This window comes from Amphibalanus amphitrite, unplaced genomic scaffold (assembly GCF_019059575.1).
Source record: "Amphibalanus amphitrite isolate SeventyFive unplaced genomic scaffold, NRLGWU_Aamphi_draft 001194F_arrow, whole genome shotgun sequence".
NCBI lineage: Eukaryota > Metazoa > Arthropoda > Thecostraca > Balanomorpha > Balanidae > Amphibalanus > Amphibalanus amphitrite.
This window is the reverse complement of record NW_024882688.1, coordinates 1-57500: the sequence shown is the minus strand read 5'-3', so window position 1 is coordinate 57500 and position 57500 is coordinate 1. Positions and strand designations below refer to the sequence as shown.

The 57500-nt window shown below is 47.9% G+C and overlaps 4 protein-coding genes across 6 annotated transcripts in view; 1 reads left to right on the top strand and 3 right to left on the bottom strand.

Moving 5' to 3' along the window:
• LOC122371007 (protein stum homolog) overlaps positions 1–2909 on the top strand; it is a 34082-nt gene extending 31173 nt beyond the window's left edge. For both annotated transcript variants that reach the window (XM_043347040.1, XM_043347039.1), the window contains one exon: positions 390–2909. In XM_043347040.1, the coding sequence (XP_043202975.1) occupies positions 390–439 (50 nt within the window). In that variant the 3' untranslated portion in view covers positions 440–2909. The remainder of the gene's footprint in view (positions 1–389) is intronic.
• A 3730-nt stretch (positions 2910–6639) lies between these two features.
• On the bottom strand, positions 6640–29046 carry LOC122371006 (cytoplasmic dynein 2 light intermediate chain 1-like). The gene is made up of 12 exons (XM_043347038.1): positions 29008–29046; positions 20452–21305; positions 20092–20181; positions 19800–19917; positions 19303–19404; positions 17862–18026; positions 16341–16451; positions 15438–15664; positions 14739–14874; positions 12269–12364; positions 8643–10758; positions 6640–7937 (listed from the first exon to the last, which is right to left on the bottom strand). Exons 2-11 carry the CDS (start codon positions 21258–21260, stop codon positions 10699–10701), a joined length of 1914 nt encoding a protein of 637 aa, XP_043202973.1. The 5' UTR covers positions 21261–21305; positions 29008–29046; the 3' UTR covers positions 6640–7937; positions 8643–10698.
• A 409-nt stretch (positions 29047–29455) lies between these two features.
• Positions 29456–43101, bottom strand: LOC122371005 (protein enabled-like). The gene is made up of 7 exons (XM_043347036.1): positions 42943–43101; positions 39140–39308; positions 36184–36339; positions 32631–33314; positions 32167–32340; positions 31622–31892; positions 29456–30848 (listed from the first exon to the last, which is right to left on the bottom strand). Exons 1-7 carry the CDS (start codon positions 42945–42947, stop codon positions 30820–30822), a joined length of 1488 nt encoding a protein of 495 aa, XP_043202971.1. The 5' UTR covers positions 42948–43101; the 3' UTR covers positions 29456–30819.
• Positions 43102–48281: 5180 nt separating this feature from the next.
• On the bottom strand, positions 48282–56558 carry LOC122371004 (G-protein coupled receptor moody-like). 2 transcript variants are annotated; one of them, XM_043347034.1, is made up of 10 exons: positions 56186–56558; positions 55711–55809; positions 54565–54705; positions 51483–51642; positions 51059–51072; positions 50542–50669; positions 49973–50123; positions 49440–49627; positions 49076–49225; positions 48282–48756 (listed from the first exon to the last, which is right to left on the bottom strand). In XM_043347034.1, exons 2-10 carry the CDS (start codon positions 55770–55772, stop codon positions 48590–48592), a joined length of 1161 nt encoding a protein of 386 aa, XP_043202969.1. In that variant the 5' UTR covers positions 55773–55809; positions 56186–56558; the 3' UTR covers positions 48282–48589. The 2 variants fall into 2 exon arrangements, with proteins under 2 accessions (XP_043202969.1, XP_043202970.1); XM_043347035.1 differs by having other exon boundaries at positions 48282–48752.
• Between the last annotated feature and the right edge of the window lie 942 nt (positions 56559–57500).

Sequence of the window (57500 nt, the reverse complement as noted above, 5' to 3'; positions counted from 1 at the left end):
TAACTACACGGGTAGACGGTAGGTATCGATCTGCGGCCCACAGGTAGTGCCCGCTGGGTCACCTGGCCACTCCGTCTGATTAACATAGTACGGCCGACGAAGGCAATGAAGGACCGTTACACCGGCCGACCCCAGAGGGGAGGGAGGCACTGCGGTAATGTGACGCCCAGGAACATTTGTGTTGGGCGTCACAAAAGGAGACTTGTGTTGTTAATTAATTATGGAAATTGGTTGATAAGATGAAGGCGTGAGTAAGAACGCTCTTTTAGTCTACGGCTGTTTTCTTCCACCGCTCCAATAGTAATTGAGCGAGAGCGACATTAGCAGTTTCTGATGACCACTAATTGTATTTGCTAAGCGCCATTAACATCAGCTTCTGTCCATTTCAGTGTCGAAATCTATAAACAGCGAGAAGACGGCGGAGACGGGAAATGTTTGAGACGCGCTATTTCCGAACACCCAAGACGGCCAACCCATAGCGACAGAAACCCTCATCTTGTCCCACACGATCAGAAGCTGCAGCTCGCCGCTCGCACCGTGATGGAACAGCCCGGGAGTGGCTGGGTGAGCGCGTAGGCTGAGGAGTGCAACAGGAAAACGGTGTACAATTTATATATCTAGTCAAAAGGCGACGTATTGTTCGTGGAAAACGACCTGGTCTGAACAGCAGACTACAGTACGAACAATCCACAGAAGACGCATCTGATACAGGAAGTATTTTTAGAGATTCCGACTATCCAGCATTCCCACAAACTTCGAAATCGACCTCTAGATACAGTCCTAACCCATTCACGGATGCCAGCTCACATTAACCAGTTTCCACCAGTCAGCAATCTCCACCCAACCAGTGCACATTTCCCCTCCTCTCCCTATACCCCTCCAGATCGCGGCGACCCGCGTGACGGGGCCTGTCTCCCGTCCCGGCTGCCGCTCCTGTCCGCGATGCTCCGTCTGTGGCGTGTCGGCGCACCCGGGGGAGGGGGAGGTGCCCCCCTCTGTCGGTGCAGACGCGGCCACGCCCTCCCTCATGCTGTCACGCGTGGGCCGTGACCGCGTGCTGACTCGGCCTCGACGGACAGATGACAGATGGATGTCTGCCGGTCACGTGCGCATGTGACAGCTGACAGTGTGACTGGTCGGCTGGTGTGGCTGTCACGCGCTGTGGTGGAAGTGCGCGGTGATGTGGGAAGTTTCGTGGGCGGGTCACGGACCGCCCGACGGAGCCAGATCTGTCCCGGGGGCGCTCGAAGTGGGGTATGGAGCGGAGTGGTCCTTCCGGTAACTGGAAAAGGACAGAGAGTGTTGAAGGAACCGCTTATGGTCGCCCGGAGAAGAGTGTTTTCACCTGTGGAGATCGTTAGCCATATGGAAGCCGTTGTTTTTGTGTGTGTGTGCTTTGGCGCGGTTCAGACAGCCTTCTGTCTGTGACGCTGCACAAGTTTTTGGAAAGGACCGTGTGCCTTGTCGGCTGCTTTCTGTGCTTTTGTCCTAATAGTTTTGCTGAAAATGTGATGAATGATAGACATAATCGTTAACGTCAGGAAGGATGCACGTAGGATCTGAACCTATAGGTCGACAATTGAACATTTCGTTCGAACTTCGCGTGAAACATGTAACGTCACGCGATATACGCGATAAGAGTGTATTGTGCACTAGGAAACAGGCTCATCATTCTGCGAGTGATAAATTGCTAGTCATTAGAAAGGGAGCATAAAATGCTCCATCTCGAACACGAGGGTGTTTTTAAAGATACGAAACAGGTAAGACTGCTGGCTAAAAGAAGTAATCAAATTCAACGTAAAATCCCGCCGTATATCACGCACAAGTGAAAAGGTGTAGCAATTGTGACCATGTAAATGAGTTCTTCCCTGATTTTCCGCCATGTTTGATACGATGCTGCCATAGCAGCGCTCCGCACTATTTCAGTCCATTTCTAACGACGATGAATGTACCCCGCGGCTTATTTAGGACAAGTTTGTGAGGTGTAGTGCAACACTGTTTGACGGTATTTCATGGGCAAACACTGCACGAAGCTTGATCAACATTTGGTTAGCTTTCAGCTTAGCAAACCACGAAAACACCGCGGTATTTCGCCACCCGGGCATTCGCTCAAAAGGTCTTCGAAAACTGCAACTTCACTGCCAAGTTTCCTTGGTCGCCACAAGAAATATTTAAACTAAAATAAAAAGAGTTCGATGTCAACCATTTTGCTGCGCGCTGGCTGTCCCGTTCTGGGCTCCGTATTCTGCTCTTTCACATATTCACTATACCGTCGCAGCAATCAGTCGCGACATCGATTCGGTCGCTCGTGTGGCCTGCAACATGCATGACCGGGGTTTTGCAGCCAGTGCACAAGGCCAGACCTTTGCAATGATTTCCGTGTTGAGGAAAAGAAAAGAATGCCGGTTTTAAACACGCATACTTGATTCGATCCCCATTACGCGTGGACGGTGGAGCTTTGAGTCTGACAGTCTGTATATCTGACTGCCGATGGGGCAGGGGTGATGCGCACGGTTAAATGACAACTGAGCAACTATGGGTCTCTAAAACACATGCTGAAGCTGCAAAACTTCTGAAGCCCACCGACAGCTAGTCCAGTACCGTCATGTCTGTGCTGTACCGGCAATGGCACTCAGCTATGCCGTATGTACCATATGCTGACAGATTGAGTCGTGTTTTACTGTGTCTGTGTTCGAGTGCGTTTATGCGTGTGCACGTTTCGTGTGTCCATGTGCGTTGCAATGTTTGCTGTTTGCGTCAGTGGTGAGAAGGACCACGACGGGCGCTACGTGTCGTCAGAGAGCTATTTCATCCCGGCTCCCCGCGCGTCTTCTTATTCATGGTTTCTCTCCCATCATGTAGCCATGTGCAGCATTGTTGTTTGAAAATAATATAAATACATAAACACGTCACTTGCATATCATCACAATTGTGGAGAGAGGTGGTTGATCAATTCCAGGCTCGTCCCAACTGACTGCCAACAACCAACAGTTTGGCGCTGCGGTACGAATCGAGATCGAACAGTGCCCCGCCCGCGGCGATCGGTCATAAACAGTGAATCACTTGGCAGCAGAGGTGATGACGTCACAAACATTGACTGGCACTCGGCCATGGACTGTCAGTCACAGCCGGCGATGGGGGAGTCTGGCGTGACAGGTCACTTCCGTGGTAGAGATGGGTCTATTTTGAGGTCGACTTTTGGAACAATCAATCGCTCTGCCACGATTTTAGAGCGATGTTATCCGAACCGAACACATACGACCCTATAGTCTGATCACAAAATACTAAACGAGTCACTTATCGCTATATGTATTCTAAACACGACTGTCTAAATTGGACTCACAGCTATCTGAATAAAGGCGAAACCCTTAGCCCAGTCCTATTATATATAATCACTGATCAGTGATAGTTCTATCCTAGGCCCGGACCGTTCAAGTCTAGCCACCAACCGTCCCATCTGTCCTCCTCCTAATATCGTCCTTCCGTTAACCACTGTCTTGCACAACCTTCAACCTTGACCACCTCAGGCCCCAGTTCGCCGCCGATTCGCTCTAATTTCACCCTGCCCGCGCCACTGACAGCTCCGTTTCGCCCTGCCCAGGACCAAGGCTATAGGGACAGTAGGCGGAGCCCCAGAGCGGTGACACGTGTCACTGCTCCTCAAAGTCAGCGGTTACGGCCAGACACGGGGATTTAGACAAACGTTTCAATAACACAGATGACGTCACGATAACACATGACGTCACGACTGGCCCGGAGGCGCATCAGTGAGGTTTGTGAGCGGTGGATACATCTGAGACGGCCTAAGTTCTGACGTTAAACGCCATGGGTTAGGCAAAGCCTGTCAGGCAACCGCTGTGGTTTAGCGATAGATAGGATCGACAGCTTCATACACATCCGCTGAATCGGAGTAGGAGTGTCCATTTGAACTCCAGCGTTCAATAACTGACCATTTCTGGCAGACAAAGCAAACTTGAAGAGTTTGCTCGGCAAACAGTTTCATTGAGAGCATCACAGACGACAGAGCAATTGATAACATTGGAAAAGATCCGGCGGGCGTGTGCCTATCAATGGTTGATTGACAGCTTGATAAAGCCAACCACAGCCCACAGGCCAAAACAAATAATGTTGCACATAAAACATGGTTTGGGCTATTTTGCCTAGCTCTAGGAAAATTCCGTTACGTCCATTCATAAATCCAAGGATGCTCAGAATTCAGATGATCCCTAGGCAATGGAAAATATCAAATAATGTCAACTACTGAAAATCAACGGGGCCATCTGTTGGCAACATTTGAAAATACTCCAAAGTTTCAACTAATGCCATAAAAAATAGAGCTTCCAAACAATTTTCGAGCAGACGACAGAGTTAAAAACAGCACAAAACTCCCCGTCTATTTTCCTATATACCGGCAGCTGGGCGGTGGTGAAGGCTGGCTGGCGGCGGTGAGGGCGGTCGGAGTTCGGCCAAAACAGGCGTCTGGCGCCCCCCCCCCCCCCGGTCATGCCCCGGCGTTCCAGTGCGGCCAGCAGGACTATGTTTATGCTGGCCTTTGGCCAGACAGCGCGCTCCAGCGGGCAGCGGGCCACGGCGAGCCGGCAGGTATTACCGGTACCAGCCGGACGCCACTCCCACTGCAGGGACATTCCCACCGGACGGCCACTACCACCGGACGGTAACAACACACTCCCACCGGACGTTAAACACAATGCCACCAGATTGCAAAACACTCTCCCCGGACGGTAAAACGCACCGGATGGGAGGCCACGCCCACCGAACGGTCACAAACGAGAGGCCACTCACCGGTTGACAGGATGGCCAAAATACCCCGACGGATGGTCCCAATATCAGATCCTCTCATCCAACGGTACCACACATTCAGGCCAACACTCCCAACGGCCAGTGTCCTGATCCAGACCAGCCTACTCCATTACTTCAATCAGGCATTACTTTCCTGGGCCAGCCGACCAATGCTGGGGAATAACCTGCTTCACTAAGAGCACCGGCGACTTGATGACTTATTCGTAAGCTGAGGCAGCACCTCTAAGGGTATAGAGCCAAACTTGTGTGCGCAGAGATAAAACTTCAAGTCGTAAGGAGGCTCCCTGGGTAATATGGGACCAGGAAGCTTATTGGATCATCCGACTTCAATTCGACGCACGTACGGGGCATCTGGGGTCTCCCCGCGGTGTTAATATGCCGTGCCCACTTTGCAGGGCATGGCAGGGCCCTCAGGACGCTGCGTCTCAAGCCACCAGCGACATAGCTTCGTCAGATCGCATTAAAGCTAGTAATTTATAGAATGAGGCCCAACATTTCTAGGCTTTGCTACAGCACATTAGTTTTACTGACAGACATAATTGATCGTTGTTGTGCACGGCTGGATGCCTGGAAGCCAAGGAACTCCACAGAAACTGACAACTGTATCACCCCTCGCGAAATCACCACTGAATCTCAGAATGTCCATCACTGCCGGCCACCGAAAACGACCAATCTACAGGACTGTATCCGTCGTACAGAGGGTGGCTGTTCCGGCCCTCAGGCCACCTCTCCCGAACGGCCACCGTACAGTGCCCTCGCACACGGATGAAGTCACGCACGTCTACCGACTACAGGGGCAGATATCAGAATTGGACTGACCTCGCACTGTTCCGATGAAAGGTGTCGTGGGCACTGGGCAGGCGGTCCGAAGCCGGCGCAGCCATCTGACGCCACGTGCGGCGTCCATCGGTTCCGATGTCTGAAAAGAACATTTGTTGCTGTCTTCGATTTTCGATGGCGGCATGGCATCACGTTAGGTGAGCCGACCCATGTCCACCTTTCACAGTTCAGTTAAACGGAAAGTAAGCGAACACAAACCAGAAAAAAGTGGCGCCCACAAGTGCAACGCGCGAATTCTGCAATTCACCAAACTCTGAACGTTCACACTATATAACCACACGTCACCTTCGACCAAAACACAAAATCACCCGCACAGAAACTATCTCGAGGCGACTTACCGCTGGTATCAGGGACTGTGGCGCCGCTCCTGTAGCCGCGGGATGGTCACACCGCTTGCAGGCCTGACCTCTGGCGCAGAGGCGGCGTCAGGTAGTCATCCGATGGAGGCAGCACTCGAGCAGGGGCGAGTCCAGGAAGGAAGAGGAGACGGTAGTGCAAAACATCGGATATAGGTTGGTTTCGAGCCGACCGACCGGGCATGTTTCATTGTCAGATATTAACTTGTCAAACCAGCCTCTCGTTCGTAGTCTGCCTTGAGTGCATCGTGTGGTGTGGACCTATTCGTAAAGCAAAGAGCGTTCTAGCTATAAGTCATAACGTTCAATCAGTTTACACAAGGTATCGACTATTTCTGGGTATGGCTGGGTAGAGGGTAGGTACCGGGTAACCGTCTGTTTATCCGTCCGGAACGCCGTTGCCAAGCGCCGATGCTCTCTCCGGCTCACTGCCAATTCCCGGCAAAAAGATGATGGAAGGTTCGAGAGCGCTCGGAATAGCCGGGAAAATGAAATACTCACGGCAAATGCCAGTGAAGCCTGGACGAGATCGAAGCCGGTTTGTGTCGAACGAGACTGGAACAAGGCCCACGGGGCTGGGCCAATGTTCGGACACAGTGGGAACTTCACGCTATTGCCAATCGAGGGGTTTCGCTTAGTGTATTGCAGTCGGGGCACAAAACAAGCAAAATTGAATTGAGAAAATAAGCGAGGCATCACAAATATCGAACTACCACTCACATTCAACAATGCAACGGTAACGTTTGTGGCTATTGACGTCTGTCACGTAAATTTACAGATCAACATCCGGCAAAAAAAAAAATGACTGAATAGGCCGACATTTGTAAAACAATAACATAAATAAAACAGTTGAGTTAAGGTCGCGGTGCTGGCAAGACTGCAAATGAAACAAAGTTTCAAACTTCACGCATCGGACACATAGAGTTATACAAAATGCATTACGAATGTAACGATATTAGCCAATGACGAATATAACAACACAATAGATGTACGCTTTAAAGATCGATAAAACGCAGCACAAATAACACCGAGGTATATCGCAAAATAGCACGTGATGCAAACATATAACACAGTACAGCACACACAACCGCAATAACAACACAGCACCCCAGTAAAACAAATCGGTCTATAACTCACGTCACCCCTGACCGTGTCATTTTCGGCCGCCAAGTCCCGGCAGGTAATGTAAGACACGCCGTTAGCTGGACGGAGCCGCTCGTCATAGGCGACGGGACCGGAGCGGCAATTTCGCGCCGTGAGGGGACGGCAGTGGTGGCGATTTATCAGAGTGTGCGGGTGACGAACGCGGCGGTCGGTCGAACGAATATTAGAGTGGACCAGGATACACGATACAGTAGGGGAGGCAAAATAGACATAAGTGGTTGCCACGACGTTCAGTTCTAACCATTCCGATGTTTTTGTGTGTCTTATAGTGGTTGTCGTAGTATGACTGTAGACACTGCATTGGCTGGAAATGCACAAAATCATAATAAACAAAAAAGGCATTTATACGGTAAAAAAGAAAGCGTATGAAAGTAGAGCTAAACTTTGAAGAAGCAGAACAACAACAACTTCGCCAACAGACTTAAGACTTCAGAGAGAAGAAAGCTACCATTCAACCTCCCCCAGCGCGGTTTATTAAAGCGTGCCGCGCGATACGCTCGTCTCCCGGACTCGGCATCCGCATTGGCAGGCCTCTGCGGGGACTGAACAGAGCCGCTCTGTCGCAGGGAGCAGAGAGCTCACTCACACACACAGACAACAGTGGAGTGTGGGGAGGCAGGCAGCTCACAAACAAACGGTGTGTTTTAGGCGACTCACGCGTCACGGATGTAGCGAGAGCGGGCGTGTTTTGCTTGAGCTTTGAGAGCTTAATTGACGGTTATGTTAGCGAGCTGACTCAGGAGTCAGATTCTTCATTACGGAGCGAGCGAAGCGAGCGTAGTCTTTCCTTAGATTAACAGAAATTTCTGAGTATGAGCGGCCGGCCGGCCGGCCGGCCGGCCGGCCGGCCGGCCGTGCGGACGCTTTTGCGAGGCTTATATCTCAGCAACCACTTGACCGATTTACACGCGGTAAATTTTGTAGGGTAGCTTCATTCCTTCTACCAAGTATTGGACTATTCCCGATGCATGTGGATGACCCCTTATGCACGTGCCACGTGCAAAACGAAGAGGTGTCAGTTTTGTAATTGTTGCAATATCTCGGTAACTACTTGGCCGATTGCGCTGAAAGTTGGCATGTAGATAGGCACCCACTAGGCACTGCATATCCATGTGCCAGAGTTGGGGTGCTGCTGCACGTGCGCACGTGCAGGGGTCGTTTCCAGATCTCGAGAACGGCTGGACCGATGGCGCTCAAATTTGGTACACGATTAGGGACCAGTTAGTAGGGTGCCGTGCACAAGTCAGTTGGGACCCATTTTGCACGTGCGCACGTGCAGGGTGCCACTTCCAGATCTCGAGAACGGCTGGGCCGATTGTGCTCAAATTTGGCACATCGCTAGAAACCGGTCAGTAGGGTGCCGTGCACAAGTCAGTTGGAGGTACCCCCTCGAAATTTCGCACGTGCAAGACTCACCCCCTCGCTCGCTCCGTTAGTCGCCCCAAAAGGCGTTATACTGGTGAGTATTTCAGTTTTAAGAGTGCGATACATTTGGGTCACAAGCGAGGCTGTAAGCATTTGTGGCAGTTTGGAGCACGGAGCCATCGTGTGCCTGAAATCACTAACGAGAAAAAAATATGACCTAGCATCACAAAAACGGTATAACCAATTCTCTGATAACACAGCGATCTCAATACGTAACGGGTGTCAAGTTCAAAATGGGACAAACGCAAAATTAAGGTAGACACTGTGTATTATAAGATATTTTAACGAAACCTTCACCACATACACCTTGTTCTGTCGCCAGTCCACTGGTACTAGTGAATCGGAACCAGGGGTCCATGCCTGTCTGCCAGACGCACGTGCTCTCCCGCTATCTTCATCATCGATCGCGGCACCTCCGGGACAATTTTCTTGATGCTGCTCAGGATTCTGGCACGCAGCTGCTGATCGGATGACGCTGTCCAGCCAACGCGGTAGACTTCTTGTTTAAGTATGCCCAAGAAGTCCTCAATTGGTCCCAGCTGCGGGACATTCGGCGGGTTTTCCTCGCGGATTAAATATCAGGTATGCCAGCTTCCTTCAGAAACTGGCACGTGGCACGTGCATAATGAGCTGAAGCCAAGTCTAGCCAAAATGCCTATCCACCCTTTCGGTAGCTGGCCCCGATGAACGGTTTGAGGTTGCTGTTCAGGCACTTTGTGATGTAGACATGGGCGCTAACATTTGTTGAACTGGGGCCAATCGTTGGTTTTGGTACTCCCTTGAGTGATATGGCTATCCACACAAGAAGCGTACGTGGGAACTTCCTTATCGGGCGGTACGTCACATTCGAAGGTGTGTCTCCACCAGGCCCAGCGTAAAAACCACGGTTTTGTGGCATTTCTGAGCCAGTGTAGGTGAAGTAGCTTTCATCGTCCATGATGACATCTTGCTCTCGAGTGGCACTCAGTTTTCCCCGGCTAAGGGGTCGCAGGCGGCCCTTTTGAGATTGTTCTCGCTGAGCAGATACCGGAGGAGCTTTCTGGCGCATCCTATATCTTACCCTTTCCTCTCTGAGAATTTGTCTCACTCTGTCATGCGTTATGCCAAAGCTGCGGCCTAAGAGACGAAGTGAGACGCCGACTTTGCCGTCTGCCATGCGAACAAGGCCTTGGCGCCTCTTTGCTGACATTTTGGGAGCAGGCCTGCCATTCTGAGCTCGTCGTATGTGTCCTTTGTCTAGGAATGTATTGATAACGCGATATATCAGTTGATCGTGGAATACCAAGCGACTTAACGTGGCGGAAAACCTGAGCCTTAGTCAAGTTCGAGTTTTGTCAACTACTCTCGCGACAATGTCTCTTGCGGCTTGCTTGCTCAAAGGCTCCATGACGACTGACCTCAATACGTAGCCACAATATTTTAACATCATGCTCGCACAATTCACGTATGGACATTCTGTCCAAATTTCAGGTGAATATCTAAAGGGAGGTTGAAAATAGAGCGATTTCAATTTTGTCTCATTTTGGACTTGACACCCGTTAATAACGCAATAAATGATGCACGAGAGATCAAAGAATCATGGACGGATCATCATGAATAGATTACGAGCACGCGAGGATTCAAGGGCTCTTAGCACGCAATCCATAATAGAGACAAGCGGTCCTAGCTATGTGCATTACTGATAGCAAGCAGCGTGTGGAAATAAATCCTATACCACTCTAGCTGAGATCATGGACGGCTGACAAGTACCAATATCACAGTGCATTGGACAATATCACAGTGTGTGCGAGATGTGCGTTAAAGTGGACATAACCCCAGACTCGAATATTTAATGTGTTCCCGTGCTGTCTAAGATATCGACCACAGATATTCGCACAGAGCGTGTTCTGGGAGAGGCTGTGACGAGTTCAGCATAGAATGACTAGCCGCTGACGCCGTCAACAGGCGGCCAAGCGTTACCGATGCCACCGCGAATCGGTTAATGAGACCTAAACTTGTTGATCCAGTTTCCAAATTCCCGGAGGCTAGTCGAGCTGCCGCAGCTCAGAGCTCGCACCTCAGAACTCGTAGCTCAGTGCTCGTAGCTCATAGCTCACAGCTCATCTCCCCAGCGTCGGCGACGCTCTAGCTCCCTTCGGAGTCGCTCCAGTTCCTGCAAACGCCCAACAGTGGACCTGCGTCAGCTGATGTTGCCATGGTTACACAATCCGCCAGTGGACCTGCATTAGTTGATGTAGCTTGTTATGGTTACACAAGCCACACGCAGCGCTCGCAGACTATAAGTGCTAGCGGAAAGAAAAGGCTAGACACGACCACGAAATGAAATAAGTCGCACACATGCTCCACTTAAGCAAACCTATGTAAGAAGGGCTTATACACACTCGAGACGTGTAATAAATAGGCCTAACTTATCAAGGAAATTACTACCCTGCAATGTTAAGCCATAACATCACGTGAAATGCAAATTACGGTCACTTTGATACGGTTAATTAGCCCTACATATTGCAACAAGGGGTCTTGTAAGCAGCGACCATGCCAGCCGCACCTGACAAATAATTAATCGTCTCCGTACTGAATAACACTACACTGGGTGACGGCACAGTCACCAGACTCGACAGACGCCACATGGGCGGTCTCAGGAGAGGCACAGAACTGTCAGTCGACTGGGCCTGACTTATTAATTAGCCATGGCCGTGTACGGACAGCTGCGGTACGCCACAGGCCAATGCTGGCAGTGACAGTCTATACTAGCACCGTGAACAGGTAACAACAGGTAATAAGCAATATGACAAGCAGACAAATCAGCCACAGTTTTCACTAGCAGTCCTCGTCCCTAGATTGTGATGACATGTGACAAAGACAAATCCAGACGCAAGGGGGAATGCTAGGCGCTATGGGTGAAAATGAGATCCATCGTCACCAAGGGTCGCGCAGCAGCAAAGTACCGTATTTCGTGACAAATCACGTTGCATGCTGACGCTCCTGAGCCAGGATTAGCCATAAGACAAACTCCTCGCCCTCCGAGAACCACAAGAAAGTTGGCATGCATCACATGTGGCGTCTTGGGACTGAAAACCATGATTTCAAACGGGAACAGGATGCCTGTGACGCAAAACCTCCCTCCCACAGGCGGTTGTAAGTCATCTGATTCCGTATTCCCGGACGTCTCAGGACTTTGTGAAATATTGAGCAGTATCGGCGGGCGGGAGGGAAATCATTTGACGATGCAAGACAATATATTTATATTACGTTTTTTATCTTTGATGGACATCGGAACATGACGTGATGGATGCAAATTTACCCTGGATGACATTAACACATAGGTAAGTGCATAGTATTACGAAAACTCTGGACAATAACCAAACATAATTACCGGCTGGAGACATTCATCGATGGTCATGGAGCAGTGGTACTGAACGATGGACATATTCAATACGCAGGGTACAAGAAAGCGCCACTGCCTCCACCCCCCGCCCCCCCCCCCCCAACAAAACACCTCCTCCAATGGGAGCGTCATTACCCCTTCCTTCCGGCTGAGTGCAGTGCCCCTGGCCCTCCTAGGAGCCAATCGCGCCCCCCCCCCCCCCGCCCCGGCCTGCCCAACCACCCACTGTCAGCGCCCACTGACCCTCCTGTGGGCCCCACCGTCCCTCCTACCCTACCTGATCCTTCTGTGACCGCAGCTGGTCGATCTCGGGCTCTCGGTAGTTCATGTCCTTAGCTGGATCGTCCGGCAGGGCTCCCGCACCCTGACTGTCCTGTCGGTAAAGAAGAGCGGCAGTGACAGAATATGTAGAAACCAGCGCCAAAACACTGAGTGAGTCTGTTTGAAGGTAGGTGATGAAAGAGCCTGCGATGCTTACGCCTTGCAGTGATTACTTATTCACGCTAATGTGCATAGTGTAGTGTGCACAATGCTTTGTGGTACGAAACAATTTCTTGACTGTTTCCTGAATTCCAGCATATACAAACTTCAAACAGACCGTCACAATTATAACGTTCTGCAAACACATGTCCAAGTTTTAACTGTGATATCACGGCAACACCGCATGCCGGACTGGGTAGCTTTATGCCTTATGCACATAAATTGGATGTCAGGTGCCTGTTTACATGAGCAACATAATAACGTTCTTAATCACGTTCTTCGAATTGAACCGAGAAATGACGGAAGTGGATCCGATTGAAATGACATTATGACAATAGCCACAAGTATGATATATTGGTTCTTGCGCTACGATAGTGATTAACCCTCGCCCCGTTGGGGGGACCATTTTGCCCCCCCCCCCCCTGTGGTTTTTCCTGAATAGCAAGAAAACGGCGGCGCGCAGCGCCGCCAAATTTTCAGTACCTTCCCGGGCATCAATTTGACACCTTCACACCAAATTTCAAGTCTTAGGTCACCTTAGGTCAGGAGCTATTGAGGTCAAACTGAGGTCATGTTCGAGCAAAAATGAGCAAAAAAACATGCAATCTTAAAACGCTCACCAAATCTACAGTTACCAAGCAATTTCAAAGTTCTTTATATGGTCTAGTAGACAAAAAGCGGCGCTACAAAACTGCTATCTCGGATTTTCAAAATTTTTGGTTTTTGGCCAAAAAAAAATCAAAAAATTGATTTTTTTAGAAAAACTTTAAAAATCCAATTTTTTCCGAATTTCGAAAAAACCGGAATATATGTGATAGTCCCGGCGCTCTTCTTCAGGTCTGTATATACATACCGAATTTCAGATTGATATCTCGTTTTTTGGCCAAGTTATAGCGAAACAACTGTTCAAAAATGATGACGTCAAATTTTTGAACTCAATTTCTAGCGATTCTAGACCACGTACGGCAAAACAAAGACCACCATTGAACTCCCCGTGACGAGCTGCATCGATTCGATACCCATTTTATGCAAAAATATTAACTTTCAAATTTGACCTAATTTGACCTGACCTTGACCTGACCTTGACCAAAACGTGACCTAAGCTGGCCCCAAAGGCTGCCTGACCCACATAATCGCATTTGTCATGTAAAATGGACCATAAAACATGTATCACACGACACTTTCATGTTGTGACCCCCCCGTGACCTGACCTCTGTGACCTGACCTGGTATCAGTGACCTCAAATAGCAAAATATGTGTTTGAAGAACATTTCCCCATCGATGATTTTCAATGAAATGCATTTTACTCGATTTTACAACGCATTTCTTGAAATGCCTGTAAACGGTGAAAATTGGACCTTTGACCTGACCTGTGACGTCATCGGTTTGACCTAGGTCAATAAAATTGGGTCACAAGGTAGTTCCGCGTTGGGGCTATCCAACGCCGTTTACCGCTTGTCGCTATGTTGCGTGGTTCTCGAGATTTTAGGGGGGGGGGGCCAAAATGCCCCCCCCCCCCAACCGGGCGCGTTGCTCGGCAGAGCCCAACGGGGCGCGGGTTATTAAGTCGGCTGAGGCCCAGTCCTCGAATAGCAGCAGCAAGAACACAAAAGTCACTTTCTACAAACAGCCCAGCCTTTAATTCTAACTGCACATGAATTTATTTTCCTGGAAGCCGGATGATTATCATCTGAATTTCTTTGGTGTCGTCGTTATTCTACGACATATTTCATCAACGGTATAGTGCTCCCCATACGAGTATGTTAGCTCCCCCATAGGTTAGCTCCTAAGCCTCTTTCTTCAAGTATTCAGGCCTCTAGCTGTGACTGTGTAGATGCTCAACACACGGAAAGCCAGATGATTATTTATCCTACGAACTTCTTCAGTGCCGTTAGCATACGCTCGAACTCATAATCGGTAATCGATATACTGAAGAAAAACAAACTTCAGAGTTCAGAGCCGAACAAAGAGCAGCCTCCGAATTTAATTTACCGGTCACACATACGACTTGTGTCCTGATATCCGGCTACGCAAAATAAATCCGGGTTGAATAAAGACGCTCATGTAAGATGGTCCACGAGGGATAAATAGCCGAGCGTCGTACGTTAGGAAGTTATACCACTTTCGGTATATAGACGATACTCTGCTCAACATTTGCATTAGCTACGGTATCGTTGATTCTTTTAGCTGCTGGACTGGATAGCAACCGCATGACCCCACTAGCGCATCTCTAAAAGCAAACCTGATTGAGCTGGGCACCAACCTACCTGCGGGTATTGAGCCGTGAACGTATTTTTGGCCGTGTTGTAGCTGGGATCGGCTCCGACTCCAAGAATTCCGGCCAGTGAGTCGGTGCCGGCAGGCACTAGCAGAGGCTTGTTATAGTCCTGTGCCAGGTACCCGCTGGTGGAGAGAGAGGGGGAGGGAGGAGAGAGAGTGAGAGAGAGAGAGAGAGAGAGAGAGAGAGAGAGAGAGAGAGAGAGAGAGAGAGAGAGAGAGAGAGAGAGAGAGAGAGAGAGAGAGAGAGAGAGAGAGAGAGAGAGAGAGAGAGAGAGAGAGAGAGAGAGAGAGAGAGAGAGAGAGAGAGAGAGAGAGAGAGAGAGAGAGAGAGAGTCAGCGCACAGCGAACACACGATATATCGTCGAAACTTTAGCCTGTTTCCCAAAGTTCAGTAGTTTTATCCATTCCATTTTCCCCGGCAAACTCAAATTACGTGGGCATTACAGTTCTTCGAATTCGTCGTAGCACCACGAGCAGGAACAAATACGTTCGGAGTGAGAACTTATATAGGAAGGTGACCAGTACAATAATACACGTCTACACGAGTGATTAATTATCAACCAAATAAGCTCCCAAGACGACAAACCATTACAGTCTGCTCCCTGGTTTCTGTTTGGTAACCAGAAATCAAACTGTCACTTCCCTATATTGCGACCTCCCATTAACCCTCCCAACGCAGTCCTACCTGGCCGGACCGCCGAACGCCATCTGGTTCATCATGTCCTTTGCCTTCTTCACCAGCGCCGAGTCCTGAGACGAGAAGAAGTAGAGCGAGGCTCCGTTGACGTGTGCCAAGTAGCGCAGCGAGCGACAAATGAGCTTCTTTTTCTCAGGGTCCCAGTCCTGAAATACGTCGTAGTGACCTCCGACCAGCACCAGCGGTACAGGGAACGGCTTCATGTGCGCCGCGTCCTGTAGGACAGGCGGGGGATGTTACTGTGGAACAGACGAGTGGTGGTAGATGATAAATAACAGGGAGGGCAATGACTCAGTTGAACAGATTAGCGTTAAATCTCACTTTTAGCGCTCAGTCACCAGTTCTGCGGTCCGCCGAGTATTCCGATGTGATCTCACGGTGATCTGTAGTTCACCGGGTGATCCTACGGCACGAATAGCTCAGAAGCATTTAGTTCGCCGCTCCCTTAGCTCCATCATTAGCTCATCTGATGATGGGACGGCTTACGAAGCTCAATGACCTTTATATCAATTATTAGCTCACTGGGTGATCAGATAACGTACAAAGTCCTGTGATCCCTACCTAGCTCACCCGACGCTCGTCAATAGCTCACCCGTGTATGATCTGTCAGCACGCATAGCTGTGATTTTTTAGCTCACATTAGTTCACCAGATGATCGGACGGCACGTACAGCTCAGCGACTCTTAGCTCACATCTTATCTCACCGGATGGTCGGAGAACACAGATAGCTCAGTGACTCATTACTCTTGGCTCACATTAGCTCACTGGATAGTCAGACGGCACGCGAAGCTCAGTGACTCTTAACTCACAATAGCTCACCGGATAGCATAGCTCTGACGGCACGCGGAACTCCGTGACTCTTAGCTCACATCTTAGCTCCTATTAGCTCACCGGATGGTCGGACGGCACGCGTAGCTCTGTGGCCTTTTTCAGTCGTTCCTCGAGCTGCATCTGCCGACCGATGCCGCTGGATATCTCGGAATCTAGTACATCGCGCAGTGTCTGAGGAATATCAGAACAGACAGGACAAGTCAGGTGAGGTAAGCAATCAATGCTTCTCTCCTTGTCCTTTACGGTTTATGAACAGGGATCGGTTAGACGTGATAGCAAGAACCATGACTCACGCCATGGACAATTGTGTGATTCAGTGGGTAATGGCAAACTGAGTGATCCTGAGTGACATCTGAGTGACATCGCGCTCGTCTCGGTGCTGCTTGTATGCCGCATACTGCAGCCTGGCTGCAAGCACCTCCAATCCCCAGCCTGGGACTGTACATTGATGACGAGACCATTCGTATAGCGGTAGCCCTCCGACTAGGCCTGCCCATCTGTGAGCCCCACCAATGCAAGCTATGTGGATGCCCTGTGGACAGGCTGGGACACCACGGCCTATCATGCAAGAAGAGCGCCGGTCGCTTCCCACGGCACGCAGCCCTAAATGACGTCATTAAACGAGCACTGGCAAGCGCTGGCGTACCATCGGTCTTAGAACCTGTGGGGCTAGACAGAGGAGATGGAAGGCGCCCCGACGGACTGACAACGTTCCCCTTCAGTGCCGGTCGAAGCCTCACATGGGACGCCACATGCGTTGACACGTTTGCTGAGTCACACGTGGTGAAGTGTGCAGTGTGCAGTGGATCTCGGCGCAGCTGCAGCCGCCGCCGAGAACCTGAAGCGCATGCGCTACGCCAGTCTTGCAGACCGATACATCTTCACTCCAGTAGCAGTGGAGACTACCGGCGTAGTCGGAGAAGCAGGGTCAAAGCTGCTCCGGGATATCGGCGGTCGGATTTCTGCGGCGACTAAGGACCCCAGAGAAGTGTCCTGGCTTCTACAAAGAGTCTCGATAGCAATCATCCGGGGAAACTCCGCCGCTATCCTCGCCACAGCCCCTCCTGAAGCTGGTCCCCATCACGTTGGGTGTGTCGGAGGACGCGCGTCTGGCCCGGCAGAAGAGTCGGACTCAGCCGTAGACGCAGAAGTAGCTCCACCAGCTTCTTCATCAAAATCCAGCGTATTTGGCCAGCTCAGCGAGAATGGGAGAAAGCTAGCCCCAAGCGACTTCGAGGTTCCATGGGGCGAAATATTTGGTGCAAAACCAAAGCACTAACGGCATATGAGTGGTAGTGTCTAGTGTGTCATCGAAATGTACCCTGTGGTAATGTGAAATACAATCACAGCTCATTGTGATCCTGTGAAGTAACTGGCAACCAAGCAAATGGATTACCTTGCCTTTCAGCACGGCTTGCTCAATCAAGAAAAGCACATTGATGACTCGTGGACTAGGCAAAGGGCAGTGGCAAGCATCTGAGCCAGCATCGACCTATGAAGCGTGTTCACCAGCGCTGAACAAAACACCACCAAAGACCACATCTTAGTTCGTCAGCACATAGCTAGTTCAAAAATCGCTACCTTGATCATGGTCTCCAGGGTGGCCCACATGGTCTGCGGCTTGGTGAGGTCGACCACCAACAGGATGCTGAGGTTGGGCAGCCTCTCGGCCTTCAGCGGCGTCTCCAGCAGCGGCGTGTAGGTGGTGCCGCCGCCCAGCTCCCAGATGTGACACACGTCCTTCAGCTGGCAGAACACACACGGGGTGGGGCGTTCGGCTGATATGGTCGGTGAGTTTATGGCATAACCCGCGAGTTGCTGGGGGGGGGGGGCGTTAAACGCCCCCACTTTTTTCGCCGGGCCATAGCATAAAAACGGCGCGCCGCAGGCGCGCCAAATTTTGGGTACCTGTAGGGAATTGATTGAAGTTTATTGTGACAAAGTTTCAAAAAAATCCGTCGGAAAATTTTTGAGATATCGAGGTTTTAGTGACGTCATGATTTCTGAGTTTTCGACCAAAAACGGCATATGTTCAAAAAATTATATAAAATCACAAAATAGACATACAGACATGCCGTAAACGCCATTAGACTGCCAATACCTTGAATAATCAAATGGCTATCTTCGATTATTGATTATCGTTCCGCATTTTCCAAAATCTTGAACTGAACCTTGGCAATTTCCCGTGACTACTTCACGACCATGATACATGCATTTCTAAAGTTGAACTTTTTTAGCCAAACACGTACACATATGACAAAATGAATGTCACCATCGTGTTCTACGCTCCAAATTACCCATAAAACATGCGTCACAGGCTGCGAATATCAGTTTTGATTTTCGGGGATATGTGCCTACCCGGTTGACCTGACCTTGACCCTGACCTATGCTTGACTGACCCCTACATGGAGCTGACACTCTTGTAGACCTTATATGATGGATTGTGCACCGTTTTGACAGAGTTTATGACGAGAGGCGCCCATTGCGAAGTCCTGAAGTCCATGCTACTGAAAGCCCGATTTCAGGTGTTTGACCTGACCTTGACCCGACCTGTGACCTCAAAATTCAACTTTAAAGTACTCATCTGAAGGGTCTCGTCGCGTTCTTTCGTTTGCCGCCTCGTGCGTTTCGCTGCGCCTATTGGTTCTCGAGTTATCGGCTGGGGGCGTTTAACGCCCCCCCCCCCCTCCCCCCCCAGCAAACGGTGGGTGGCGAAATACCCCAGCAACTGCCGGGATAATGAGTCGGTGTTGGCGTCCTCGCCAGTGTTTGGCGCTTGTATATTATTGTTTTTATGCACTGATTTTCAATACATTTAAACGTCGCTTGCATATTATCGCTTTTTTAACATTTTCGATTAAAAAAATAAACTTTGTTGTTCATTGGGGTGATTTTCCGTTAGTGCACAGAACGATATTGTGATGCTGTGGACTGCCAACGTTAAAAATCCCGCAGCAATTGATACCGGCCATTCAAACACACAATATGATATTCAAAAGCACTGCGCTGTATCCTTACGTACCACGCTCTTTCCCGTTTTGCGGCCGTACGAGTATTCCAAGCCCAGCGTCTTCTTTGGTTCTTCATCCCGGTCCAGAAACTTGTGAATCAGTCGCGACTTTCCCTACGAAAAAAAAGAGAGCATGTCAGACAACACGTTACCTAAGTGCATTAGGTACCTATCTTGAAGAATCTTGTGCATTACCAACGACCATTGATCAATCAACAGAAATATAAGCAGGCGGATAATGTCACGCGGCAGGACAGGAGTAGGAACTGACACTCCTGCAGGACTGCAGCAAACATAACGTAGTATTGACAAACACCTAACAAAAGTCGGTAATTTTTTATCAAATGCATGCTTTTATTTTGAGCAGCATGACGAGCATGCAAGCAATTCACTATCTGCCTACCGTACCAGACCTAGCATGATGTGACTGTTACACTCACCACACCCACAGTCACAGTCCCTGACAATAGCCCAGAGAACACTGTTAGCCACTGTGCTCGGTCACTGACCGCCTGTTTTCCGCCGACAAACAGCAGCGTCGACTCCACGCTGTGACTCTCTGTCAGCTCCAGCCCACGCAAGATGCGCGCCTGGTTCATCTTCTCGGCTATCACCCAGATGTTGTCACTGCCGGGAACACGGGAAACGGGTGTGAATACAGTTGAAAACACCGCCCCTGGGACACCCCGGGGTCGCACGCAACGATAAATATAGCAGCCTCAATTACCGTGATTTGGTTTAAGAGTTATTTATCAATATGATAGGTTATGAAAAACGTTACCCAGATAAAACACTACTCACCCTTGAAATTCTTCCTCTGCTTCTTCTGTGAGCTTGTTATTTTCGGTATCTTCCGAATTCTTCCTACTCTTCAAGGCCATTTTATTTGCTCTGAAACAAATATCAACTAAATCATGAAAATGCATAAGTTGTAGTTGCACATCACAACTGTAGCTCGTTTCCGGTTCATAACAGCCCGGTAAACATTGGATAAAGTACGCTAAGCAGACCGGCCATTTCTTGCTGATCTAGCACGTCAAAAAATAATACTGAGGGACCCTCAGTGAGGGTGCACTCTCTCACGCTTATGTGACACCTGGCCATGTCTCTCCCCCTCATCTCCACTTGTCACCCCAAAAATCCAGCACCCCTCCCTCTCACCTGATCGCGGAGTCCGCGGTGCGCGCACCAACGGCCGACGGAGGCGGACGGGAGGTGGGCGGTCGGCTGAGTGGTGCTGTCGGCTTGTCCCCACCGCCCCTCAGGCTGGCTGTGCTGCCACGGACACTCGCAGGGGCGGATGGATCGCCCCTAAGACTAGCCGTGCTGCCGCGAACACTTCCAGGGACGGCTGGGTCACCACGTAAGCTGGCCGTGCTGCCGCGAACACTGCCAGGGGCGGCTGGGTCACCACGCAGGCTGGCTGTACTGCCACGAACGCTGGCAGACTCGGTCGCATCTCCATGCAGACTGGTTGTACTGTCCCTGATACTATCAGCAGCAGTCTGATCGCCCCTTATGCTGGTTGTACTGCCACGGATACTGGCTGGGGCGCCAGGATCCCCTCTCAGACTGACTTTGCTTCCACGCATACTGTGCGAGTCACCCGCAGCATGGGGATCCTCTCGTAGACTGGCCATGCTGCCAGAAATGCCAGGATCCGCAATGTCACCCACACTGGAACGAGTGCCACCTTGATTGCTTCGGAGACTGGCAATGCTGCCTCGGACACTGGCTCGCTGGATGCCGTCTGCAGGGTGGGTGGAGTCAGTGATGTCCTCACCATCACCAGAGGGTCTGCTCGGGTACTCAGGCTCCACCGGAGAGGCAGTCGGCTGGGGGATGTTTTCGTCTGAGCCAGGAACTTCTGTCATGTTCTGTTCATTCAGAATAGCCTCCTCCGTAAGAAGGTCGTCCATAGCTGGATCCGGTTCCGCAGGTGGCATTGGAGTTCCTCTAGTCATGTCCATGTTGAACGTAACAGTAAGTTACTGTAGATTTATACCTAAATGTGACTGAAAACACCAACAATACATGTCATTTATTTATAATCAGGGGTAGATAATTAGGACTTTTGGTAATTACCTCTTTTGCACCTTGTAAAACTTGACAAATTGGCAAAATAAGAACATGAAAGGAAAGAACACATACATTCTTCTAAGCTTAAAATTGAGATCACACATCAATCCTACTTGATACTTCTTACACTAAACGTTTAAAGTATCTGTTTTTTCTTAGGAGTGATATGACTGTTTGAACAATTTTCTGGGTTGATATATAACTTTTAACAATATTGAGCAATGAGCCATGCAGGAATTATAAGGCACAATTCAAATTCTCAATTCTGACACTTAAAGGGACGGACACGCCTAAGAGCTGGACTTTTTGATGACGTCTTCGGGTGACGTCATGTCGTGTGTGACGTTTCGTGAGCAGGTAAGGAAAAGTCACCACCGCTGGCGAACATTGGTGCGGTAAATGGCAAACACAAATGCTGCGCAAAAAAGACAAATATGTAACTTCAGTTCCAACAACATTCGTTCGGACGACAATGTCAAGGCGAATCAAGAAGTTCTTCATGCGATTGTTAGTTATCTGTCGTGCTATTTTAGTATGATTGTTATTAGCTGTTGATTTGTGAATTGTATTATCAAAATCAATGTTATTGAGCGCAGATTCAGTTTATTTTCAGATGTACCTAGGTACCCTTACACTTTACTGATCTCAAGCTGTTCAAACACCCTTGACAAAGTCGATTAAGATGAAACGTTGGGTATAATTTATACTGTGTTTTCTCTGCATTACCTATTAACATATTCATCATATATACAATATAAGGGCCACATGCTTATTACAGGGAGACATGTCAGACAGCCCAGTAGGATGAGGCTTCGTCAAGCGTCATTTTTAGCAAAGCTTTTCTTGCTTAAAATCCAGTCTGCAAAACATGGCAGGGCTTACACTTTGGCTTACACTTGACTCCCAGCTGTTGTGTCTTTGCTATGCGATGTTAAACATATAAGACATCTTACTATTCATGTATGTGCCATGACGACTCTTGTAATCTTTTCACAGCCAAGACGCTCCTAAGGTACTGGGAATGTGGGGGGTGCAGCAGCATCAGTGCAGCACCGATGGTCGGATGCGACGGCTACGATAAATGGTACCACTTCCGTTGTGCGGGACTGACAAAGGAGCCAGGTAAGCGCAAATGTTTTCTGTCTCAGTATTTTTGTTGCAGCTATAGTGATCAATGAAATATTTTCCGCACTGTTCAGCCAAACATGTATTTCAAACAATCTGCTTCCCAACCAAGGACGTCGCCACGGGGGGGGGGGGGAGGACGGAGGGGATCTCGTCCCCTCCACTTTTTAAAATTTTAACATTACGCCTATGGCGTTGCATGGAAAGAATCGACTTGAAATGGTCCTCGTCCCCTCCAAAATGGTCAACGTCCCCTCCAGTCGTCGCACCGTGGCGTCGCCCCTGTTCCCAACTACACAAATTTAGTCAAACAATGTGCCAATATGGAATTTTCAGGTTCAGTTGCATGAAATAGGAACAATGATAATTGGAGATTACGTATACCTGCAAGAGAGGAAAACAGAATACATTGTATTGCTTGTCCTTCACCGATACTGTCATTTTTGATTTTCCATTTCTAGAAACACCGACATGGCGATGCAGGTGGTACTGCCTGGTGAGGCCGCGGTCTCCGGAATCGCCTGCAGACGAAGTCACCTGGCGTCCATCTGCACATCACTTGCAGCAGTGAGGCCTGCTGACAGCGTCTGGCAGTGTCGGCAACGTGCCAGCCAGCTATCTGGAGTCCTGCTCACCGCAGGTCGCCGACAGGAGGGGCGACGCATCGTCTCCGAGGTCGCCTCAGCAGCAGTGAGACCCCACTGGCCGTCTTCTTAGGCTTCAACTAGATTGCGAACAACCTATGCTGAGACAACGCCCATGACGTGTGATCCGGTACCGCTACCGCACTGCGTGCCTGTGCCCGCCGTGAGCCGCTAGTGCATGGGTTCGACCATGAGAATATGTGTTTATGTTGCTTTTACTATTGTTTATACGTTGAAGTGACGAATTGTTTATTTTTCGCAAGCCTCCGCTGTCCGGTTGCCTGCAGCTCCATGCAACGCCAGCTGTACTGTTGTTTTAATGTTGTCTCTCCGCTCAGCTGTACTGTTGCCTCTCCGCTCATAACAACCTATGCTGAGACAACGCCCATGACGTGTGATCCGGTACCGCTACCGCACTGCGTGCCTGTGCCCGCCGTGAGCCGCTAGTGCATGGGTTCGACCATGAGAATATGTGTTTATGTTGCTTTTTATACTATTGTTTATACGTTGAAGTGACGAATTGTTTATTTTTCGCAAGCCTCCGCTGTCCGGTTGCCTGCAGCTCCATGCAACGCCAGCTGTACTGTTGTTTTAATGTTGTCTCTCCGCTCAGCTGTACTGTTGCCTCTCCGCTCATAACAACCTATGCTGAGACAACGCCCATGACGTGTGATCCGGTACCGCTACCGCACTGCGTGCCTGTGCCCGCCGTGAGCCGCTAGTGCATGGGTTCGACCATGAGAATATGTGTTTATGTTGCTTTTTATACTATTGTTTATACGTTGAAGTGACGAATTGTTTATTTTTCGCAAGCCTCCGCTGTCCGGTTGCCTGCAGCTCCATGCAACGCCAGCTGTACTGTTGTTTTAATGTTGTCTCTCCGCTCAGCTGTACTGTTGCCTCTCCGCTCATATATGACACCCTCTATATGAATGGCACTAATGATTGTCACACCCACTGTCCGTATTGTCCGTAGTGGTGTACGCCCATGTTAATACATTGTGCAGAATCCAGATTCTATTTAGGAGAGTTGAGCCAAGTCACCATAGGCTCGGGAAGAGAGCAACGTGGAGGCCCACTGCCCCTTCCCCGGCCCCCACTGGGGGCGCCAGCCACTCCAACTTTTGACTGGATGTCAAGAGCGTCGCCACGAGGGGAACGAGTCGCCGGCCAGCCAAGGTAGCCAACGGCGTGTGAAGGTTGCCTGACCTCGAGGAAACTGAGATGGCACCAACGGAGGTTTTGTTAAGTAGGCGACCAAAATTCGAGCGGCAGCAACCTGGGCACCTTCACAGATAGCAGTGCCGCGTATCAGGGCGCCTTCGACGTTGAGCCGGGCGCCGATCATCAGGACGCCGGGGGAATATGACCCAATATCCCCCGTAAATATGTGCCTCGGAAGGGAGACCCAACCATAAAACTGAAAGCTCGCCGTATTTTATCCACTATTTTTCGAGCAGGTCCATAGATTTCCGTGCTCAAAAGTGCGGGGATATTCCCCAGTGTTTGAGTTGGATGGGACTATAGTGGCGTTTACACCGACAGGAGATTCCCATTGCCGGCTGTGGGAAACTACTGTCGCCTGTCGGTGTAAACGCCATTCATATTTCCTGCGTCACCCCTGTGGGGACGCCCTTACTCCATGGTGCCGAGCTTATCAATTTGGATATCAATGGAATCAAAATCTCATCGATCGATGAAGAACTAAATTACCCCAACCCGGAGAGCGTCTTTGGAATCAAAGCAGTAGCACATGACGCAAGACTTCAGGCAAATAAATCCTTCTTGTCTGAAATAAAACATTTGTGTATTGATGAGCACGTTTTATAAGCAATGGTAGCAAGATTCTCCATGTATTGGGTCAAAGTGATAATTTAGTAGCAGATACTTACCGTCGCATTTCGTCTTTTTTTAATTAATAATTTATATTGTCAGAACTAGCAACATGTCTCTTCACTCAACAATAATTACAAAAGTGAAAAAGAAATGATAAATTGCTTATATTTTGGTGAAACTAAAAATTAATTCAGCACATATTTTTTTTACAGCGTTGAAGTCCAGCTCCAAAGGACAGCTGACGATCGTAGCCGAGCAGGCTGTTTGGTACTTCTTCACTACTTCTTAGAAGTACCCGTTAGTACCGATCATGTCTCACATAATAAGCTATTGGAACAAAAATATCCATGTTCTTCTAATTATTCTCCTTTCACACTTTAAATAAATACTTTTGAAATGCATTCACTAATTAATTTCACAAAAACAGCTTGAAATTTTACAACGTCAAAATACTTATTCCCATTTCCACCATGAAACCACCACTATATTACTTGCTTACAGAACCGTGCGCACAGTGCGCGCAGTTTTATCGTGACGTCAGAGGGTGCTTCCTCAGTGGCGCCCCCTGGCGGGGAACGCGTGCAAAAAGTCCAGCTCTTAGGCATGTCCAAAGGGACCCTCCCACCTTCAAAAAAGTTAATGAATTGGCATAAAAGTGATGTAGCGTGAATCACAAAGAGCGAAAATGAACATCTACCAAATTTTACCGGAAAATATTCACCCGTTTTCGAGATATAAGACTTTTATTTTTGTTTACTTTTTGGGAAATCCGCTGTTTCTATGACGTCACATAAAGGTTTTCTTTACGTCGGCATTTGGAAGCAATAGTTTGGTATCAAAGTGCGACAAATATTGCGCGAATGATGCGTTTATCTTATCAAGGTCAATATATGATGGCCAATAAAGGATTCCAGGACAATTCTTATGGCATTTCTTCGTATCGCAATTCTTCGTCTGCAAATCTTCGTCAGGGCATTTATTCGTACCTATCGCATTACTTTGTCTCGCACCAGGGTATATGAAAATCGGCTCGCATTTCTTCTTCAACGCAAATATATGCAAGAGTAAGCATTGAGGGACAAATAAATGCACCGACGAAGATTTGTAGACGAAGAAATGCGGACGAAAAATTGTGCTACGAAGAAATGTCATGCGAGGATTCGTTCGGGTACCATGACATTTATGTGATTTCAAAGTCAAGGTTCACAGCTGATCTGCTAAATCAAGCCAAGAATCCAAACTATCAAAAAACTATAAATATTTGTCTGTCACAGAGGTCTCAAGCAATATAAGGTTGACATATGTTGAATCAAAAATCTACTGTCACAACTCACATCTCCTGCCTTAGTTTATCATTGTTGTTTTAACTTGCTTTCAAGAGAAACAGAAGCCAGTATCTGATATCACTTCAGATGATTGTTTCAAGATCTGAGTTCAAATGGAAATAAAAGCAAGATCAAGATGAAACAGGGATTATTGCTGTTAAAGTATTTTGGCCATGATACAACAAGCACATAAATCATTAGCCAAATCAAATACTGGTTGGTTTGTCAAGATGTTTGTTGTCTGTCGTCTGTCGAGCTGCTATGAACACTGAAAGAGTGAGCTGCCCTCACTCTTACTTTAAAGAGAGTAGTTTAAGTTGAATGGTAGTGAGCTGTAATTAGACAAAGCAGCTATTCAGTGCTCACATCAAGCCAGGCTAGGAAATGGCATCAACTGTGGTGGGAGGAAGCAGGTTCGGCAGCCCTATGTTGTAAACTTCTGTTATGTCTTGTGTTTGATCAACTGATGTTTTCTGCTCTGTTTTGTGCAGTGATAGTAGCAGGTAACTGCATGCTTGTCAAATTATGTGAATAAACGAATTCATAACATTGCATTTTTCTCTCCATGCAAGGAACAAGTAAGATGTTGTAGAAAATGTAATAGAGGGCTGCATTGCTGATTTTGCACTTTATCAGAGCTTTATTTAGAATTGCTTTCCTGAAAGCTACACACAGGCCACAGTGCTGAAATTCACAATGTCATAGCTTTTGGCAGAAAAAAGAAAAGACTTACCGAGGTTAAATTGGCTGAAAGTATGGCAGAGCAGGTCTTGATGCGTATGCCCATCCGTGTGCTTGCCGAAGCCGAACTGACTGCAACACATTTAACTCTGACCCACCATGGTGGCTGGCATATCCAGAACTTTCACCACTCTAAACAAGACAACTTTCAGCCCTCAGCATTGTATTAAAACACTGTACAAAACACTCAAAATTTGTTTCAGTGCCATCCACGGACAACATCAGTCGCCATTCACCAGGCCAGTAAAAACAGAATAGATAATAGCTTCAAACCCATGTAGTCAGAGTTACTAGGTCTGCACCTCAAAACAAAATCCAGGTGACATTCACCACGCCAGTAAAAAACAGGTACTTAGGTAACGTAACAGCTTCAAATCTGGTAACATGTTGGTCGGACTTTACACTACCATATTTACATGGAATAATATGATACCAAACAATAGTGCAACCATTCTGGACAACAAAAGTGTATGATAAAATTAATTTAGAATACTCTGGCAGCATGATTTACGAGCACAGGCAGGTGTTACCTACCAGCCTTCTCAATGCTCGTAAAACCAACATTGTAGTTTTGATTTTACCTTACATGATAACACACTTGGCTGCAATGGCACATTTAATTTAATACTGTGAAAAGACCAGTTATAACCACTTCACAAGCACAATTGCACCTCATGCCGACATCCTTTTCCAAAGACAGTCAGCAGCGTCTTTCGTCAAAACTGGAAGATAAATCCCCTTTCAACTGTTAACATCAAAAATATTTCTTCATGGTGTGACTTTGATCTCCATATGGAAACCTTGCAGGAAAAGAATTAATGTCAATTGTCAGCTCTTCAAATTTCTTTGGACTTTAACTTGCAGTACCATATCCAGTTTGCTTTGATATTTTGTTTTTTATTCCATGTTGAAGTTGAACACCAAGCTCCAGATATAGCAGGCAGCTTGATCATCTTCGGCCTTGGTATAATATCAGTCCAAGTTCCAGTGGTGGGTATCTTCTAATATTCAAATTAAAATGAAAAGCAACATGCTTTCTCAGCGCCGACGACGGATTTCACGTTGATAAACAAGGGAGCTCAAGGTCAGCAAAACTCGGGTTCAAGGAATGGCGGGCGTTGAAATGACTGCTGACGTCATCAAAAAACCGCTAATGGTTAAGAGATAGGGACTAAGCTGGTCCCACCCTGCAAGTAAAGGGAAGAAATTTCTTGAACACCATAAAGCTGCGGGGGTTGCGACCAGGATAAATGGTGGTTTCTGAGCCTGGCCGCAAACTTGGCTATCTCAACTCAAAACTAATGTTAAGGTGGGATGGTCCCTTTAAAGGGACCCTCCCACCTTCAAAAAAGTTAATGAATTGGCATGAAAGTGATGTCGCTCGGTTCAGAAAGAGCAAAAACGCATATCTACCAAATTTCATCGAAAAATATTCACCGGTTTTCAAGATATTAGACTTATACTTTTGTTTACTTTTTGGGATCTCCGCTGTTCCTAGCGACTTTATTTGAAAGTGCGGCATTTGTTGCGCGCAAAGCAGCATATACCACCGCGTGCTACAAAACGTTTTAGTCAAACATTTAACGGACGTTCGAAAGCCTGATGACGTCATCAGATTCCCGTAATGGTTAAGAGATAGGGACCACGCTGGTCCCACCCTGCAAGTAAAGGGAAGAAATTTCTTGAACACCATAAAGCTGCGGGGGTTGCGACCAGGATAAATGGTGGTTTCTGAGCCTGGCCGCAAACTTGGCTATCTCAACTCAAAACTAATGTTAAGGTGGGAGGGTCCCTTTAAGTTGATAGTTCTGAAACAGAAAAGCATCCATATTCCATGACATTTTCACAACACCTGCATACCATCAACCATGACCTTAAAAAAAGCTACAAAGCACATGAATGTCGCTAAATAATTTAACTTTAACTAATTAATTCATTACAGATCCCTACCTAACAACCATACGCACCTCTTCTTCAAAAAATCCACACGTTTTGTTTTGAACTTCGGAATGTAAACAAACAACTGGATCAGCTGATTAATGCGCTTCCATATTGCTACCACATTCCTCCAAATTGAAGATAATGAAGGATTTTTTTTTCATTCATTTGTATTGAGGTTGACCGCGACCAATACCGCGACTGAAAAGTCACGCATTGTGTGAATACCATTGTACCGTGTACGTATTAAAAGATAAATAGATATCTTGCCTCAAACTTATTTGCTGTTTCTGCGCTTGATCATATGACGGTAACGTCCCAAAACTACACTATCCTTTCATGACCGGAATCGTCTCAGTTTTCATTTCACCATCACTTCTTGCAGATGAACTTGCTTTAGTACGGTATCGTCGGTTAGCGCATCTTTCCTAGCTAGTCGCCTTCACTAGATCTCTCCGCACTCCCACCGTCACACACTTATCCTCCAATACGGATCGGTATATTGAAGTGTAAAATGTACAGTCGTACTACGAAAGCGGCCGCCGCAATCGGCTCGGCGGCAGTCCTCCGGCCGTCGGCGGGGAGCGCCGCAGCGTCTGTCTGTCTGCGCCGTCCGGCGGGGTCATGGCATGCCTGGGGCGGTCTGCGTCGGTGACGTCACGCGTCTGGTGCCCGGCGCCGCGCGCACAGACACCGCCATGGCACGCAACACTGATTGCACGATTACATCGAGTCTGTATACCAAACTGTACACAAGCACTCCGCTCGCGTGATCGCGCCATTCGCACCGACCGTATAAAAGCAGGTTACTGCGACGACTGCCGAGCCGGGCGCCTTCCGCCCGGCCCTCGAGCTCACAGGGCCTCTAGCTATATTGTCACAAGCTAGCTAGTAATTCACATCAAACGCGTCATACTATCTGCATATATACCTCCGTCATCATCAGCATCAATAATAATAAAACGTAGAAAACTAAAAACATAAATCATTGGGAATACTCCAGTTAGGCTTGGACCGCAGATTCTATCATAAATAATAATCGGAGATGACTGTTTCGTTTTTCGGCCACGCTCCAATCTGTCACCCTGTTCACCGTCGCGCCGCGGCGTCGGCCAGGTCTCTGTACACATCCAAGCCGACACGCAGTCGTACAATGCCTCGCCGTATACACAAACCGCCGTGAGCCGGCGCGGGCGGCCGCTCGGCGCATCTGGGGCCCGCACTGTGGCCGACCCGGCCCGGCCAGCGGCCACACACAAGCTCGGCTCCTCCCCGCGCGTGGGGCGCCCGCACGGTAACACTTTCCATCGTCTTCCTCAGTCTCTTTGGTTTCAGACGCATCCGCCGTGGCCGCGTCCAGTCGCGCGCCGGTCCGCCGTCTCTCTGCCGTCGCCGACGCGGGTTACATGTCCTCCACACGGACTGGCGACACCGCCACCACGCCTGTGGCTGGTCCAGCCCGTCGACCAGCGCCCTCTATCCTTCTCCGCAGCCCGCCCTGTCTCCTCCACAGGTTAGCTCGCGTCGCCGGCCCAATCACTCGCCCTAGTAGTCAGCTGAGCGCGCGACAGTGCCGCGCGTCACTTCACCGCGCGACAGTCCATCGCTCAGTCCACTGCGCGACAGTCTGTGTCGCCCACTGCACCGCGCGACAATGCGACACCAGTCTGTCTGTCGCACGGGTCGTTCGGCCGAGTAGCAGCGTCGCTCTGGCATGTCCCTCAGCCGATTGTCAACACTGCTGTCTCTATCACATGTTGTAATCTCTGGTCACCTCCAATCGTTGGCTCTCACGTATATGTGTGTGATGTGTCTTGTCGAATCTCCAGGGCGCCTGGCAACTACCGTCGATTTAGCTCCATCTTGATGGCTGAAACACGCGCCAAAAGCGGTCAGACAATCACGCTACGACTGACGGCACGGGCACAGACCAGAAATGGCTGACTCGCGTCGGAACCAGCCGCTACCACTACCATCTGATAAGCGAGTATCGGTAGGGCGATGGTAGCCACTTTTCCACGAAACAAAAGCATGCAAGGCAGTCCTGCTGTAGAGCTAGAACATCGGTATTTCATATCCAGCCCTGTGTTGACTCCGGAGAGAACCGAATTCCTTACGAAAACAGCCAGATCTGCTAGAAACTGGACCCGTGGGTTCAGGTACCATAATGCAAGGGACAAAGACAGACGACGTTGTTTCCCATGAGTAAAGAAGCGAAGCAATCGCAAACGCAATCACAATGACAATGATATCTCCAGCACCCTACCATGAATAATATCTGCATATCAGAAGCGACGGAGCGAAACAAGTCGGTAGGAGGGGGTTCTGTGGCGAATATAAGCCTCAAATAACGGTTTTAGAGACGTGGCGTGGCGGTTATCCGCGCTTTCCAGAAAAGGATAGATACAGATCAGTTCTTCAAAAACCTGGGGATATTACAAACTGAACGACTCGCCACCTTGTATGATTAATGACCGACCAATTAACAGAAACGAGAACCAGCTGCCTGCTTATCCCACTTGCGATACAAAAGGCTTACAGGAGTCCCCAAATACCTAGCGTATCACCACATAGAATATTATGTAGCTCCCACTTCCTCAGCTCTCCCCCACCCAAGAAAAAAAAAACGTTCCGTGCACTCACCGTCCAGAATATCATTCTTCATGGCCGTCATTTCGCGTCTCATCTCTTTGAGGATGTCCTGTTTGAGGGCATCCAGGTCAGCCGCGTTTGCGCCTCCGGCCGCCGCCGGCTGGTCGGCCGGGGACAGGCCGTTGAGGCGACTCTCGTCGTGCGAGCCGAGCCTCTTGCGGGCGGGCCGGGGGCTCTCGGCGCCACCGCCGTTGGTGGGCCGCACCACCGAGCCGCCACTGGTCGAGTGACTACGCTCCCAGCGCGGCGGGCCGCCCTCCTCCTGCGGGCAGATACGGGTGTCAGATCGGCCCTAACTCTTCAGGAGAAAGCTGGGTGGAGGTGCGTTATCCGAGCGATCAGCAAACTGTGAGTGGTTGGACAGAAGGAAATTCATCCTCGAGAAGTAACCATTGTTGACATTAACAGCGCACCTACCGGGTTAATAAATATAATTCTTGTCACATAAATTTGCTATTACATAGACGAATGACTATGAAAAGTAATATGAGTCATCCCTCACATTCCTTTCCTTCAGTTATGCTTTGTTATCTCACCTGTCCGCCAGCCGTGTCCTCGGAGGGCGCCGCCGTCATCTTCGCCTTCCTGCGCGCCAGCGTGGCCGCCATCTCGTCCATCATGGACATCACCGGGCCGCCCGCGGCACGCCCGATAGTGCCGTACGTGCTGCTACCCGACGACGAGCACGAGGATGTGTCTGAGTTGTTCACCTGGGGGAGCGGAGAGGAGCACGATCAGTTAGAAGTTCGATAAGTGCAGTGGTGCAGCGAGGTAAGCTTAGTATCACAAACAGCAATGTCTTTCGTTATTGTCCGAGTGCAGGGTAATAGAACGCAGCAGACAGCGATACAGACGCGAATGGCGCCCAGTGGCCTACATTGCTGACATTCCGTTTCCCTTTTTAGTCGTACTTTCCTCACGAAAACCCACGAACATGACATGTTTTGCCACCTGGGTGCACCTACAGACTGAGTGTCGCCGGCGGCGGTGGGAAACTCACCACTGTTTTCTTCAGCTTGGTGTTCTGTATGGCGGCGGCGAGTCCGCCCAGCCCTCCCAGGCCACTGGGCGGCGGCTCCGAGGAGCTCACCGGCCGCTGAGGGCTGGCCGCGGGCTCCGGAGGATGCGCCGCCTGGAAGGCTGGCGGGGGCGGCGGCGGCGGCGGGGGCGGTGGAGGTGGCGGCGGCGGCGGCGCTCCGCCCGCGGGCGGTGGCGGCGGTGGCGGGGGCGGCGCCGGCGGAGCAGCCGACAGCGGCTGGCTGGCGGGCTGGGGTGCCGACGAGGTGCGGTGGTGGCCCGGTGGGGAGGCGGCGTGCTGCGGCACGGGCGGCGCCGCCGGCGGCTGCGGCGGCGCCTGGGGCGGCAGCTGCGGCTGCGGCGGCGCCTGCTGCTGGGGCGGCGGCTGGTACTGCGGCTGCTGATACTGCGGCTGCTGGTACTGCTGGTACTGCTGCGGCGGCGGCTGCTGCTGCTGCTCCGAATGTCGCCGCTCCAGCTGAATGTGCGACGGCGGCGGCTCCTGGGCGCGCGGCCGCGACAGGCTGCGGTAGGCGGCTGCCGGGTCCTGCTGGCCGGCCTCCTGGTACAGGGCCGGACTGCTGGACGGCTTGTGCGGCAGCGTGTGCGCGTGGCCGTACGTGGGCTGCTGCGAGCGGGCCGTCATCTGGGCGCTCTCAGTCAGGTTCTGCCGACACAGACAGACACACAGACGGGAGCGTGAAACACGGGCGGCCTCGGTCACGCGGCGCGAGGCTCCAGGAATGCGGAACAAAGTAAACTCATTCATCTGCACGGGCGTCTCCATGCACGCTTTACACTGACAGCCACACAACCACGGTTAACTTGGGAACACAGGCACGAGAAACAATAGTGACCATGTGACATGATATCAGCATTAGTCGACTATGATAGAAGTTCGGCCTATTTCATCTGCCGAGCATCTGCAAGAAATGCAAAGAACTACACCAACGCAAAAACCGGCCGAGACCAAAGCCTTCGTCATGGCAAACCCATTTGGGTCAAACTGCGAACAATGTGCCGCTACCATACAAACAAAGCCGCAATAACCTCTGCGATAGGGCACTTCGCTTTTTGTCCCGCCAGCTTCCAATTGAACCGTCACAGGAATTTACGACCCAATATCAGCTGGAGATATGAACCTACCGCGTACGCAGTGCGCACACCATACGACCAAAGCAAAGCAGCGAGTCTGATGAAAATGAAAGTTGACGAATAATGTGCTTTTTTCTTACGCGTTGTGATGAAGTGTTGAAGATATTGCTTATACATGTAACATGTCTTATGCATAATAAATTATTTCAACAGCCTAGCAAGTCCTTGTTAGACGCCCGATAAACGCCAATTGAACTGGTCTCCGGGAGGCTTCATCGAAAACTTTCGTTCGAAAGGTTTTCAAAAGAGGATTGAAAAAGTCTTCAAGACCAATTTTGTCTGGTGTGATATATCGACTGAGCATTATCTCACAACTCCAATAAAAAAGGAGCACCAACAGCCAACAAATACCTATCGGCCGACGTAATTAGCATCCACCGTTCATTCACGGAGTGCAGACATGGGCGATTTTCCCGATAATCCCTCCGACCGGTTCCTAGCCTTCCGCCAAGGCCGTCGGTCCTGCCGGCCGATAGCCCAAGTATGGAGAGCGGCGCCGTGACTCAGGGGCGGCCCGCCAGAGAGCGTGCACGGGCGTCCGGCCAGGGCAACATTCGAGAACATACCACCGGCGAGGGTACAAGGGGAGCTACTATGGCACTGTAGGCCGGCAGCCTGAAAAAGCGCTAGAAATTCCCCCAAACTGACTGTCCGCAATATGAACAAAATAGGTATCATTTAATCCCAAATTGATCGAAGAATACGATTCCGATGCTAGTTTTGCCCTAAGGTCAAAATTGAGGTCGTCAGTTGTCACCAAACACAAGACAATTTAGACTCTCTATAGGCCACCACATTTACCGATTTTAATGATGAACTTTAGTGGTAATTTATTAGTTGACCAATCGTCGTTTTGAACGAAATTTCCTGTCAGACTAGTTCAGGGCACTGTTGTTCACTGTGCCAACATCATTCTGACATATTGCATCGCTTTTCTGCAAGATAAGCTAGCTGTTTGCAAGCAGCTGCAAGACGTAATTTAAAATCATATCCAATTTTTTAATTAGACTTTTATAAAAACGTTATTTCGAGCGGCTAAAAATGAACATTTCATACTAGCCTCTGATTGCTCATCTTTTGTTCCATATAGGTGCTTTGCTGCTTTTCCCTGCTACTTTTCGAGATATGCGCCAGTAAACCACATGATGTAGGGGCAATTGTCACCTCGCCGCTCTACTGAAGGCCCGGCGCTCTTTAACCCTATTCCTGGCGGGGGGGGGGCCTCAGGAGCCCCCCCTGAGGTTTTTTGGTTATATCTCCCAAACGCGTTGAGCTAGGAAGCTCAAATTTTCTGACTTTTCCTAAAAGGCTTCTACGCAACATGTCTGAAAATTTTGAGTTGATCTGACCTCAGGTCAGGTCACCAGAGGCGGTTTGGTGACGCTACCTCAGAAAAGTTTGCAATCACGCCAGAGCTAGAGTTTTTGACCGATCAATTTCTTCTCTTCAGGGTTTAGTTAGGGTACCAGTATGTGCAATTTGTATATCTCGGAATTTTGATATCGGTGACCTAAGGTCAGGTCAATTTCGCGACCTCCCCATTATAAGTCAATGGGGGAAAAATCAACTCCCTGTTTTTACCACTAAAACGGGTCGGAATGGCCCCATATACCATACATGACTTCATATACGATCAACCTTCACTACCTTGAGGTCTGTTTTGCTGTTGGGCAGCTGTGAGGTCATGTGACGTCATCAAAGGTCACCAAAGGTTTTTGGCCAATAACTCCGTACAGGAACAAGATACAGACGCGTGGATGGTCTCATTGTGTTCAGCTCGTCAAGACGCATCGAATGATATACATGATGACCTCGAGGTCACGTGACCTGAGGTCAACTTTTGACCTTGACCTTTCGAGGTCAACATATATATCATTCGATGCGGATTGACGAGAGGATCACGATGATGCCCTTAGTTTGTTCCTATCTTGACTAATTCGAAAGTTATTCGAGAAAAACTCTCTCCATATCTAGTGCCGCCATTTTGACTTTTTCGACCCCTGTGACGTCATCTTTGACCTGACCTGAAAATGACCTTAGTAAAAATTGTAGATCTTGGCCGTGCGTATCCGATGCCGTTTACCGCTTGTCGCTATCTTGCTTCGTTCTCGAGATCTCAGGGGGGGGGGCCGAATCGGCCCCCCCCCCCCGCCAGTTTCTTGTCCCGGCATTTACGGTAGCTGTGGCATTCCCGTGTTTTCCTTTACATTTGCGGAGTGCGCCCATGACCACTAGCAATATCACATTCCTAAGATTGTGCTTGACAAAATACTATAAAAGAAAAACTAGCGATATTCCCGAGCTGCCACAGTCACGACACGTGCTTATCAGTATCATTTCCGGCACCGCTCCATACACTATCCCCACCGGCCACTACTCACATCTATGGCTCTGAGCATCGTGTTGGCGAAACTGTTGGCATCGTCCACGGAGGAGAAGCTGAGCCCGTAGACCCGCTTGTTGTCACGCCACTGGTGGAACGTGGGCGTAGCCTGGTTGTACTTGAGCCCCTTCAGGATGGCACAGTTGATGACCACCTGCGGAAGGAAGAAAGCGGTGATAACGAGATGACGTATCGACTTATGTGGAAGTGCGCACAGCTGAGTGGGGCAGATTGCGACGTAAATGTGTTATTTGAAGAGGTGAGGCGTGATACAACAACATGACGTACAATCAGGGTTCGTAGAAATAGAGATATGGCATAGTATCAGAATGGACGTAGCACGTGTAATTAATTACGTTCCGTCTAAATGAGATAGGTCATGACAAGGTGAGTCTAATGGCTCTCGGCACGCAACGACGCATTGATGCATTATAGCGTCATTGCAGCTATATTAATACCACACAGGATCCATAGCACATAACAAACCAGTAGTGTCCCACGATACAGCTCACTGTCCCGGCACACTGGCACGTCACAATAATAGCACAAAATGTACTGCCTATGAAATAATCCATAAGCACCGTCATAGACAACATAGACCGTAATTTCGGCATATATACGAAGAACATTATGGCAATAAGATAACACATCTCCAACAATTTGATGGCACACGGCACACCACCGCCGCACAATACGACACAACGTCACAGCACAGTACGACACTGACCAGCTGAGGGCCTGTCATCGCACAGTTGTCGCGGTAGGTCCGGCGGCAGGTCTCACATGAAACCAAAGAAAACACTGCACGGCTTGTCACAACAGTGAGCGTCACCAGCAAACACAACACGACCCGGCAAAAGACAACAGAACACACGAAGAGACAGAGTGGAATTGCTACCATGCTTAACCCGCGCGGGGCTGGGGGGGGGGTAAATTTTACCCCCCCCCCCCCTCGCGAATTTTTGCGATATCTCAAAAACGGCGGCGCGCAGCGCCGCCAAACTTTCAGTACCTTTTCTTACATCAATTTGACACGTTCTCTGAAAATTTGAGCGAAATCCGTCGGAAAATTTTTGAGAAATTGACGTTTTAGTGACGTCATGTTCGTCATTTTCGCCTCAAAAACGGCAAAAGTTCAAACGCCGCTAACATCCTCATTTTTAAAGGAATCAAGACGTAACAAAAAAGGTTATACGTAATTTTACTTTGTCTATCAAATGGCTATCTCGGTTTTTTGAAAATTTTGGATTTTGGCCTAAATTTTTTTTCAAAAAACTGACTTTTTTGGGAAAATCATTATAAAATCCAAAATGTTGAGTCTATCGAAAAAACCGGAATATATGTCAGAGAAGTGGTCTATGTGCAACTACATACCAAATTTTAGAAGAATCGGTTCAAAAATGTGGGAGTTATTCAAAGTTTTATGACGTCACGACACACAATTTTTTTTTGGAAAAATGACTTTTTTGGAACTTCTAGACCTCGTACGGAAACAAAAATAGCACCATTCGATTCGCCGTGAAAAACTGCATCAGATAGACACCTTTTTAGGCCTTAACAACCAACTTCAAAATTTGACCTCACTTGACCTGACCTTGACCTGACCTCGACCTGAAATTCATCCAGAGGTGGTCCATATCACTTATTGAGTGTGCCTATTGAATTCTATGAGTAAAATGACCCATAAAACATGTGTCGCACATGCCCTTTTCTATATTTTGTTTTTTGGTGACCTGACCTGACCTGACCTGACCCTGACCTTGACCTCTGAATGATATTGTATGCAACGAATATTGTCTTGGTAGCCTAAGAACACGTTTTGGGCGATCAGTCTCAGTCCATGACTCCATTCTTCGGCAACTACGGTGCAAGGCCGATACTGTAGAAACTTGCAATTTGTACCCTTGACCTGACCTGAAACTTTAATTTTGACCTCAAACTTTAAATTAAGTACATGTTTTTAGTAGTTCGTGATGAGAGCTTTCGATTGGCGTTTGAATTTTCCAAATCGGACCGTTAGTTCGGGAGATAACAGGGGGGGGGGGTAAAATTTACCCCCCCCCCCCAGCCCCGCGCGTTCGGCTGGAGACCCCAGCCCCGCGCGGGTTAAGACTCACCCCGCAGACCGGCGAACGATCAGACAGCCTAAAACCGGGATTGATTTGACCGAGAAAAACACACCCCGGATGATCGCCGCACGCGGGGCACCGGACCTTCGATCCAGCCTAGCCATCTCACCGGCCCGCCCAGACCCGACCCTCCCTAGCCAGCCATTCGTTCCACACACGGAAAGCAAATAAACTCAGTGAGATATTGGGAAGTCATAAACCTCTCAGGCGGCCCGACCAGACAGCGTCGGGCTCGTTCCATTATGTACAAGCTCTCCGGGGATCCGTCTAAGCTGGTGAGGAATGAAACATAACATGACGTAACTGCTCTTTCATGAGTCTGTCTTTACCTTGACCGTGACATTTCGCCGGTACATTGATCTCCTGGCTCTTCCCTCACCCGCTGGTTCCAGTGCCTCGTGTATCGACCAGTCGCCCCCCCCCCATCCCTGCCTCCCTCTCGTCTTGGTTTATCTGCCTCTACCCTCACGTCAACGTCATACCCCCTACCCATCACCCCCGTAACAAAAGTGTCGAATCTATGGCTCCCTGTTTTACCTCGTTTCGTTCCATCCATAACATAGGTAGCGACCCCCTTTCCAAGACCCACTCGTAATCTTCATTTCAAACTAGTGCAGCCCATCGCCTCTCCGTCTCTGAATTACAATAGTATTGAACCTTCATAGAGCTATCCACGATTGACGAGATCTCATTTCTCAATATCAATTATTGGATAAAAAGCAGATAGCACTGCCATTCATCCACACTCATACCAGCCAGAAAACATTCCCCACAAACCCGTGCTCTCCCTCCCAGGGGTCCACCCCGCACCATCCACCAGCTCACCTCCTGATCCTGCAGTTTGCGGCCCACCACGCGGTACGTGTTGTTGACCACGTGGTGGTAGATGTGCACCTTAGCAAAGCCGTTGGTCGTGCCCGCCGGCACCCACTTCTTGTTGACGTCATCGTACACCATCACGTTCGCCCGACCCGACGTCAGGCTCAACTCGTTGCTGAAACGGTGACGTCACAACGGCGTCAGAGTTTGTGATGTTACGCCGTCAGATTTGTAAAGCTAGATTACTCATGTTACACCGGAAGATGTCATATCGTTGCATTGAAACGAGATGTGACGTTATATTGTTACATTGTAATCGTCAGAGATTCAGTGATATCACATCCCCATTCAATGGAACAATGGCGACATGGAGATAGATGAAAAGTGGTTAAAAAAAAACAACAAGAAAATGACGCTGATCTGGTGGAGGTATCATGTTCATTGATATAGCGATGGAGTACGGGCCGCATTATCAACATAGTATGGTACGCAGAGTGGGAATGGCAGTATGGTGATTGGTGGGTACTGGGTATGTGATGGTATGTGACAGCTCTGTGTGGCAATGGGTCAGACGGCGTGGGCCCAGATCGGGCTGCGGCCGAGGAGGCCGCGTTTCGGGGCCGTGTCAGCGAAAGCACGCACATAAACAGAGCGGCCCTCCAAACAAACGGAGCCGAGCTCGCGTGACCCGGCTACCCGTCGCAAGGTACAGGAAGTCACCGAAACTGTTGGTTCAGTCTGGGCACCTTGAATGCGCTCTCCTGGGACGATATGATCATGATCACTGCAATGACATTGTCTAGAGCCGATAGCCATGTGCGTTGACTTAGCAATAAAAAGAAGACATAGTAATGACATATGGAAACAGCCTAGCTAAGGCACATTCTGTTGTAGCTAAGTGATCGTTTCTATGTCATGCACCTTGCGCTCGGCACTGGCGGGGAAATAGCCTTCCGCGGCTAACGGGAAAACAATACTTTCCTGTCCGCACACCGCCGCATTACGTCACGACAATAAACAAGGCCTGTGTCCAGCTGGGACTGAAAGGAAGCCAGCAGTTTACCCTACCAATAGCTCGGCTCAGTCAAGAACTACGATCGCAAAAGATGCCCACTATATTCTCCGAATGAAATCAATGACAAAACACATCACAATGCTCACATAGCAATGGTAAATGATAAATTGGAGGTATCGTCAGAATCCAAATTCAAACACTAAACAAAAATATATTAAAAAGTAATGCAGTTCGTTGGTCGACCCTGTTAGGGATTCAGTTTGGATTTCAGGAGCACCTGGGTTGGATACCCTATGCCGCCTGTCCCCAACCAGCCCTCAGGAAGAATAGGAACTACGCTCTCAGCTGCCCTGTAGCCTAGGGGCAGAAGAGGAACAAGCACTCTCCTGTAACTGGGCACAACTGACCTGTTGGAGGGATAGACAAAAAGCAGTAGGTACTCAAACCAAACTCAAATTCAAACGAGAGAAGTCAGAAGCATCACAGTTCCTAAAAAGACAGCACACAAACCAAAACCAATGAGAAAGTCTTGCATACATTTTATGAACTATTGCCAGGAATACATGAACCAGCCTTCTCGTTCAAGCTCAAGCCTACATAAGAAGTTGCCAGTAATTAAAATGACCATCCCACCTTGAAATCATTAAGTGGTGATAGACAAGTGCTGCTCATGCTCAGGGATCTAAGTAGGTACTCATTCACTCACTGTGATGTTAAGTCGTACCTACCAAAAATATATTATTAAGGCATAGGTAAATTCTACAATTTTGGATTTTTTGCAAACTTGAAACTATAAATCAAACGCTTTCTCCTGCAAGGCACAGAAACATAGCAGTGCCATGCTTGCCCCTTTTCATCAAAACAAAGCCCTGCACATTTGATAAGGATTAACCACACTTAGAAGAGTTGCCTGGAAAACATGGAAAAGCCATAAAAAATATTGGTCTTAGCCTAACAGCTAACACCTGCAGAGTAGCCTTATTAGAAATCTCCCTTAGGGTTCTACCTTACCAGAAGAATCTGCCAAGGGTGCCTTAATTCTACAGTGGGCATGTCCCTGCCGCTTCTCTAAAATTATATAAGAAGAGCAATGAGAAGAGCTGTTTTGGGGATGCCACAGAACAATTTCTGAAAGGAAATCAGTAGTTTGTGTGCTACAGACTACAGAGCATAGTATTAATGGTGCACCAAAGCTGATTTTGAGACAAGTTGTTCATATAAACAAAAACATTGTAAAAATCTTAACCCTTGATGTAAAAAACATACTCAGCCTTCTCAACCCCCTAATAACACTTCATACTCCCATCAAGTGTCATGCACATGATTCATATTTGTATGATGTGCATTGTGCACCAATATCAATTTATGCCTTCTTTAGCCTCCTTTGCAAAACCAACTCATTTGGGATGAGGGAGAACAGTGGTGGCAAAAGGTTAATGAAAAATTGAGATGGGCTTAGGCCTTGGCAGAGCATGGTGAAGCAGTGAGAATGATTTTTTTCTAACAGCACAGGTCTGATGGGCAGGAGGTTTTAAAATGTGACAAGAAAAGACCCTTTCCCTTGTTTTTAATGATGGACAAATGACTGTTAGTTGATATAGCAGTACACACTGGGTCTGCTCCCAAGGTAAAAAAAAAAAAAAAAATGAGGAAGTTGAATGAGCTTTAAGGAGAACCATTTTATAGCAACCATGGCAACAGTTCGGTGAAATCCTCCATTTGCACCCTAGGCTTAAAAATGATTAGAAACCAGGCCATACTGTCAAAAAACATAAATTAACCTAGAAAATTGTTTACACTATCATTTACACCTAAAAAAGCAGGTACACTAAAAGCAGAAATTGCAAAACCTAATCTAACCTAACCTAAACTTACCAAACATAACCTCACCTTGCCTGAATCAATGGGTGGTTATGTGTAGCTTATCAATGTTTTGTGGAAAAGTATCAAAGTATTGATATGTGATCTCACTTTTTAAGCTTAGCACGATATGTCCTTTCTTTTTAGGTTTTTATTTTGTCAACTTGTCCAGTTTTTAGAGGGTGCAAAGACAGGAAAGATGTGAATCAAGATGAGCTTGGAGGAGCTACGAGGAGCAATGGGAACAATATTTTGTAACAAGAGGTTAGATGAGCTCAGAGTAGCTTGACTGTATAAATGCAGCAAAGAACTTTTGTTAATTGTTGCTCTTAATCGTCACTGATCATAAAGCAATACTCTTCAAATCGTTTTCAAGTAAAAATTAGACACATTAATTACCCTACGTTTCGCTGTATTCACTTTCTCAAGGACGAATAACATTAAAAAATATAACAATAATGCTTATCTGATTATTTTCACATTCTGAATAAAATCTACTCTACAGATTAACACGCTTTCACACATTCAAAGGCATTCCGAGGCCCCTACTAGCAATGCTTCCAGGTCTCCAGTTCCACACACCATTACAATTTACAAAGATTGGGAAAACAAGGATGGTAAATACAATGCCATGATGTAGTTCACACATATCATGCTAATCAAATTTTTGAAAAATCAACCTTGAAGCAAATCTTTTTCTTCAAAGTTAGGTAGGTACCAGGTTCTTTGTATATTGGAATTCATAATCGTGAATAACAATGAACTTTTGGGACAAGAGTATGTCTGACATATCTGTATCGATGTTTGAAATACATCCAGCAAAAAAAAATTAGTTACAAGCTGAATAATTCGCTAAATAATACGACAAAGACAATGCGGCAAAACCGGACAACGCCCAGAGACAAGCAAAATCGAAACCAAGAACTGCCCTTACCTCATGGTTGCGTTTGTCTAAAATCACAGTCAACACTGAAAATAACAATTTGTCTATCCAGCCAACATTTTCATTACTACTTCAACAATATCTTAAGCCATGATTCACTGGATTATTCACACCACTTCCCACGAAATCCGCGATCAACTCTGTCTCTGAGCGCCGGGGTCATGCCAAGGAAGTATCAATTGAGATTCAGTCACGTTTCATTGTTGGAAAATGACGTCATGAAATTGGTAAATGGCAGGTGAGATAAAATGACTGGGAAATATAAAATATAGGTAACTACAGACAAAACTTGCAAAATAAGCCCGTAAATTTTCAAAAATCAATATTTTCGACCTTCTGATATCTTCTCGAATGATAACTTGGCGAAAGTTTTTTTGTTTCATGACGTAACATTGGCTGATAAAAGTTAAAGCAAATGACATATTTCTGAAGGCTTGAGATGAGATAAGGGGGCTTCCAAACAGAGTTATAGTGTGTCCATATGATGCTTTTTTGGCCCCTAGAATTAATAGTAAAATAATTTTGCGAAACATAGGGCTGTTCACGACGTCGGTTTATGTGGTTTACATAAACTGCCCTCGGGGCACGTTCCCGGCTGTGACGTCACATGGTGTTTACGTTTACGAAACACAAGTGTTTACTTAAACAGCGACAACTAATAAGCAGTTGCGATGATACTGTAAAAGGTGCAAAGAAAAGATAATTTGATGGAAATATGTCCCATATCATGACATATTGCAAGAATAAGGACAGTTTTCATCACAAAATACCCACGACGCTAGACGCTGGTTAGCCGAGAACTTTGCTCAAAATAGGTCTTAATTATAGTAATATATAAACTAGTAATAAAATAATAAAACCTACCACTCCAGTCCTCTGCGACCCGTGCAGGGTTATTTTGAAACTCATTTACCCACCCATCAGCCCCTGAACTGTCCGAATTCAAAGTTCCTAACTCACAACTCGCCTCACGAGTTTGCCGCACATCGCCATCATTGTCACATAAACGCGTTTACGCGCCATGTTGATGCTCTGAGGCATCAACCGCATAAACGGTTTACGGCGGAGGTCTGACGTCATTGACGGGATGTGACGTCAGGATCAGGTCGACGCTGATTGGTCCTTCAAAAAATAAACATGTTTACGGTTTATTAAACTGGATAAACCGACGTCGTGAACAGCCCTATTCCGCGCGGGGCTGGGGTCTCCAGCCGAACGCGCGGGGCTGGGGGGCGGGGGGTAAATTTTACCCCCCTGTTATCTCCCGAACTAATGGTCCGATTTGGAAAATTCAAACGCCAATCGAAAGATCTCATCACGAACAACTAAAAACATGTACCTACTTAAGTTTAAGTTTGAGGTCAAGGTCAAGGTCAGGTCAAGGGTACAAATTGCAAGTTCCTACAGTATCGGCCTTGCACCGTAGTTGCCGAAGAATGGAGTCATGGACTGAGACTGATCGCCCAAAACGTGTTCTTAGGCTACCAAGACAATATTCGTTGCATACAATATCATTCAGAGGTCAAGGTCAAGGTCAGTTCAGGTCAGGTCAGGTCACCAAAAACAAAATATAGAAAAGGGCATGTGCGACACATGTTTTATGGGTCATTTTACTCATAGAATTCAATAGGCACACTCAATAAGTGATATGGACCACCTCTGGATGAATTTCAGGTCGAGGTCAGGTCAAGGTCAGGTCAAGTGAGGTCAAATTTTGAAGTTGGTTGTTAAGGTCTAAAAAGGTGTCTATCTGATGCAGTTTTTCACGGCGAATCGAATGGTGCTATTTTTGTTTCCGTACGAGGTCTAGAACTTCCAAAAAAGTCAATTTTCAAAATTTTGTGTGTCGTGACCTCATACAATTACCCCCACATTTTTGAACCGATTCTTCTAAAACTTGGTATGTAGGTGCACATAGACCACTTCTCTGACATATATTCCGGTTTTTGCGATACACTGAAAATTTTGGATTTTATAGTTATTTTCCCCAAAAAGTCAGTATTTTGAAAAAAATTGGGTCAAAATCCAAAATTTTCAAAAACGGAGATAGCCATTTGATAGACAAAGTAGAATTACGTATAACCTTTTTTGTTACGTCTTGATTCCTTTAAAAATGAAGATGTTAGCGGCGTTTGAACTTTTGCCGTTTTTGAGGCGAAAATAGCAAACATGACGTCACTAAAACGTCAATTTCTTTAAAAAAAATCCGACGGATTTCGCTCAAATTTTCAGGGAATGTGTCAAATTAATGTAAGAAAAGGTAATAAAAGTTTGGCGGCGCTGCGCGCCGCCGTTTTTGAGATATTGCAAAAATTCGCGAGGGGGGTAAAATTTACCCCCCAGCCTCGCGCGGGATATCATTCCTGTGCTGATTTTTACAGCTATCGCCTAAAATAATATGAGTCACCCACGGTCTCATTTGCTCAAATAAGGCCAGGGCTTCGCCAGTCACCAGGGGGGGGGGGGGGCGCGACTCCTAGCCCTCGCTCGTAGCGAGTGTGCGATTACGACCGACAATGGATGCCTTCTTCGGGGTATTGAATGTTAAGCAGGGCATCCAGACCACAAGCGGTGTGGCATCCAGCTAGCGAAACCCATAGGAGGGTTGCACCATACTGACCCGGAGCCGGAGAACTCGGGCAGACCGGAAACCCGGAGTCGGTGTCGGAGTGATATCAACGCTACCATAATTCCGAAACACTGCCGAGAAACGTAACGCTGCTCCCAAGTCCCAATATCGGGCTCTAACTATAGGTAGGTATGTTACTATACTATACAGCTACACTATACTATACAGTTACTATATGCGGACAGCCAACAATAACATCGATAACATCCAAGGGCCGAAGTCTTCTGCTCGAAGAGCCAGCATTGCTAAACGACGTGCGATGTAACTATGCCTTATAACGGCCGTGGAAAGGTGTGTCCTTGGGCAAAAATATTTGCCTTTGGAGTGTCATGAACGCAATCAGCAATACACTACCATAGCGAACAACATGCTCTGTCTGAAACTGTGCCCTGCTATGAAAGAATAGTGATTAGTGAATAGCTTTATTGCAATTCAAAAATTAACGTGCGGTGCGAGGAAATAGGTAAAACATGCTCATAATAACAGAACCCTCATTTCGAGGCTAAATTGACACGCATATTGCATAGTGCATAGAACTATTTCTTATCATCACGCCAATGTCGATGTCGATTAAACGTTGTAAATTTATTACCTCGTTGTTCGTTATAAAGCCTTGCTGGTACGGATGTTAGCACCAACCACCACCGACAGCATGCATGACACCATGTTAGTCCGTACGGCCCGGGTGCCGGTGAGGTAGTGGGTCCCAGTGTTGCCTGCAGTCTTCGATGGCCCGTAAAAAGGTACCAAAGGGCCGTATAAGGATCTACGATCCATCATTTATGACTGGTTAAAGGAAACGTTAACCCTCGCCCGCACATGGGGGGGGGGGGTGGTTGCCACCCTCCCAGGCAGTCTTTCTGCTCTGCACTCAACATTTTTAGAGCTAGAAGGCGGATTTTTCGTATAGCTGCTCGTCTATCCTTTCTTGATGTCCACTGAAAATTTCAAGTTTCTGTAATTTTTGGTTTCGGAGATATGACCTTGTTTTTCAGGTCATGTCATGACCCAAATGGCCAATTCTCAACATCTTGCGTTTGCCATGGGCCTTGTGAGCTTTTGACACCCTGATTTCGGCCTTTTATGCCAGTCTTACCTCCCACCTATCATGGAACATGTTGTTCGACGATGTACAGGGGTCAAGGTCAGGGTCAAGGTCAACCTAGGTCATCTAAGATAATTGCGTTTTAGGAAAGCTTAACTTACTTTTTGTGAAGTTTTTTTTTACTGCATTTTTGGTAAAAGCTTCTCAGATCATGATTTCATGTGATATGGACCCAAAAACAGTCGGTGCACACATCAGTATACACACAGACACACACAGACATACAAACACATATAATTGACCTTGACCTAACTTGACCTGAAATGACCTCAGCAGCAAAATTCTGGTCGGATAGTGTGACAAAGAGGTTCTAGCTGGCTTGGCACCAGAAAACAGCATCGTCATCGGTATTTGATAAGCAGCGCACTTGATATCCAACGGTGACCCAAAACAGCAACATTTTTTAGTTTGACCTGACCTGGAAGGTCAATGACTGACCTGAGAAGGTAAAACTGGGTATCATTGGATTCGTCTCTTCCCAAAAAATCTTTTTGGACTTTACTGCTAAGCTCTATCTCCAACAGGAACGAAATGGCGCGGGGGGGGGGTGGCAACCCCCCCCCCATGTGCGTTCTAGGATGGGAAAATGGCATGTGCGGGCGAGGGTTAACGAATAAATTTGTGTTGATTTAACTAAGGCAATAAGGTAACTCGTTAATTAAAGCAGTGTGTACCTAGCCTGCTGCAATATTAAGCATTCATGTAAATCGAGCGCTAAATAGTACCTAAATGGACCTAGTCATTTTCAGTAGGGCGCAGGGTGACATATGCATGAAAGTAAGCTAACATTGATAGGGGAAACGTCGATATGCCGTTGTAGTCAGGGGCCCGGGCTTTCTCCGACATGCTCTCGGCGTTGTCCCTCTGTTAGCTTATCCGTCCGTCCACATCTTGCTGTGTCCAGCTATCATTTGGGAGCGTCGTCCACAAAATGTGACCTCTAATGATTTAGATTGTCGGCTGAAACTAAAAAACCTACCTAAATAAATATGTGACTTTGATATAAAGTAGCAATATGTTGAATACAGATAGGCTTGCCGTTGCGGTACAGTTTTTAAAAGGAGCTATGTAAACGCCGAAAGGCCTCATTTACGCCATGCGTGGCGCCTGCTGTCCGTTTGCTGCTCAACTAAATGTTTTCTTTTCCAGCAGTGCTGTCGTCCGTGACAAGGGTGTGGCGCGATGACGTGGTGATGGGCTGATGACGTCCTGGTGTTGGCGTCATCCACACGTCATCGGGTGTCGGGTGACGAAACATTACTGAGGCGAGCCGCTGGGAATGCGGCTCCGGCGTCCCCGACCAGAGAAACGGCGACATTTGTCATGACTTGTTTTCTGGTATGTTGAGCCGTGAGAGTTTTCTCAAAAGCAGGTTGATACCGATATGTGATTGTAATCGCGTGTTGATAAGTAATACATGCTAGAGACGGTAGCATGTGTAATGTGTATTGTGTAATTGTGGAATTCATTGCTGGACTGCTACTTTTTATTTCTATTATCTGTTTATGTATGTATGAATTTTATTTATTTATTTATTCATTTATTCAGGGTTTTTGACGGGCCGGTAGGTTGTCAACCCCCAGAACAATTGTGAGCCGTGTTTTACAACAGCATTTATTGGCAAAACATGCACCCGGATCAGAAAACTTGCATAAGACTTTTGTTACACTTATCATGCATATGTGTGACGTCACAGTTTTCACATATGTAAACCGATACACCGATGCGCCATCGATTACCACGATACACAATTTTCATCAACAATGAATGTTTCACAGACCTTGTCGTATCTTATGCCTAAAGTACACGCATTACGTATTACCATTTTACAGGAACCTCTGCAGTTCGCTCGTTGCGCCTCGAGTCTCGGTCAGCCCCAATCACGTCCCCACATCCGTTCGGCGTCACATCCGACTCTCATCCTGTTCAAGGAATGCGTTATCAGAGGCAGACGAGGCCGACTTGAGCCGGGGTCCCGGTGAGTGGCGCCACTCGCGCTCCGTCACGGATAACTGCGACATCATCGTCTTGGAGGAGCTGGGTGTGGGAGGACGCTGGCGATCCTCTCTGCCTGCGGGCACGGAGCCGCCCGGTCAAGGTCAGCTCCCAGACTCTTTCCCCGCCCGGTCAAGGTCAACTCCCAGACTCTTTCCCGCCCGGTCAAGGCCAACTCCCAGACTCTTTCCCGCTAGACTGCAGAAACCGTACAGCGGTTATGTCAACCGGCATTTAAAACATTCACAGCAGTTAGACTGGGTAAATATCAGGAGTACCGCGGTGTCCTATGCTACTCTCAAGTCTCGTGCTATATCATTTTATAGTATATCATTACTATGTTAACATATGCACTCGACTCAGGAGTGATGTATTGATGTCAAATTACCACTTACACTGGGACGAGTTCTCAGAAAAGAGTCTGGGACGCTGACAGAACAGCACCGTCTTGTACGCCTGGCGGTACTGCTTGCTCATGATGACGTAAATGATGGGGTTGACGCAGGCCGACAGGTACACCAGGATGTAGCCCAGAATGTGCACGCCTGGAGCGAAGGAGTCACATAAGATGAAAATTATAGGAGCAACTGCAAAACCGTTCAAAATCCGATTCAGTGTAAATTTTCGCCATCTATTATTGTCATTGTATTCGATAAATCAATTACATTTGTGATATCATACATTCAATCCATTGCCTATAACTATTGTTTATTTCGAGGTCCCGAACACAATATCAAACATTTAATACCGTCCAAATACCTGGGTATTTCACGGTGGGATCCTTGACTTTAGCGATGGTGATGGGCAGATAACAGACGACAAACGTGACAAACACGGCCAGTGACATTTTCGTGATGCGCATCTCGCTCTTCCTGGAGCGCTCTTCTCGGCTCTTCTTCTGTTGCGAGGTCTCCCGAGCGCTGTGCCGCCGTTGGCGGCGGTGAGACCTGCCGAGAGCGGGGGAGGGAAGAGGGCCGGGAGGGGGCGGGGAGGGGGACGGGAGGGGACGCCGGTGACTCACCGGCTCTGCTTTTATCGGACCACCGCGTTGGCCCGACCATACGCCGTTGGTCGAGCCATGTGAGTCACGCGCGTGCCACTGCCACAAACGCGGGCTGAACAAATCCAAACAAATAACTTACGTGAATATTTATGTCGTGATTACAACCGCGGCGGATGACTACAAATCGATACGCAACTGAAATATGAACGTCAAACTGATTTTAAACAAACATGATAAACGCAAAGGCAAAAAAAAAAAACGCAGAGGCCACATATGGATGATCACCTACATGATCACGACGGCGAGGATGCCGGCGTAGCAGATACAGATGGCCAAGGAGGGGATGACGAAGCCGATGATGAACAGGGGGATTTTGGCTGAGTGACCGTCCACCCTGATAATGGTGCACGTTTTCAGACGGGGGTCGAACCCGAACCGGCCTGCCGAACCACGGGTACGGGGAGGATGGAGCAAAGTCAATTTACGTATCCAGTCACACGCTAGGAAATTATTGATAAATGGTCATGAGACACCAGTGATTCATGTTTATTACATTTATGTACACATTTATACAGGTTTATGTATATTTCAGCCATTGCATTTGTCAGCTGATCATTTATTATCGTTAGCAATTTTGCCTGGGTAGACTCAAGCGTTTTAACTCTCAGGCCTGGCAACGTTTTAGTGCTCTCAGCTTCCTATCTTCAAAGCGATCTTTTCCGATTCCAAAACAAGCAGCAATGGCCCACTCGCTGCAGACATCGCCAAGAAATAAACTTTTAAAATGCATTTTGACTTCAGCGGTTCTAGACAGACCGAATGTGAGCGTTATCAGTCCACTATAGTTGGGCTAGTTACCCCAGCTTCCGGCCAGTGTAGGCACCAGCATCAGGTAGCTGTAGAGCCAGATGAACGCCAGCTGAGCCCACACCCAGCGCCACTGGTAGATCTTCTGGTACGCCTTGTTAAACGCCACCATCACAAACCTGCACGGAAGTCGTATACTTTCTGTTAACGCAAAGCTTATTTCTTATACAAAACAATTTATGCACTAAATTGAATGTTCAATTGAAGAAAACCATTATTAGTGTGCTTACTGTTTAATTATGCGCAGAATGTTGGACATTTACGTGGAAATATCGTTTTATTGTTACGCATCACAATTGTTTATTTCTCTACTTAACGTCAGTCACTGGCCTCAGCAGACTACAAACAAATAACACTGCATTCTAAATGATACTGCAGCAGCCAGGGGCCATCCCAGCTGTCAGGCGATGAAGCAGCGATCTCGTCAAGTGCACTGATGTCACTCACGCATCAAAGCACATACCACAGGGTGCAGATTCCACGGCCGAAAGTGATGACATTTAATTACCTGTTGATTGTGATCTGTGGACAGACAAAATACGGAGCATAAGATGCCGTCTATACGACTCATAAACCCATTGACTAAAACGTACATTTCTACGTTTATCCCCCAGTTTTACAGCAGCAAACATGCCCCTATGACCTAACGCTCGGGTTGACGCGTTTGAGCGAGCGCTGCGGCACAGTCTACCTTCAGGCGTATCAACTGCTGCTGCCATCTAGTGATGAGAATGAATAGCTCTGTACGACTATAGCGATTGGCTATTCTGCGCGTCCGCCCGCCTGTTCGGCTCGTTCATTATCATTTAGATTTTAGGAGGTGATATCTCTCTCTGGGTAGCTAGGCTAAGTGACAGTTTAATAAAAGTTACGTTCAAATGTCACACAAATCAATCGAGCTATGCATAGAGACGTGTAGTCTATCATCTCACCATGGCGATTGAAAGCAGAGAACAGCCGACGTTGCCGTATTTGAGCAGCGGAAACAGAACGCAGAGGAACTCTTCTCCAAACAGCCAGGCGCCGTTAGAGAAGCGAGAAACCTCGAAAGGCAGCACCAGAAGACAGAAGGAAAAGTCGGCGATACATAAACTGGAAACAGAACGTTGTGTCAGATAGACGTAACGACAGGTAAGATAAGTAGTTGCCACACTGACAGATCCAGGCAGGAGTTCTTGGACGCTGCAGGCGTATATCCCCAAAAACGTTCTTCAAAATTCCAAAAGGTCCTCGGATTTTGGCTCTTTATGTACATTGTACACTGCTATGTGCAGTTTAAAGCAAACTATTTTTTTATAAAAGTGCTTTGGTTTCTTTCTGTCCTAGAGGACAATACATTTTAGTTGACTTCGGGCGCTGCGGAAGGGGGTGGGTGGACATTTCGCTCAACTTTGGGGCATGATACATTATACACCAGTTTAGAAGAAAAAGGTTTATGCACCTATGACCTAACTATATCACTATTTGCCAGAAATTCACAATTGAAACTAAAATCTAGCCGCTGACAATCGGGAATCCTGCCTCAAAATTTACTCAGCAGACGACACACATCTCGCTGGAAGCTCGCAAAGCTTTCGGCCACATTGTGAGGCGTTTCCGGACTGCGTCATAGAACGTCCCGACTTGCAACATCAGAAGGGTGCGTACGTAACGTAGGACCACCTACGAGTGACGGATCCGGAGCTCTCAGAAAATCGGCCGCTGGGGTTTCCATCAATGCGATCCCGATTTTACGCTGGCGTATCTGATAGCGCTGTTTAATTTGACGCCCACGTCAAGCCTTATCACCATATCGGAGTATCTCCCCCCCACCCCCCCAGACAAACCGGGCTGGTGGACAATGATACCAGGCTGCCACCTGGAGGTGACGGGTGAAACTAGTGCTTAGCTAACTGCCCGCAGCGTCGCTAGGAATCAGCAGCTCGTTAGCTATCCGACGATAGACCCCGCCGACGGTTCGGGCTCATTTACTGGTAAGCGATTAGCGTGTCTCTTCCGAAATAAGAGGCGGCGGGAAGTGCGAGAGGCCATAGCGACACCTGCCTTACCTTGAATTTGAAGGCACAAGCGAACGTGAAATGTCCAATGGGTAAAAGCCAGGGATACGAGATGCCATACCGAAGTTCTGTCCCTTGACCAAGCATTGTTCAACCCATCTGGAACTTCTAACATCAGAGCCATCAGCCAACACATCTTTAGTTCTGGCCACCCTTCGATGTTTTCGATTTTGTTCACTCCAACCAAGCAGTCGGCGAGGACAGATCCATTAGGAACGTACACATAACTTATCTGGGGTGACTGTTTGAGCGGCTAAGTGACCTTCTAGTTTCTACCCGGTTGATTTCCGTTTCAACGGAGTGGAAAAAGCGCTGAGGCGCCACGTAACCAATTGTTGGAAGGCTCAGTTCAATATGTCCACCCTATCTTCTCATCTCACTGCTCAGCGTTGGTTTATAGATCGAGAAGTCCAATTCAACAAAAGCAAAGCAAAAGTTCAACTCGTTGTGCAAAAACCTTGTTAGTTGTTACCTAGAATTACCTAAGGTTATCTAGATGGAATGCAATAAGCTGCAATGGGTTGCAATAAGACTGCAATATGTCAGGTGGGTCAGGTAAGGAGCCACTTGTCACTGGCTGCTGACGTCACCATGCAGCCGCCAAGGCGAGGTACACATCCTGTTAGTCAATAGTCATAGTTCGACCATTCTAGCTCAACGAGCCATCATTGTCGTTCGACACCCTAGATAATATTGAAAATATCTTATCTTCATCGCACAGGCTAACATTGGTAATCGACCAGACAAGTTCATTTTACTGCACTAAGCGGGACAGAACATAACCCACTGACCCATACGACATCGGGAATTGACCAGGATATTACCTGGCTAGTGATTAGATCGTCTGAGCGCAGTAGCGAGGCAAGATTGCTCGCTCGACACTCAATGTGGCTCTGAGATCCAATAGGAGAGCGTCAAAGAGCGCGCTAACTTCCGGCGAGCCGCGTGATAGCCCTGATTGAAGAGGCGGCTGCCTCTTCATGAGACGAGGAGTCGACAGCGCAGGGTGGGGGTGGGGGGTGGGGTGCTGAAGAGGATAACTGGGGGAGAGGAGGGAGTGGATATACGTCGGAGGGATAGAGAGAGAGAGAGAGAGAGAGAGAGAGAGAGAGAGAGAGAGAGAGAGAGAGAGAGAGAGAGAGAGAGAGAGAGAGAGAGAGAGAGAGAGAGAGAGAGATAGAGAGAGATAGAGATAGAGATAGAGATAGAGATAGAGATAGAGATAGAGATAGAGAGAGAGAGAGAGAGAGAGAGAGAGAGAGAGAGAGAGAGAGAGAGAGAGAGAGAGAGAGAGAGAGAGAGAGAGAGAGAGAGAGAGGAAGAGATAGAGACAGAGATAGATAGATAGATAGAGAGAGAGAGAGAGAGAGAGAGAGAGAGAGAGAGAGAGAGAGAGAGAGAGAGAGAGAGAGAGAGAGAGAGAGAGAGAGAGAGAGAGAGAGAGAGAGAGAGAGAGAGAGAGAGAGAGAGAGAGAGAGAGAGAGAGAGAGAGAGAGAGAGGAGCTGGGACAGAGACAAGTTTCGTGGGCAACTTCTCGGGAGCGGCTGTGCTGCACTGCAGTTTTCGTTGAACACGGATGCAAAAGTGGCCACCCATAAAATCATAAGTATCAGCTTACCGTGTGTTTGATTGGATAAAGTACCACAATGAGTAGCACAAATAGGATATATAATTTCTACGGCTTCGAGACCAAGTCATTTAGATATGGCATTGGCGACGCATTGCTGGTGCTACCAATAAACATTGAGTTAGGTCATGACCCGAACCTTGTTTCGATCAAGCGTCAAACGTCAATGCATTTGCGACCAATGTTTATCTACAATTTTCTGATATGTTGTTAGTGTTTGATAGAGTACCAAACACAAACACTTTGGTAGACTTCCAAACTCTAACAACATATTCGACATTAGCGGACGTGGCATTCTTGCCAATCGACTGGCCTGTGACGTCACCCACCTGACGATGAAGGCCGTGGTGACGTTTCGGACGCGGGGACACCGGAGCAGTGCCAGCACCGTGATGGCATTGCCGAACAGACCGACGATCATGTAGACGGCGATCAAAAAGGCAGTCAGAGTCATCAGCGGCTGTGAAAACCTATGGGGAGAGAGAATCATCAACGGATGTGAGAAACTGCAGTAGGATTGTAAGAACCTGATGTGAGAGTTAGATGTGACTGTGAGAACTTCCGGTGAGAGTCAGATGCTGTTGGAACCTACGATGAGAGTCATCAACGGCTGTGAGAACCTGCGATGAGAGTCAAATATGACTGTGAGAGGCCGCAGGGTTAGGGCCACATGTGATTGTGAGAAGTGAGAGCCTGAGGGGAGAGTCAGATATGAGAGACTGCGATGAGGAGGATAGGAACATGTTACAATCTGACGGGCGAAGACGTCGAATACATTACGAACCTATGGGAGTGAGTTTGAAAGTCATTCCGATTGAGATTGACTGAACGGCATATTTGTTTGTGTTTGATGCATTTATTACCAGGAGGCTAAAGCACAAGTAAAGAACAGAGGTTAACAAGTAACAAGTATCGTAAAGAAGTACATACATAGGTATGTACAAATTTCTCAAAATGTCCATATAAATACGCCACTAACTTTAATGTCAACTCCCACAAGCTTCGATAGGCATTTGGACGTTGCTGACTACGTTTCAAGGCAGATAACGTCTAGCGAACTGCAGGCATTTAACTTTGGTTATCGGGTCGCAAGGTCTTTGATAAACATAAGCCTTCGCCTACTGAAATGCCTAATAAAACCGTTGTCCAACCGTTTTATTAAGCGAACGTTTCAAACGGATACATAACTTTTGTCTCGGTGTATAATCCCGTTCGCTCTGCCCCGGCGGTTTTCTCGCATCTGTGGCGCTTCTCGACTTCTGAGGAAATGCGGTTACTTTATCTGACCACCCAGTCTTCCTGGGCGAGCCGTGCCAAGTCAGTGACGAAAGGAAGCCCTAACAAACCGTATCGGCCAGACTCACTGGCACCGTTAAAGCTTGAGTCTCTGACAACAGTCATAGGAAGAATGGCTGGGCAATGGGCAAGCAATCGTTCCGTGGATAGTTTAAAAACTGACATAAATAAGCACTCACTTGCTGAGCTCCCCGAGGTCCTCGTCACCAGCTGTAGGGTCCATCGTAGAGTTGTCGGACATCTTGTGAGCTTGCCAGCGAGCGGTGCAAATAAACGTTCTAAAAAGTTGTGAAAATAGTTTTAAACTGATTGGAATTGAAGTTATATTGCTCACAGCTAATGCCATATAATTGATGACAAAAGATATGTAATTTTCCGAAAATATGCAATAGCAATTTACGTATTCACCATAAATTACGTAAAATTTTATGAATCTAATAAATCATACGTAACACAGCTTTTACTCTCAGCTAAACCTGCAATTTCCTAGAAAAAGTTGACGTAACAAAGCTTTTACTCTCAGCAACACCTGCAATTTCCTTAAAAGTTCATTACTAGAAACTGTCCGCCGACAGAGCACCAGAAGCGTTAATTAGCAACCACAGCGGTACGAGAGATGTCGAGAAATAATAAGGCAAGTCATATTGGTCTCACCCGAAGCGGATGTCAGCGACAGAAGCGGCAGAGCGACACCAGCACCAATGGCGGTTGCACCAGCAGTAGCGGCGGCTGCACCAGCACTGATAGCCGTTACACCAGCACTGATGACGGCTGCACCAGCACCAGGTCAGAGAGGTCTCGCAGCTGGGCTCGACTGCAGCCGGACTGCACCCTGGACTGCCCACCACGGACGGTCTCGGTGGCAGCAGTTCTTCTGAAGGGCGGAAGGAGGCTGGCAGCTATCGTCCGTCCTTCCGTGGGCGTCTGTGACGTCATACGGCGAGAGAGGAGCGCGGAGAGCGGGAGAGAGGAGGGAAGAGTAGAGGAGAGGAGGAGAGAGGGAGAGAGGAGAGAGGGAGAGAGGAGAGAGGGAGAGAGGCAGAGGGGGAAGAGTGGAGAGGAATTGAGGGGGAAATGAAGGGAGAGGAAGGGGAACAGAAAAGTAGAGAAGAGGAGAGGAGAGGAGAGGCGAGAGGGATGAGGAGTTAGTGAAGAGGATCGAGTATACATACATACATATTACATATGTTAGTTGGTTACGAGTCTAGAAAATAAGGAAAACAAATCGCCACGGACTGCTGAGTGCCTACCTAAATGTGAGTAGATTAAAAGGTACGTACATACCCACCTCGGGCCCTGAAACAAAAGTAGGCACACTTTTCTTGGAAAGTCGCCAAAATACCCAACAAGGAGAGCCTCATGGGAAATCTAATTAATTGCGTATAACTAAGTCGTTACTCTTAGTTAAACCTGCACTTCCCTAGCAAACTGACACAAAACAGCAGCCCCAGACATTACGCCACAATACGTCTGCGTGATTTGATCTAGCCCGGTCTGATTCGATTATGGTCTACCAAGGAAAATCAATTCCAATCGGAAAAATAATAATCAGCTGTACCTGCAGATCCGTCCAGGCTTCTGAATGCAGTAAATGTAGTTAGTTACGTTATTACAGCTCGATGAACAAGAGTTCGCCTTTCTAAAGCATTTTCTGTGTTATGAAAAACATAAAACGATGAACGGCACATATGGGAAGCGAAGCATCGCTGTTTGTACCAAGCTAGCACATGCCTGTCGAGTGTAGAGCAAATAAAAAACGCGTTCTATAGCTGCATTTTTCGATGACGTCAATGCGACTCAAGGGCGGCCGAGCCGGATGCTTCTATAACCGTGCATTATACCTCATAACCCATTGACGATTTCGGTTCGTCTCTTTGAAAGTCGTAGAACTAGATATGCGTATGCTCCATGTTACTCCTCTCATCGATTATAGCCAGAACCGGAAATCCGACACGAACTAACCACAGTA

Excerpts from the sequence above, each read along its gene's own strand:
- LOC122371005 (XM_043347036.1), bottom strand. Across the intron at positions 33,315-36,183 it reads CGATGCTCAGAGCCATAGAT|AACCTGACTGAGAGCGCCCA; the intron begins GTGAGTAGTGGC and ends CTGTGTCGGCAG. Across the intron at positions 31,893-32,166 it reads AGGACACGGCTGGCGGACAG|GAGGAGGGCGGCCCGCCGCG; the intron begins GTGAGATAACAA and ends ATCTGCCCGCAG.
- LOC122371004 (XM_043347034.1), bottom strand. The coding sequence starts at position 55,772 with ATGTCCGACAACTCTACGATGGACCCTACAGCTGGTGACGAGGACCTC. Across the intron at positions 51,643-54,564 it reads ACCACGGCCTTCATCGTCAG|TTTATGTATCGCCGACTTTT; the intron begins GTGGGTGACGTC and ends TTCTGTTTCCAG. Across the intron at positions 49,226-49,439 it reads TCCCACCGTGAAATACCCAG|GCGTGCACATTCTGGGCTAC; the intron begins GTATTTGGACGG and ends CCTTCGCTCCAG.
- LOC122371006 (XM_043347038.1), bottom strand. The coding sequence starts at position 21,260 with ATGGACATGACTAGAGGAACTCCAATGCCACCTGCGGAACCGGATCCA. Across the intron at positions 19,405-19,799 it reads TTGTCGGCGGAAAACAGGCG|GGAAAGTCGCGACTGATTCA; the intron begins GTCAGTGACCGA and ends TTTTTTTCGTAG. Across the intron at positions 12,365-14,738 it reads TCACGGCTCAATACCCGCAG|GACAGTCAGGGTGCGGGAGC; the intron begins GTAGGTTGGTGC and ends CTTTACCGACAG.